The following is a 72,089-nucleotide window of genomic DNA, read 5'->3' on the forward strand; positions in this document are numbered from 1 at the left end:
ACTGTACATGTCTGACTTTCAATGCAGCTCGAACACCTGTTTTCTTCAGAAATTTTCTGATGACTCTGCTGTTGTGGGCTACATTAAGGGAGGTTGCGAGGAGGAATACAGGGGCATAATAAGGGATTTTGTGGACTGGAGCAAGGGCAACTACCTGAGGCTAAACACTTCAAAGACCAAAGAAATGGTCTTTGATTTTAGGAGGAAGAGGCCCAAACGTGATCCTGTCTTCATACTAGGAACTGAGGTGGAGCAGGTTCCCAGCTACAAATACCTTGGGGTACAGCTGGATAACAAGTTGGACTGGTCCAGCCACACAGAGGCAGTCTACAAGAAGGGGCAAAGCAGACTATATTTTTTTTAAGACAGTTGCATTCTTTTAATATCTGTAAACCACTGCTGTGCACCTTCTATAACACTGTGGTGGCCAGTGCTTTGTTTTTTGGTGTGGTGTGCTGGGGGGTCAGTGCTCGCACATCAGACAGAAACAGAGTCAATAAACTGATTAAAAAGGCGAGCACCACCATTGGTGCCCCTCAGGACTGGGTTGAGCAGGTGGCTGAAGTGAGGATGCTAAGAAAGATGACCGCAATAGTGAAGAATGACTTGCACCCACTTCATGCCCTTGAGGTGTTTCGGGAGAGCACCTTCAGTGGCAGGCTGATCCCACCAAGATGTAAGACTGAATGCTATAGAAGGTCTTTCTTGCCAGCCGCCATCAAGCTCTCCAGTGTGCAATAAACTCCAGCACTTTAGCATTCCAGCACTTAATACCCCAGATTTTTACTTGAGTGTTATTAGTTTATTTATTGTATTTATGGTTAGAACTATTATTTTTAGCTTAATTTTTAAATTCTGTATTTTTAAATTTTAGTATCTCTATAAGTTTGTGAACTTTGTTATGCAGATAGATCTGTTTTTAATTTTCTTAATTTAATTTTTATTATTTATTTATTCCTGTCCTAAGTATGGTTGATGAATGAATCCCGAGTATGGTTGATGCTGCTGTAACTTGTAATTTCCTGCAAAGGATCATTAAAGTATCTATCTATCTATCTATCTATCTATCTATCTATCTATGCATCCATCTATCCATCCATCCATCCATCCATCCATCCATCCATCCATCTGGTTAAAAATGACCCAACTGATGAATTGCCTTGTGTACTATTATTCCGTAATGCAGTGGTGTGTCTACCAACCATCACTAATATATCTATAAATGTAACTAAAGCCCATTTCACATAAGAAATCCATTAATGTATGAGGTAAAAACAACACGGAATAGATAACAAATTTTCATTCCCACTCAGTCATCCATAATGGAAAAGTAATAGATATCATGTATTCCCACTTGACTGTATTTAATGGAATACTACAGAGCATGAACCATACAAGACCAGATATTGACCAGGCAGCAAGTCCATTGTTGTGATATGCCCAAGCTGAGATATTAGCTAGTTAGTAACATGACATGAGTTGAGCTGCATCATGTCTCTGTTGAGAGAGTTCTCTTCCTGTTTCTGAACATTTGTTTTGTTCAAATAAAGTAACATTTTCTAAGAAAATAAAGTACATTATTATACCTTTAGGGATACAATGACTTGTCACTAAGGCAGTACCCTCTAAGGTACTCATTTGTCCTGTTTATATACTGCTTGGGACCATATATGTACCATTTTAGCCCTAAAAAGGTACATATAGTTACCTGGAAGTCCAATAATGAGCTCTAGGAGGTACAGTATCTTGCAAAAGTATTCATCCCCCTTGGTGTTTGTCCTGTTTTGTTGTATTACAAGCTGGAATTAAAATGGATTTTTGGGGGGTTAACACCATTTGATTTACACAACATGCCTACCACTTTAAAGGTACAAATTGCTGTTTTATTGTGACACAAACAATAATTAAGATGAAAAAACAGAAAATCTGGAGTGTGCATAGGTATTCATAGATTTCTGTTTTTTTTTCATCTTAATTATTGTTTGTGTCACAATAAAAAAAAAAAACTATTTGCATCTTTAAAGTTGTAGGCATGTTGTGTAAATCAAATGCTGCTAACCCCCCAAAAATCCATTTTAATTCCAGCTTGTAATGCGACAAAACAGGACAAACACCAAGGGGGATGAATACTTTTGCAAGACACTGTATATGAGTGTAGACTTGAGGGACTGAAATGGGCTCCTATTCTACCCCTATTTCTGACAGTGTACAGTGGGACAGCTGTATCGACTGACTTGCTCAAGCATACAAGTATTATCCCTAGAACTATCTACCCTGCTTATAGACAGCATTAATCACGAACACCTTCTTTCACTTTCACTTATTACTCGCTTTATTTAAATCCTGGCTTCTGTTAGTTTGTCTTGCCTTTTGTTTTATTTTCTATGCTGACACTCATTGTGTTCTTCACTTCTACTGTCTGGTGTTCATGCCTGGTTTTTTTTGTTGCTTTGAAGCTCCTGTTTAAATAAAACATTTCTGCACTTGCTTCCATCTCTGTGCATCAACCATGATAAAAAATATTAAGTGGAAATGTCAGAATCCCTTTCATTTGAGAGAGAGAGAGAGAGAGAGAGAGCGCACAAACTTTTATTACAAGATATTGTTATAATTGTTTTATTTTGTTATCAGTTATTGTTGTTGATGTTATATTGTGTGCAGTTTATAACTGAAACTTTATCATGTATATGTATGTATGTGGGCGGCACGGTGGTGTAGTGGTTAGCGCTGACGCCTCACAGCAAGAAGGTCCGGGTTCGAGCCCCGTGGCTGGCAAAGGCCTTTCTGTGTGGAGTTTGCATGTTCTCCCCGTGTCCGCGTGGGTTTCCTCCGGGTGCTCCGGTTTCCCCCACAGTCCAAAGACATGCAGGTTAGGTTAACTGGTGACTCTAAATTGACCGTAGGTGTGAATGTGAGTGTGAATGATTGTCTGTGTCTATGTGTCAGCCCTGTGATGACCTGATGACTTGTCCAGGGTGTACCCCGCCTTTCGCCCGTAGTCAGCTGGGATAGGCTCCAGCTTGCCTGCGACCCTGTAGAACAGGATAAAGTGGCTAGAGATAATGAGATGAGATGTATGTATGTATGTACACAAAAAATAAGCTTTATATATGGTTCACTCCAATCCGCAGTTTCGCGTTAGATCTTGGAATGTATCCCCCACTGATACAGTACGCACAATGCCAATGTTAAATATCTGCCAATGTTTGCTTGTTATTTTGAGTAAGGATGGGTGGATCATACCAAAGGATCAATACTTCCAGTCCTGATGGTTTAGGTTTGAGAATTGATCCTCATATTTAAAAAATCACAGCAGGTTGCTGAATGGAATTGTGGGTAATGTAGGAAACCAATAACCAAAGTGAAAATAGACCAGCATGTAAATGAAAGACGTAAAATTTAAAAAAAACAACCAACCAACCAACAAACAAACAAACAAACAAACAAACAAACTCAGAGCTTTGGCAATGGGAAGTCGGAACTTGGAGTTACAGAGTTTTCCATGCCTCCATGTTCATAATTTGTGAGCAACAAGCTAACCAACTGTGATGAGTGATATACTGTGTATTTTCCTCCTCAAAACAGTGAACTGTAAAATTAGTGTTATAGATTTAACAAGTAAATATGTCTGTATGCCAAATATTGAAGTGTTTATTTAATATTCAGGCGGTGAGCAGCCATGTTGATTTGATATCACTTGCTGAACTCAGGGTTGAGGAGACCATCCTGAATTCCCAAGTAGGAATTCCAAGTTAAGGGAGCATTTTATTTGTTTTTTTCTTATCAGACTTTGGAAATTACCAGTTATGGCCTTTTGTCAAATGCAGCATAAAATCCATTCTTAATACAGTAGCTAGGAGATGGAAAGGGGATATCAGTGTCTAAACTCAAGTGGCATTAAATTGCTGAATCAGCTCTAAATTAATTTGTCTCGTTCATTCGTAGATCTGCAGTAGGCTAACTGGTGTGTGGATAACTGACCTCTTGCTAAACATTTTCTCTTAAAAGAAATTGACCAACCAGGTGCTAGCATCTCTAAGGAGCTTCCACATAGCTCATATCCCAAAAGTGTTCACACATGGGGAGTGACGGTATTAGTAAAATGATCATGACTGTGCTCTACTCCTTGCAAAGGCTGTGGGTTAAAACAGACAACAAAACGGAAACTGAGTGCACCAACGGTTGTAAGAAAACCACACAGAATGGATTGAAGCAAGGCTGAGGGTTAACGTTAGGGTTAACTATATGTAGATTCACACAGCCTATCAGTGACAGTCATGTTATGTTAGTACATAGAGTGACACACCCTGTACATTTCATCTCATTTTGGGATAATTTTTCTAGCCTGTTTCAGTGACGCATCTGCTGCATGCCATCATTAGGTGTGTTACAGACTCAGGATAATGAAAGTGGACAGAATGGAATGTTTATCATTCATTCTTCCTATAAATGCATTTGGACAAGAAACTAAAAAAAAAAAAACATATTGTCTAATAAAAAATACATGTTACATGAACGGGCAGACCAGAGAACTATATGTTTTGTGGGGTTTTTGTGAACATTAATAAAGATCAGTGTCATCAGTATTATTGTACAACCCTGTTTGCTCAATTACACCTGAAAGACCTCAAGTGAGCAGTTCATGTGAGGAAACCCACCAACATCCCAGAGTTGAAGCTGTTCTGTACGGAGGAACGGGCTAAAATTCCTCCAAGCCGGTGTGCAGGACTGATCAACAGTTACCGCAAACGTTTAGTTGCAGTTATTGCTGCACAAGGGGGTCACACCAGATACTGAAAGCAAAGGTTCACATACTTTTGCCACTCACAGATATGTAATATTGGATCATTTTCCTCAATAAATTAGTTTAGTTTAGTTTATTTAGTTTAGTTTAGTTGAAACAGGGACCATGCACAAGAGTCATTGGTTACAAAAGTAAGAAGATGGCTTGCGCCAGATTATAGCTAAAAAGCTAATTTCCATCTGCAGTCCCTAGGCAGGTAAAACAAATACAAACAAAATACATGAGAATAAGAGCAGCCATAGGTGCACAAATGCATGTGCGCACACACACACACACACACACACACACACACACACACACACACACACACACACACAAACAATCAGTTAAGAATTAAGACATAAGATATATAATTGCAGCATTACATAATATGATTAATGTTGACAAGACTGGTTGCTCAAAATCCATTTTTTCACGCTCCTTGAGAAGGCCTTGAAATCAACAATACTTTTTAAGTCATTGGGGAGACTATTCCAAGCTCTGGTAGCTCTAAAAGAGAAGGCTGATTGAGCAAAGGCAGAGCGCCGATTTGGGAGGCTACAATCTCCCCTTCTGGTGGATCTTGTGGTTCTGCTCATCTGTTCAGAGCAGAGTTGAACAAATTTTCTCAGAGGTGGGGGTGCTGTATTATTAATGATTTTATGTATTAGACGCAGATCAGAGTACTGTATAAGGTTTTCAAGGCTAAGCATATTATACTTGCCAAGTATGGCACAGTGATGGTACTGAAATGGTCTTTTGTCTAAGACCTTCAGAGCCTGCTTGTACAGTGAAACAATGGATCTTAAGGCAGTCTTGTTGGCCTGAGACCAGCTTGATATACAGTAATGTAAATGAGACATAATCATTGCATTGACATACACACAATCATAGCAGCATCAACACTTAGAGAGGTACGGATGTGTCTAAAATTAGCTATGCTATACCTTATAGTATTACCAAGCTTTTTAATATGTTTTTTAAAAGAAAGAGTGAATAATAAATGAGCAAGTATAATATTTTTGTCTCATTTGTTTAACTGGGTTCTCTTTATCTACTTTTAGGACTTGTGTGAAAATCTGATGATGTTTTAGGTCCTATTTATGCAGAAATATAGAAAATTCTAAAGGGTTCACAAACTTTCAAGCACCACTGTAGATGATACTCATGAGCCCGAAAATGAAGCATGGGACACGCTACACATTCGTTAGACCTCACTATCATGCTCAAAGGACTACAACATGAGAGAAATATGAGGGGCATACACAATAAACTCTATCTTTAAAAGGCATCAGTACAAGATATATGGTAAGCGCGTCTACAGGAGCATACTCTTCATTAATTTCTTTATTTCTACATGAATTGTATGGATTGCTAGTTGCGATATCTTTTTCCATCTGGCATTCAATAGATGTTTTTTTCTTCTTGGGTAAATCTGGGGCTTGGAAATACAATTCTAAGGTCTGTTCCTTTTATTCATGCCACTGTTATCTTTGCATAAGCACAAAAAATTTTTGCATAAGCAAAAATCTGTTTTATGTTGTAATAATAATAATAATAATATATCTGTTTTGTATAGCGCTTTTCATGGTACTCAAAGATGCTTTACAGGAGGTTCAAAAATACACACACACACACACACACACACACACACACACACACACACACACACACACACACACACACACCAGATAAATAAGAAGGTGATCTGCAGGAAGGTGACGTGTCAAGTGTCATATGCAGTCTTGAACAGGTGGGTTTTGAGATGGCGCTTGAAGGAAAGTAGTGTATCGGAGTTACGGATGGCCAGGGGGAGGGAGTTCCAGAGGGTGGGGGCAGCGATGGCGAAGGCTCTGTCTCCGAGGGTCCGGTACTTGGACGTGGTGATGGGAGTGAGGAGGTTGGCATCTGCAGAGCGTAGTCGGCAGGTGGGGGAGTGGCGATGGAGGAGATCAGTCAGGTACGAGGGTGCAAGGTTGTTGAGGGCCTTGTAGGTGATGAGGAGGATCTTGAAGTGTACGCGTTGTTTTATGGGAAACCAGTGAAGTTGACGGAGGACAGGGGTGATATGTTCTCTGGAGGGAGAGCGGGTGAGCAGCTGGGCAGCAGAGTTTTGAACATATTGTAGTTTTTGAAGAACAGTAGAAGGAAGGCTATTGCAGTAGTCGAGTCTGGAGGTGATAAAGGCATGAATTAATGTCTCTGCAGCTGGGGTGGAAAGAGTGGGTCGCAGGCGTGCAATGTTTCGTAGGTGGAAAAAGGATGTTTTGGTTACATGATTAATGCGTAATTTGAATGAGAGTGCAGGATCCATGTAGATTCCAAGGTTTCTGACAAGGGGGGAGGGAATGACAGAGTGGCCATCGATACAGAGTGAGAAGTTCTGACAGGTGGGAAGGATGGATTTTGGGCCAAAGATGATGATCTCAGTTTTATTGCTGTTTAGTTTGAGGAAGTTGTGGTTCATCCAGGTTTTAATGTCAGTAAGGCAGTGAGTGAGGGTGGAGAGGATGGCAAGGGAGATGGTTTTAGTGGTGATGTAAAGCTGGTTGTAGAATGCACCCATTCAAAACTGCTTTAAGTAGTAAGATATTTTGATACAGTGGTGTAACATAATTTCATATAGTCCAATTTCTATTTGCTAGTCAAATATTTTTTCTGGAACAGGCGGGGCTTCATTCTCATCCAAAACCTTCGTGTCTTGTTCAACAGGAGCTTCTTCGATGCTTTTCTGACTTTTGGTATTCCTGTTCACCACTGCATAGATAGCAGTCCTGTCTGTGTTAATTACTGACTGGCCATCCTGGACAGCTGGGAGAGGTGGGAAAATAAATCTCAACTCCTGTGCCTTATTGCTGTCTGTCACAGGAAGGAATGTGGCTAAGTCACAAGTATTAGCAGTCTCTGTCCATTCTGTCACCATATGGTAGGGACTTTCGCTCTCCCATTGGTTCTCATGGGTTTCATCATAGAGGGAGGGTGATGAAGGTCCACTGACACTTACATTGTCTATACAGGCATAGGGATGCTCATCACTGACTGCCCCACTAAACCCACTGTTCATATTTGGTGGATCTTCAGGTGGAGGAGTTTTGACTGTCTTAGGTTGCTGTCCTGAAGAGGATGCCATTGGAGGTTCTACCTGGAATGTGGTCAAACAGAAAATTGGTGGAACTGGTGGAAGAGCAGGAAGTCCTGGAGACACTGAACCTGTAGATCCGACAGAGAATGTAGGGGTATCTGGAATCCTGGGTGTCATTTGTTGGCTAAAACAACTGTCTGATTTAGCTGTAAAGGAAAAGGTCCTGGTTTAGTGAGTGCTCCATAAATGATCATCAAATAAGCTGTTAAAAACAAAACAGCATGAATGCAAAGGAAACTGTTCCATTTATAAGGTACAGTGTCTTGCAAAAGTATTCATCCACCTTTGTGTTTGTCCTGTTTTGTCCCATTACAAGTTAGAATTAAAATGGATGTTTGGGGGGGTTAGCACCATTTGATATACACAACATGTTTACCACTTTAAAAGGTGAAAATTGTTGTTTTATTGGGACACAAACAATAATTAAGATGAAAAAACAGAAATACGGAGTGTGCATAGGTATTCACCCCCCAAAGCCAATACTTTGTAGAGCCACCTTTTGCTGCAATTACAGCTGCAAGTCTCTTGGAGTATGTCTCTATTAGCTTAGCACATCTAGCCACTGGGATTTTTGCCCATTCCTCAAGGCAAAACTGCTCCAACTCTTACAAGTTAGATGGGTTGTGTTGGTGTACAGCAATCTTCAAGTTATGCCACAGATTCTCAATTGGATCAAGGTCTGGGCTTTGACAAGGTTATTCCAAGATATTTAAATGTTTCCCTTTAAACCACTCCAGTGTAGCTTTAGCAGTATGTTTAGGGTCATTGTCCTGCTGGAATGTGAACCTTCATTCCAGTCTCAAACCTCTGGCTGACTCAAACAGGTTTTCCTCCAGAATTGCCCTGTATTTAGTGCCATCCATCTTTCCTTCAGTCCTGACCAGCTTTCCTGTTCCTGCAGATGAAAAATATCCCCACAACATGATGCTGCCACAACCATGTTTCACTGTAGGAACGGTATTGTCAGGGTGTTGGTTTTATGCCATACATGGCGTTTCCCATGATGGCCAAAAAGATTAATTTTAGTCTCATCTGACCAAAGAATCTTCTTCCATGTGTTTGGGGAGTCTGCCACATGCTGTTGGGCAAACTCCAAAAATGTTTTCTTAAGCAATGGCTTTTTTCTGGCCACTCTTCCATAAAGCCCCGCTATGTGGAGTGTACGGCTTAAAGTGGTCCTATGGACAGATACTCCCATCTCAGCTGTGGATCTTTGCGACTCCTTCAGTGTTATCTTTGGTGTCTTTGTTGCATCTCTGATTAATGCCCTCCTTGCCCGGTCTGTGAGTTTTGGTGGGCGGCCTTGTCTTGTCAGGGTTGTAGTGGTGCCAGATTCTTTCCATTTTGCTATAATGGATTTAATGGTGCTCTGTGGAATATTCAAAGTTTGAGATATTTTTTTAACCCAACCCTGATCTATACGTACTTCTCCACAACTTTGTCTCTGACCTGTTTGGAGTGCTCCTTGGTTTTCATGTTGCTTGGTTAGTAGTGTAGCAGAGTCAGGGTCCTTCCAAAACAGGTTGATTTATACAAACATCATGTGACAGATCATGTGACACTTTGATTGCATACAGGTAGATCTTAATCAACTAATTATGTGACGTATGAAGTGAATTGTTTGGAACAGCTCTTATTCAGGGGTTTCATATGAAATAGGGTGAATACCTATGCACACTCCAGATTTCTGGGTTTTTTTTTCCATCTTAATTATTGTTTGTGTCACAATAAAACAACTATTTGCACCTTTAAAGTGGTAGGCATGTTGTGTAAATCAAATGGTGCTAACCCCCACCAAAATCCATTTTAATTCCAGCTTGTAATGAGACAAAACAGGACAAACACTAAGGGATGAATACTTTTGCAAGACACTGTATGAATCAAAAAAATTTTCATATGCTCTATTTAAATGCTGCCACATGCAAATGTGTGGATACACATTGCCTGGCCAAAAAGAAGTGGCTGTTTGGCCACTCTGGAATAGAGTCAAGATTCACTTAAGAACAATGATCAGTGCATGTTTAATGTATAACACATCATGTGTAAAAATAGCTCAAAAGCAGGAAGACAAACCATCCACATTTTCCATGTTTCTATTTGTGCTCCAGTGATCTTCAGGATTCACCTACAAAAAGATGAACAGACATGTTTATGACTTTGTTACATTATGCAATTTGCCTCAAATTACTCCAGGAAATTACTGAAGCAGTGACTCAGACATTTCCTGTACCAAATCATTACATTCAGCAAATTACGACATTATAAGCATTCTGGTTGCTTCCTGTTATTACAAATAATGCAAACTTGTCACCTGATCATCATACCCATATATGCTTATTGAACATTCCATTCCAGATGTAGTCCCCTTTGCTGTTTTAATAACCTTCACTCTTTTGCGAAGTCTTTCCACTATATTTTGGAGTGTGGCTGTGGAGATTTGTGTTCATTCAGTAACAAGAGCATGAGTGAGATCAGGTACTGATGTTGGTGAGGAGGTCTGGGGTGCAGCTGATGTTCCAGTTCATCACAAAGGTGTTCAGTGGGGTTGAAGTCAGGGCTCTGAGCAGGGCACTTGAATTCTTCCACACCAACCTTGACAAACGATGTCTTCACTGAGCTCACTTTGTGTACTCAGGCATTGTCATGCTGGAACAGGTTTGGGTCTCTTATATAAACTTTCCACCAACACAAATTAGGTGCTTATTCTGACCTGATGCTGCTGGTTCAGATTCGTTTCAACTTGCGAACCATCGAAGCACCGGTTTACATTTCCATGGGCTAGAGAACCACCATAAGGCCATGTCATTATGTCACTGTATACATCTGTAAATGTCTGCTTTCCCAGCAATGCCAAGGACAACAACAATAATGGTGGATTACATCGTCTCATTACAAGTGTTGCTCCTCGTTTTGCAAGACTATACTGGCATCCAAGGTTATGTTAAAACATAAAAAGACTTTCTAGACTTTCTTGAAAGGTGGCACGGTGGTGCAGTGGTTAACGTTGTTGCCTCACAGCAAGAAGGTTCCAGGTTTGAACCTCACAGCCGACAGGGGCCTTTCTGTGTGGAGTTTGTATGTTGTCCATGTGGGTGTGTTCTGGTTTTCCCCACAGTTCAAAAACATGCAGATTGGGGGGGCACTGTAATTGGTGCAAGCTATTGTGGTTTCCTAGCCATAATGTATGTACACACACACATACACAACCCCGATTCCAAAAAAGTTGGGATAAAGTACAAATTGTAAATAAAAATGGAATGCAATAATTTACAAATCTCAAAAACTGATATTGTATTCACAATAGAATGTAGACAACATACCAAATGTCAAAAGTGAGACATTTTGAAATTTCATGCCAAATATTGGCTCATTTGAAATTTCATGACAGCAACACATCTCAAAAAAGTTGGGACGGGGCAATAAAAGGCTGGAAAAGTTAAAGGTACAAAAAAGGAACAGCTGGAGGACCAAATTGCAACTCATTAGGTCAATTGGCAATAGGTCATTAACATGACTGGGTATAAAAAGAGCATCTTGGAGCGGCAGCGGCTCTCAGATGTAAAGATGGGAAGAGGATCACCAATCCCCCTAATTCTGCGCTGACAAATAGTGGAGCAATATCAGAAAGGAGTTTGACAGTGTAAAATTGCAAAGAGTTTGAACATATCATCATCTACAGTGCATAATATCATCAAAAGATTCAGAGAATCTGGAAGAATCTCTGTGCGTAAGGGTCAAGGCCGGAAAACCATACTGGGTGCCCGTGATCTTCGGGCCCTTAGACGGCACTGCATCACATACAGGCATGCTTCTGTATTGGAAATCACAAAATGGGCTCAGGAATATTTCCAGAGAACATTATCTGTGAACACAATTCACCGTGCCATCCGCCGTTGCCAGCTAAAACTCTATAGTTCAAAGAAGAAGCCGTATCTAAACATGATCCAGAAGTGCAGACGTCTTCTCTGGGCCAAGGCTCATTTAAAATGGACTGTGGCAAAGTGGAAAACTGTTCTGTGGTCAGACGAATCAAAATTTGAAGTTCTTTATGGAAATCAGGGACGCCGTGTCATTCGGACTAAAGAGGAGAAGGACGACCCAAGTTGTTATCAGCGCTCAGTTCAGAAGCCTGCATCTCTGATGGTATGGGGTTGCATTAGTGCGTGTGACATGGGCAGCTTACACATCTGGAAAGACACCATCAATGCTGAAAGGTATATCCAGGTTCTAGAGCAACATATGCTCCCATCCAGACGACGTCTCTTTCAGGGAAGACCTTGCATTTTCCAACATGACAATGCCAAACCACATACTGCATCAATTACAGCATCATGGCTGCGTAGAAGAAGGGTCCGGGTACTGAACTGGCCAGCCTGCAGTCCAGATCTTTCACCCATAAAAAACATTTGGTGCATCATAAAATGGAATATACGACAAAAAAGACCTAAGACAGTTGAGCAACTATAATCCTACATTAGACAAGAATGGGTTAACATTCCTATCCCTAAGCTTGAGCAACTGGTCTCCTCAGTTCCCAGATGTTGACAGACTGTTGTAAAGAGAAAAGGGGATGTCTCACAGTGGTAAACATGGCCTTGTCTCAACTTTTTTGAGATGTGTTGTTGTCATGAAATTTAAAATCACCTAATTTTTCTCTTTAAATGATACATTTTCTCAGTTTAAACATTTGATATGTCATCTATGCTCTATTCTGAATAAAATATGGATTTCTGAAACTTCCACATCATTGCATTCCGTTTTTATTTACAATTTGTACTTTGCCCCAACTTTTTTGGAATCGGGGTTGTATATATCTTTCAGTCTAGTTCAGCAACTACAATCATGGGGAAGCCTGCTGACTTCATGTTGTCCTAGTTGTCAAGAAGGCGATCATCACAGAAGATCATTGCTGAAAAGGCTGGCTGGAAAATGTGCACAGGCAAGAGGGATGACAACAGCCTTGAGAGTATTGTCAAGAAAAGTTGATTGAAGAACTTAGGAGAGCTTTACAAGGAGTGACTTAAGGTTATTGTCAGTGCATCAAGAGCCACCACACACAGATGTCTTCAGGAAAGGGGCTACAACTGTCGCATTCCTAATATCAAGTCACTACTGAACCAGAGACAACATCACAAGTGTCTTACCTGGGCTAAGGAGAGAAAGAACTTGACTGTTGCTCAGTGGTCCAAAGTCCTCTTTTCAGATGAAAGTAAATTTTGCATTTAATTTGGAAATCAAGGTCCTAGCGTGTGGAGGAAGAGTGGAGAGGCACAGAAGCCAAGGTGTCTGAAGTCCAGTGTAAAGTTTCTGCAGTCTGTGAATATTTTGGGATGCCATGTCATCTGCTGGTGTCGGTCCACTGTGTTTTATCAAGTCCAAAGTCAACGCAGCCATCTATCAGGAGATTTTAGAGCACTTTATGCTTCCATCTGCTGACAAGCTTTATGGAGATGCCAATTTCCTTTTTCAGCAGGACTTAGCACCTGCCCACAGTGCCAAAACTACTACTAAATGGTTTGTTGACCATGATATTACTGTGCTTGATTGGCCAGCCAACTCACCTGACCTGAACCCCCCAGATAATCTATGGGGTATTATCAAAAGGAAGATGAGAAACATCCCATCCATAAATACAGATTAACTGAAGGCCGCTATCAAAGCCACCTGGGCGTCAATAACACCTCAGCAATGCCACAGGCTGATTGCCTCCATTCTACACAGCATTGATGCAGTTATTTGTGGTAAAGGAGCCCCAACCAAGTACTGAATGTATAAACAAACATACTTTTCAGAAGTTGTACATTTCTGGATTGTAAATCCTTTTTTGATTGATCTTTGGAAATATTCTAATACTCTGAGATACTGTATTTCCGATTTTCATGACCTATAAGCCATAATCATCAAATTAAAACAAAAAACAAGGCACACACACAACCCCGATTCCAAAAAAGTTGGGACAAAGTACAAATTGTAAATAAAAACGGAATGCAATGATGTGGAAGTTTCAAAATTCCATATTTTATTCAGAATAGAACATAGATGACGTATTAAATGTTTAAACTGAGAAAATGTATCATTTAAAGAGAAACATTAGGTGATTTTTAAATTTCATGACAACAACACATCTCAAAAAAGTTGGGACAAGGCCATGTTTACCACTGTGAGACATCCCCTTTTCTCTTTACAACAGTCTGTAAACGTCTGGGGACTGAGGAGACAAGTTGCTCAAGCTTAGGGATAGGAATGTTAACCCATTCTTGTCTAATGTAGGATTCTAGTTGTTCAACTGTCTTAGGTCTTTTTTGTCGTATCTTCCGTTTTATGATGCGCCAAATGTTTTCTATGGGTGAAAGATCTGGACTGCAGGCTGGCCAGTTCAGTACCCGGACCCTTCTTCTACGCAGCCATGATGCTGTAATTGATGCAGTATGTGGTTTGGCATTTTCATGTTGGAAAATGCAAGGTCTTCCCTGAAAGAGACATCGTCTGGATGGGAGCATATGTTGCTCTAGAACCTGGATATACCTTTCAGTCAGCATTGATGGTGTCTTTCCAGATGTGTAAGCTGCCCATGACACACGCACTAGTGCAACCCCATACCATCAGAGATGCAGGCTTCTGAACTGAGCGCTGATAACAACTTGGGTCGTCCTTCTCCTCTTTATGACACGGCGTCCCTGATTTCCATAAAGAACTTCAAATTTTGATTCGTCTGACCACAGAACAGTTTTCCACTTTGCCACAGTCCATTTTAAATGAGCCTTGGCCCAGAGAAGACGTCTGCACTTCTGGATCATGTTTAGATACGGCTTCTTCTTTGAACTATAGAGTTTTAGCTGGCAACGGCGGATGGCATGGTGAATTGTGTTCACAGATAATGTTCTCTGGAAATATTCCTGAGCCCATTTTGTGATTTCCAATACAGAAGCATGCCTGTATGTGATGCAGTGCCGTCTAAGGGCTCGAAGATCACGGGCACCCAGTATGGTTTTCCGGCCTTGACCCTTATGCACAGAGATTCTTCCAGATTCTCTGAATCTTTTGATGATATTATGCACTGTAGATGATGATATGTTCAAACTCTTTGCAATTTTACACTGTCGAGCTCCTTTCTGATATTACTCCACTATTTGTCGGCGCAGAATTAGGGGGATTGGTGATCCTCTTCCCATCTTTACTTTTGATTGCCGCTGCCACTCCAAGATGCTCTTTTTATACCCAGTCATGTTAATGACCTATTGCCAATTGACCTAATGAGTTGCAATTTGGTCCTCCAGCTGTTCCTTTTTTGTACCTTTAACTTTTCCAGCCTCTTATTGCCCCTGTCCCAACTTTTTTGAGATGTGTTGCTGTCATGAAATTTCAAAATGTCTCACTTTCGACATTTGATATGTTGTCTATGTTCTATTGTGTATACAATATCAGTTTTTGAGATTTGTAAATTATTGCATTCTGTTTTTATTTACAATTTGTACTTTGTTCCAACTTTTTTGGAATCGGGGTTGTATATACAATGCATTATATAAACACAAGATTTACAGCATTTACACTTACAGTCAGTGAAAGAGATGAAGGTATGGCTTTCTCCTCTGGACACTCTGGAGTCGCACTAGAGTTGATATTTAATTATAGACAGCTTCAGTAGTTTTACTGGCAAAAAGTAATGTTTAATGACTGTCTGGAACTAAAAAGCATACCTTCTTGACAAACAAGAATAGTAAAATGGAGGGATGAAAAGAAAGAAAAAGGATCCATAGAAAAGTTGTACTGTATTTATGTAAGGTACGACAACCTGATGACATTTACCAACTTTGGTGGGCCTTGTTTTTAATCTCTAGAAGCAGTTAGTCCTTGAAAAATGAACTGAAGCCAATGGGAGGAAACATGAAGGATGGCAAAACAAAAAGTGAGAGATAGTAATAGAGGTATGAAAAGAGGTGGAGTGCTTTGTAGCATTGCCCAAAACATGTCAAGCAAGTTTGGTAGTATTATTTCAAAAATTGACTATATAGGAGTAGTTTGAAAAATTTCCCATTCAAAGTCTATGGGGAAAAATGGACCGATAGCAGAATTAAAAAAGAGATGGAGTGGGTGGTATACTGAAATGAAAAGGCAGTAATTTAGCCTTAGTGGCATTTACAAGACCTATGCAACAAAGTTTGAAGAAAGCTTTTTATGTTAAGTGGTTCAAGCTGAATTAATAACACAAAATCACTTACAGTAATAATAATAATAATAATAATAATAATAATAATAATAATAATAATAATAATTGCTGGGAGTACACGCAAAGAGAATAAACAACATTCAGCAATCAGCCCTGTTAGGATTGGAGCACATCCTGAGGAAATACCTGTCCGTCCCAATCTACTGGTACTAGACAGATGGCAGAGACCAACTACCGACATGTCATGATATAACCAATAATAATAATAATAATAATAATAATAATAATAGGTATAGCAATATAGAATTTTTTTATTCAATCTTTATTTCATAAAAAATAATAAACTTCAAATAACTATAATATAAATGTACAGAATGATTTCTATAATTGTTCAAAGTTACACACAGGGTTTAGAAATATAGTATTTTGTATGAACTATAATTAATAAAATGCAAATCTCTGTCATGAGTCAACTTTCACAAGCTGATGGATTGCTCAGTGTGATAGACAACTAAAAATCGGTCTCCCTGATGAGGGAAACATTACCTGAAACAGGTGGTGCAGAGTGTGTAGAGTGCAATGTAGACAATGAGGAACAGGATGGAGATAATCGTGATGTCTAAGGAGGAAGTGTGGCCTGACATCAAACCCAGGTCTGCAGCCATAGCACTCCATGCAGGCCCTTATATAACTACATACAGTATTAACAAAATCAAGATAAATTAAACAACTTTACACTCAGTCAATATCAATGGTATAAATAAGATCTAGTAGAAACAGGCTCTTATTAAAAAAAAAACTCAAAGGCAATAAAAATTAATTAATTCATAAATTATAATGCTGAAGATAATATGTCCATAAGTATACTGTATATGTGAAAATGTGCACTTGAGCTTACAAAACTGTTGTAGCATATGGCTTGTCAGTAAGTAGTTACGCTATGTGAACAGCAATGCTAGTCCTGTTGTAAAGTATGGCATTATCTTGTGTATAATACTCAGTAATTACTATTAATTATACAGTAACTACAGTGAAACTAATCAGGAAAGGTATGTACAGTCGTTAGAAGAATAAGGAAGGATTTAGCATGTTTAATGCATTGGTGAATTGTACTGACATTATATAATGCATTGGTCAACACAAATGTTGACAAAGTATCAAAGTTAAAAATAAATCCGCATAAATTAGAAAATACAGTGGATTCAGAAAGTATTCGGACCCCTTTACTTCTTGCACACTTTACTGTGCTGTGGATTTGATTCTGAACAGATATAAGTTAGACTTTAATTACTTAGTTGTCTTGACTAATTGAAACTTTTTCTGAGTTGAAACAAAGATAATCGTCAAACTGAGTTAACTTGCATTTCCAAGTTAAACCAATTTGAAATGTTTTATAGTGTATTCAATAATCTGTTGAAGCCCCCTTTGGCAGCAATTACAGCTGCAAGTCTTCTTGGATGTGTCTCTACTATCTTTGCTCACCAGGATTTGGGCAGTGTATCCATTTCTTCATGGCAGATAATCTCAGGCTTGGTCAGATTGGATGACTAGCATCTGAACTGACATCTTTCGGTTTCTCCACAGATGTTTGATAGGATTTAAGTCTGGGCTTTGGCTGGGTTATTCAAGGACATTCAGAGACTTGCCCTAAAGCCACTCCAGGGTTGTTTTGGTTTTATGCTTCAGATTATTGTCCTGTTGAAAGGTGAACTGTCACCCCAGTCTGAGTTTGCATGCACTCTGGAACAAGTATTCTTCAACGATGTTCCTGTTACCAGTCTAGCTGTCCCTGCCACTGAAAAGCACCCTTCACAGCATAATGCTGCCACCACCATGCTTCACAGTAGGGATAGTATTAGCCAGGTAATATGCAGTGCCTATTTTTTTTTTTGCCAGTTTTAATTCTTGCTGTTCTGCCCAAAGAGTTCAATTTCCATCTAATCAGACCAGAGAATCTTTTTCCATATGTTGCCGCATGAGTCCTTTATACTGTCATATGCCTTTAATTCAACAGTGGCTTTCATCTTGCCACTCTGCCATGAAAGCCTGATTTATGGTGTACTGCAGAGATGGTTGTCCATCAAACAGGTTCTTCCATCTCTGCACAGGACTTTTGGAGCTATTTTAGCATGACCTTGCCCTAATCTATGACTTGCCCCAATTTGTGGCGATCCACAGATAGTTCCTTTGACTTCATGGCTTGATTTTTGTCAGTGTGTGTGTGCCTGGTGTGTGCCTTTCCAAACTATGTCCAATCAATTCAGATTGCAACAGGTGGACTTCAATTTATGAGACATATCTCAAAGATAACTAAAGCAAACAGGATGCAGATGACCATAATTTGGAATGCCACAGCAAAGGCTCTGAATACTTCTGTGAATAAGAGATTTAAGTTTTTGATTTTTAATTAATTTCCAAAAGTCTCTAAAATTATGTTTATACATTATCAGTAATTATGGGTAATTAAGTGTAGATTATTCTGAATTTTGCTGCTTACTAACAGCAAATATGCTAATATGGTGGATATTGGTCATTATGGAGTTAGTTTTACTCACTAATAGAGTTATACTTTTCTGTTGTGTTTACCATATTGTGTGTTGTAGAGTTCAGAGTCTTTTGTACAGTCTGTTGTCTTTATTCATTCTACTGTCGTTGTGATACTTATTCTCGTTGCCCCGTGTTTCATTGTACCTAAAGTTATACCTGTATGTGGTGAGAAGAATGGTGAAAAATTCTATATGATTTGATTCGAGTTGACTTCTCATCTCATCTCATCTCATCTCATCTCATCTCATCTCATCTCATCTCATCTCATTATCTCTAGCAACTTTATCCTGTTCTACAGGGTTGCAGGCAAGCTGGAGCCTATCCCAGCTGACTATAGAGAGACCCTGGTCTCTCTTGTAAAAGAGATCTTTGATCTCAATGGGACAAACCTGGTTAAATAAAGGTTATAAAATAAAATAAATATGGGCGAGAGGTGGGGTACACCTTGGACAAGTTGCCAGGTCATCGCAGGGCTGACACATAGACACAAACAACCATTCACACTCACATTCACACCTACGGTCAATTTAGAGTCACCAGTTAACCTAACCTGCATGTCTTTGGACTGTGGGGGAAACCGGAGCACCTGGAGGAAACCCACACGGACACGGGGAGAACATGCAAACTCCACACAGAAAGGCCCTCGTCGGCCACGGGGCTCGAACCCGGACCTTCTTGCTGTGAGGCGACAGTGCTAACCACTACGCCACCGGGCCGCCCCTATTATTATTATTATTATTATTATTATTATTATTACTACATTTTTTGTATATTACTGCTGAAGTTCATGGTTTGTTCATGTTAACTAATGTGCTAAATAATATCAATTAAAGGAACATTATTATTTAACAATTATTCCATGAAATCGAGTCATACATGAGCTGATAGCCGATGAGGTGCATAGTGCCAAGTTGGCTATAAGCCATGTATGATGAGATTGAGTGGAATAACTGTTTTATTTTACCCACATTCACTGGATTTTGTTAAGAGCATTTTTGTTTTTATTTTTTGCAAATTCGATAAATAAAAACTTTATACAAAATATCTGACAAAATCATTTCCACACAGAATGTAAACAAACCGGTGAAATGACAGGAGCAATTTGTGGAAAATGCTATAATAATTCTTGAAAAATAAAAAAGATACGTTCTTACCATCAAATACTTTTATTCCATATTTTGTTGCTTTTTTTGTATTTTTGGGGGGTTTTGTTTTCGAGTAGAATCATCGGTTGGTTCGGCAACATGCTCCGCCATTTTGTTTTTCTCTACTCATGGTGTATGAGCTGATAGCCTAGGAGTAGAGTAACCAACCAGAGTGGGCGATTGCTCATATCCAGTGAATGTGGATAGAATAAAAAGCGATATCCTTTTATGATGCATAATTTTTTCTTTCATTCATAACATTTATAGTTGTGTGCATCTGAAATTTACCATATTTAAAGGAAAACAAATGACTTGTGTGTATGGTAAGCTTCATAAAATGATTTACAGGATTTAGCTGACTAATCCCTAGGGTTTGTATTAACATGTAGGGTGTTAACACATTCAAAGTTAATTTGTGTCCAACTGGATGTACAGTAACAGTCAAAAGTTAGGACACACCTTCTAATTCAATGTTGTTGCTGTTGTTTTTTTATTGATTAAAAAACACTTCGTGTCTTAAAGTAATGATGGATGTCGTTTCTCTTTACTTAATTGAGCGGTTCTTGACATAATATGGATTACTACAGTTGTGGAATAGGGCTATTTACTGTATTTTTATTATTTACTATTTATTATTTGATCTCAAACACATTAAGAAGGCACGAAATTGCACTAATTACATTTTGACGAGGCACTCCTGTTAATTGAAAAGTATTCCAGGTGACTAGCTCATGAAGCTGGTTAAGATAATGCCAATAGAGGACTCCCTAAAGTGAATGATGCATGAAATGGAATGACGAATGACAGGTAGTAAATTTGAACAATAAATGGTCCCTTGTCATTCAGATTCTTACAAATGGAATAACGATTGAAATCTTTAGTTTTAGACCTCCCTAGGATAAGATAAGTGGGTGCTTGGTGGGATATCAGCTTTTACAAATGGAATGACAGGGTTTCTATATGTATTGACTTACTTTGAGCTAATCTTGTCAGTGATATCACCTTTTACAAATGGAATGATAAGGTTTCTAGGTGGAATGACATACTTTGAGGCAATGTTATCAGTGATATCAAATTAACAAATGGAATGACATTGTTTCTAGGGTTAGGGTTAGGTTATAGGTGATATCACTGATAACATTGCCTCAAAGTATATCATTCCACCTAAAAACACTGTCATTCCATTTTAAAAGGGGATATCACTGATAACATTAGCTTAAAGTATGTCATTCCACCTGGAAACGCTGTCATTCCATTTGTAAAAGGTGATATCACTGATAACATAACCTAAAAGTATGTCATTCCACTTAGAAACAATGTCATTCCATTTCATGAGCTGAAAGCATGTCATTCCACCTACATTTCAATCGTTATTCCATTTATAAGAATCTGAATGACAAGGGACCATTTATTGTTCAAATCACTAGCTGTCATTCGTCGTTCCATTTCATGCGTCATTCACTTTAGGGAGTCCCTGCCAATAGTGTGTAAAGTGTCATCAAGGCTACTTTGAAGAATCTAAAATATGAAACTTTAACACTTTTTTTGGTTTACCACATAATTCCTTATATGCTCCATGTGTTATTTCATAGTTTTGGTGTCTTCAGTATACTATACATTCCAACAGGAAGACAACCCTCTCACATTCCAAGTCACACCTCTGATTTATGTGAACACAAAGAGAAAGACGCATGTCAGGTGTGTTCATAGAAAACGACATGTAGGAATAAATGTAATAAGAAAGCCAGTTTCAATGTGCCTCTATTTTTGCTACTCACTCAGATGTCACATTTTGAGAAATGGTACATTCATATATATTGTATTAGTTTTGTATTAGGATGTGTTAGTTGACAGACAAGGACATGAATTATATTAATCTGTTTTCACTCTAGCCAGCTCTCAGAGCATATCTTACACATTTAACATTTCTTGGTTCAGTTTGGTGTATATATTACTGAACAGCGACAAAACTAAACAATATCCTTGAATTGATCTGAAAATTGTGTCTTACCCATAGCCTCTGTGACATCAAGATTAGCTTCGGCTGTCACTGCCACCACCCTGTGTGACTTGTCTGTCAATGTTTTGGCTGTATATGTTTTCTTCCCAGATTGCAAAGTCAGTCCTACTTCACCACTCCTACCTGTTTGTTGTGTAATCCTTCAGTTTCTTTCATCTACATATCTAATCATTTCATTTGATTCGGTTATCGAGACAGGTGTTAGAAAAGGGTTTTACAGTTCCTAGTTGCTTTTACTTAAAACAGTGTTTCACAGTTATGGGAATAATTTAACGACTCATGTGCTACACAGCATGTTTTTCCTGCTCCTAAGATACCTGTCTCAACAACACATCATGTCATATCAATTTGTTCATGGATTTAAAAGTAAAATTTGCACTCCAGGGGATTTGACACTGAGTCACACTGAAAGTGACGAAAGACCATTTGATGGTAAACATGGACATAATAAATACAAAATGTAAGAATTAATGCACAAATTCATTTCCTTTGTTTCTCATGCCTGCCTAGGTTGTGTTTTTGATGTCATTTTACCAGTCATCATGACATCATATTTGAAATAAAATCCTGATGCCCGGGCGGCACGGTGGTGTAGTGGTTAGCGCTGTCGCCTCATAGCAAGAAGGTCCGGGTTCGAGCCCTGTGGCCGGCGAGGGCCTTTCTGTGTGGAGTTTGCATGTTCTCCCCGTGTCTGTGTGGGTTTCCTCCGGGTGCTCCGGTTTCCCCCACAGTCCAAAGACATGCAGGTTAGGTTAACTGGTGACTCTAAATTGACCGTAGGTGTGAATGTGAGTGTGAATGGTTGTCTGTGTCTATGTGTCAGCCCTGTGATGACCTGGCGACTTGTCCAGGGTGTACCCCGCCTTTCGCCCGTAGTCAGCTGGGATAGGCTCCAGCTTGCCTGCGACCCTGTAGAACAGGATAAAGTGGCTAGAGATAATGAGATGAGATGAGATGCGATCCTGATGCCCTCTAGTGGATCATACAGATGTTGTTACACACCATTTTTTATACTTTTGCTGCATTCGACTTACTTCATAAGTAGGATTGCAGCTTCAAAGTGGGGGGAAAAAACACAGACACCTCCATTTTCATCTTCTGTTAGTAACAATCTAACCAGCTATCTGTGATGAGTGATATACATTTTCCTCCTCAAAACAGTGACATGTTACAGAATCAAGAATTGACAAGTGAATACCTGTATATCTATATACAGTGCTCAGTGTAAATGAGTACATCCCCTTTGAAAAGTAACATTTTAAACAATATCTCAATGAACACAATTTTCAAAATGTTGACAAGACAAAGTTTAATCTAACATCTGTTTAACTTATAACGTGAAACTAAGGTTAATAATATAACTTAGATTACACATTTTTTCAGTTTTACTCAAATTAGGGTGGTGCAAAAATGAGTACACCCCACAACAAAAACTACTACATCTAGTACTTTGTACGGCCTCCATGATTTTTAATGACAGCACCAAGTCTTCTAGGCATGGAATGAACAAGTTGGCGACATTTTGCAACATCAATCTTTTTCCATTCTTCAACAATGATCTCTTTTAGTGACTGGATGCTGGATGGAGAGTGATGCTCAACTTGTCTCTTCAGAATTCCCCCAAAAAATAATTTCTTTACACCACAAAGGTGAAGGCTACAAGAAGATCAGCAAAGCTTTACTTATCAGTCAGAATACTGTAGCAAAAGTGGTACAAAAATTTAAGAAAGATGGAACTGCAACCATCTCACAGAGACGTCCAGGTCATCCACAGAAGTTAACATCTTGACAGGAGCGTCTTCTGATGAGAAGGGTTGAAGAAAATCGGTATGCAAGTTCACTGCAGTTATCTAAAGAAGTAGAAAGCCAAACTGGGGTGACTATTTCCCGTGACACAATATGGCGTACACTGCAGAGGAATGGCATGCATGGATGCTGTCCATGAAAGAAGCCTCTTCTAAAGCCCAGGCACAAAAAATCCTGCCTAGAGTTTGCCAGGGTCCATGCTGACAAAGATGAAGACTACTGGGACTCTATACTCTGGAGTGATGAGACCAAGATAAATGTTTTTGGAACTGATGGCTTCAAAACTGTATGGCGTCGCAAAGGTGAGGAATACAAAGAAAAATGCATGGTGCCTACAGTGAAACATGGTGGTAGCAGTGTCCTTATGTGGGGCTGCATGAGTGCTGCTGGTGTCGGGGAGCTGCATTTCATTGATGGCATCATGAATTCACAGATGTATTGCTCTATACTGAAAGAGAAGATGCTACCATCACTCCGTGCCCTTGGTCGTCGTGCACTTTTCCAACATGACTAAACACACATCTAAGGCCACTGTTGGATTTCTGAAGAAGAACAGGGTGAATGTGATTCAGTGGCCAAGTACGTCTCCTGATCTGAACCCAATCGAACACCTATGGGGAATTCTGAAGAGACAAGTTGAGCATCACTCTCCATCCAGCATCCAGTCGCTAAAAGAGGTCATTGTTGAAGAATGGAAAAAGATTGATGTTGCAAAACATCGCCAACTTGTTCATTCCATGCCTAGAAGACTTGGTGCTGTCATTAAAAATCATGGAGGCCATACAAAGTACTAGATGTAGTAGTTTTTGTTGTGGGGTGTACTCATTTTTGCACCACCCTAATTTGAGTAAAACTGAAAAAATGTGTAATCTAAGTTACATTATTAACCTTACTTTCACGTTATAAGTTAAACAAATGTTAGATTAAATTTTGTCTTGTCAACATTTTGGAAATTGTTTGTGTTCATTGAGATATTGTTTAAAATGTTACTTTTCAAAGGGGGTGTACTCATTTATGCTGAGCACTGTATTGATCGATCTAAAGCAAAAACTTGTATATACAGAATAACTCATTGAAATGCTTTAAAGTGCTACTTTGTTTTCTCTTCATGCTGTGAGCCGCCATGTTAATTTGAGGTCACTTGCTGAACTTGGAGGAACTCAGAGTTGAGGAGACCACCCTGAGTGCATTTAGATTTTCCTCCTCGGATACTCAGCCCTGTTTTCCCAAAACTACAGTGTTAAGAACATACACTTATGACCAAAAATTTGTGGACACCTGACCATCACACCCACCCACTGTCAGAAATAGGGGTACAGTAGGAGTCCACTTCTGTCCCCCAAGGTACAGTCTACACTAATGTACCCCCTAGGGCTCATTATTGGACCTCAAGGTAACTATGTGTACCTTTTTAAGGCCAAAAAGGTGCATACATGTTCCTAAGTAGTATCTAAACAGTGCAAATAAGTACTTTAGAGAGTACTGTCCCAGTGACAAGCCATTGTACACCGAAAGGTACAATAATGTACTTTATTTTCTGAGCGTGTACGGTATGTGCTTATTGAACATCCCATTCCAGATTGAGTCCCCTTCATAATAGTCATAATAATCTCCACTCTTCTGCGAAGTCTTTCCACTATATTTTGGAGTGTGGCTGTAGAGATTTGTTTTCATTCAGCAACAAAAGCATTAGTGAGGTCAGGTACTGATGTTGGTGAGGAGGTCTGGGGTGCAGTCAGTATTCCAGTTCATCCCAAAGGTGTTCAGTTGGGTTGAGGTCAGCGTTCTGTGCAGGACACTCGAGTTCTTCCACTCCAACCTTGGCAAATCATGTCATCATGGAGCTCACTTTGTGCACAAGGGCATTCTCATGCTTTCTGTTCTAGACATTTGAGACAATCGTGTGCTTATGTGAGGAAGGAACACATACAGGTGTAATGGCCAGGTGTCCACAAATCTTTGTCTCTATAGTGAACCTGTATCTGGTAAGAGCAAGTGCCAAATTAGCTGTCGCCGATTTGCTATTGGACACTGAAGTTGTTTTGCGTTACCGGGTCACTGAACCCTGGCTGCTGTATTCACCACTTTCTGTGGCTGTTCCATACTCTTGCAGTTTGCATGATGTGACTATAAGCACCAATAATGTACAATACAATAATAACAAAATGATTGTGTTTACACCAAAGCATGACAATGCACCATTTTAATATCATGAGATGATCTACTTTATTTCATTTTAATGCTGTTTACAGTTTAGTTTCATCTCAGATTCACAGTGGAGATGGTTTCGAGCTTCATTAGTCCTTCATTAGTACAACTGAAAACCTATTTCAAAATCAATACTCTACATCATGTGGAAAACACACTATCAGTCTGAACAGTCAGTCAAAATACAAATGTCCATAACGTACAGGACTTTTCTGCCCCCGAGAGTGAATATAGCTTCCTTTCTTTACAGCCCAGCTGTGGTAATAACAATCCTTTAAACTGAGTACAGTACATTATAACTAAAAAGTTAATATAGCTTTCTTTCTTTACCAACCACCTGAGGTAATAATTATTTTAATTAAATACAGTAAATTATAACGAGAAATAACGGATAAACTTACAAATCACGTCATGTTCAAACAAACACAAAACTCTTTGCATATATTTTGATGGATATGTTTCCTGCATCTGCTAACAGATGTACTGCGAGCAGGAGAACATTCTTCAGGTTCTGAGGTAAAGCTGATTAACTAATCTGATCTGGGAATTGCTTGACCCGGCCTCTGACAGGTTCTTTGGTAAAAAACCAGTCTCACAAAATAAAATTGATTCCTTTGTTCACACATTCCTCCTCCCGATAGCACTAAAGCCAAATCTAACTTTATTCCTTTGTTCTTTTTAAGTGATTAATTGGGCCTAGGCTGAAAAGGATTAGAAGGAAATAGGTCAAACAGACCCATAAATGCATAATGAAAGCAACTTTGGCTAAGCAACAGATTATACATACTGGTCTATACGTGAGACAACTACATAAAATCATGTAAACTGATCAAAAGTAACCGAAACTGATTACTACTGTGGTTCTAGTGCATTACATTAGTTTTAAAATACCTTTCAGTACAAAATTGGCCCTAAGTGAATCCACAATGTATAATTTTCATTGAATAAATGTTACTGAATGATAAGTTACATACACTATATGGCCAAAAGTATGTGTCCACCATACCATCATATACCGTAAGTACTTTTTGAATATCCCATCCCAGATTTAGCCCCTGTTTACTGTTCTGGGAAGGCTTTCCACTAGATTTTGGACCATGGCTGTGGGGATTTGTGTTTATTCATCCACAAAAGTGTGAATGACATCAGGAATTTATGTTGGTGAGTAGGTCTGGGGTTCACTCGGTGTTCCAGTTCATCCCAGAGGCGTTCATTGGGGTTGAGGTTCAGGACACTTGAGTTCTTCCACGCCAATTTTGGAACATATCTGGTCCTCTTATTTCCAGTGAAGGGAAATTGTAAAGCTACAGCATACAAAGACCTTCTATACAATTCGTCACACATATGAACCACACATATGGGTGTGATGGTCAACGTCCACATACTTTTGGCCATATAGTGTATAATGTATTCAGTCACAGCTCTGAGTTTTGCATGATCAAAACACATGTAAGCATTAGAAACATATGCAAGCACATGTTATGGTTCCCATTCAGTCTAAAATCAGATAGCACCTTTTAATACTACAAACCCAATTCCAAAAAAGTTGGGACGCTGTGTAAACTGTAAAAAAAATTTTTAAAATAAAAAGCAGAATGTGAATTTGCAAATCATGGGAACCCTATATTTCATTGAAAATAGTACAAAGACAACATATCAAATGTTGAAACTGAGAAAATGTATTTATTTATTTATTTATTTTAAATATATGCTTATTTTGAATTTGATGTCAGCAACACATTTCAAAAAATTGGGACGGGCATGTTTACCACTGTGTTGCATCACCTCTACTTTTAATAACACTCTGTAAACATTTGGGAACTGAGGAGACCAGTTGCTGTAGTTTTGAAAGAGGAATGTTGTCCCATTCTTACCTGACATACAATTTCAGTTGCTCAACAGTTCGGGGTCTCCTTTGTTGTATTTTGTGCTTCATAATGTGCCAAATGTTTTAAATGGGAGACAGGTCTGGACTTCAGGCAGACCAGTTTAGCACCTGGACTCTTTTATTACAGATTCATGCAGTTTTAATACTTGCAGAAAGCGGTTTGGCATTGTCTTGCTGAAAGAAGGAAGGCCGTCCCTGACAAAGATTTTGTCTGGATGGCAGCATACTGCTCTGAAACGTGTTTATATAATTCAGCATTAATGATGCCTTCCCAGATGTACAAGCTACCCATGTCATGTGCACTAATGCACCCTCATACCATCACAGATGCTGGCTTTTAAACTGTGCATTGAGAACAAACTGGATGGTCCCTCTCCTCTTTAGCCTGGAGGATGTGGTGTCCATGATTTCTAAAAATTATTTCTACTTTTCATCAGACCTTAGGACAATTTTCCACTTCACCTCAGTCCATCGTAAAAGAGCTCAGGCCCAGAGAAGGTGGCGGTGTTTCTGGATATTGTTTATATTTGATTTTAACTTGCATTTGTGGATGCAGTAATGAACTGTTTTCACAGACGATGGTTTTCTGAAATGTCCATGAACCCATACAGTGATTTCCAATACAAACACATGTCTACTTTTAATGCAGTGTTGCCTGAGGGCCTGAAGATCACAAGCATCCAATGTCAGTTTTCAGACTTGTCTCTTGCATACAGAGATTTCTCCAGATTCTCTGAATCTTTTAATGACATTATGTACCATAAATGATGTGATCCCCAAATTCTTTGCAATTTTACATTGAGGAACGGTATTCTTAAATTGTTGCACTGCTTGCCCACGCAGTCTTTCACAGAGCAGTGAACCCCTCCCCGTCTTTACTTCTGAGAGACTCCGCCTCTCTGGGATGCTCTTTTTATCATGTTACTGACCTGTTGCCAATTAGGTTTTTTTTTTTAGCATTACACAACTTTTTCAGTCTTTTCTTGCCTGTCCCAACTTTTCTGAAATGTGTTGCTGATATCAAATTCAAACTGAGCATATATTTTTCAAAAAACCAAAATTTCTCAGTTTCAACATTTGATATGTTGTCTTTGTACTATTTTCAATGAAGTATAGGTTTTCCATGATTTGCAAACCTTCACATTCTGTTTTTATTTATATTTTACACTGGCGACTTGTCCAGGGTGTACCCCGCCTTTCGCCCGTAGTCAGCTGGGATAGGCTCCAGCTTGCCTGCGACCCTGTAGAACAGGATAAAGCAGCTCGAGATGATGAGATGAGATGAGACAGTGTCTCAACTTTTTTGGAACTGGGGTTATAAGATAACAACATACAGCCATACATAGCCTTGTATAGATATGTTTTCAGTGAAACATTATCACAAGGCATATTCTTGGACATAATTTTCACACTATCCCAATAAAATAAAAGCCTCAAAAATGGACTTATGTTCTTATGAGAATTAATGTTTTACTTATTAGAAAAAAGGCCTAACATTATTAATGTTCGTTGATATCCTTTGCATACTGAATCTGTTGTGTGTTAGAGAACAGCACAGTTTGGTAGCTCTCCAGAACTGGAACACTGTAAACACAAATTTAGTTTCATTTGCTCTTCATTCTTTCTCTTCGCAGCTGCCTTTGGACACTCAGCCTCATTTGAGCTGCCGTCAGCATGCTGCACAACACCAGGACAAAGAAAGAGCCTGTGGCCAGCCAGACACTCCACTCTCCATGCACCTGCACGACTGTGCGTTCCTGTACCAAGAAGTCCACAAAAACAGCCTCCATCTGGCACATGGTGCACATAACAAGGAAGAGGTGAAAGATCTGGTGCCCATGACCTACAATATCACACTTCCCTGGAAAAAAGCACTCAGGCACCGGGCATGAGAAGAAGAAGGCAGCCATCAGGAAGAAGGCCACTTGCAGGGTGTGAAGCACTAGGACAGGCTCATGGCAGGGTCTCGTGGCTAGCCGGAGTGCCACAGGGCTGATGTCCAACATGTACGCCAGGCTAGTGGGCACAATCTGGAAGATCTTCCTGCGCAGCGGGTATGGACGGCGATAGCGCAACTTGGCGAAGCAGCAGCTGGCACATGACAACCAGCCCAGTAAAGCAGCACCAGGCAGGAACAGTGCCCCGACCAAGCTCTGCCTCCATTCCTCCTCAGCACAGTAGAAATAATGAGCCAGCGCCGATCCATACTGATACACAGCCACGCCGACATAATCCATGAAGAAGAGGGAGTAGTGGGAGAGCTCTGAGTGAGACTGAAGCAAGTGGGCTAGTGTGCTACAGGTGAGGTAGGTCAGAGCTGAGAGGGTGTAGAGGCAGAGGGGCAGCGATGAGGTGTCTAGAGTCAGGCTTTTTGTGGCAGCAAAGAGCCAGAAGCGTAGCAATACAGCAGGTATTGCTAAAAGGTGTGACCAGACATTCAGCAACTCGTTGTGGCTTTGAAAGAGGCTGAGTGCATAGCAGTGCCATGGCTGGCCTACAGGACGGTAGCCTGAATGGATGTAGGGCTCACGGAATAGGCTGGGCACATTTGGGGCTCCCACGGTGGCTTGAGGGGATGACAAGGAATGAAAAGAGGGGGAAAGACGAGGCAGGACAACTAGCTGCTTAATGTTGAGTGTCAAGGTGCTCAGACGGCCTAAAACTCCACTTGACATAGTGACAAGCTGGAGAGAAAAAAAATACCAGGGTCAAGAAAAGTCAGAGTAAGTACTTTATCATATTTGTCCTGAGGAGAAGTGGCGGTGAGAAAAGGAAAATATGAGGGTAGGTATTATTTAGAGGAAAAGCAAAATGTCAGTCAGCAGTGTGCATGCACCTGCAGCTTGTTTCTACACCAAACACCAGAGGCAGCACATTTACACATTTTATTCCTATTCTTTGCCAGTGTATTCAAGTTAAATTTCAATAATTTTCTTGAAATCTTTTTAATAATAATAATAATAATAATAATAATAAAAACAAACTCTTGCAGGTCCATGGTTTTAAGCATATGACTACTGGTATGACTCAGTTGTCAGGTAAACCAGAAACAATTGAAGTATGCATGAACACTCCCTTTGTCTTATCTAACACATCAGCATGAAAACACAACACCACCCCAGGTAGGCAATAGGCATTACCTGTTAACTCGCCTAACTTGTGCAATGGAAATGGATTTTCATGACAAGAAACATCTAGCCCTAAATGCTGCTTGTACTGTTTCAGAAGGTGACAAGCTCTTCTTGCAGTACACTGTTAATCAGATACATACAGGTTAACATATGTATCTTGTCAGACGTTTTGTCTTCCAATCAAGCTTCAAGTAATACCAAGACTTAAAAAGACACACAAAAACATCCCACTCTAAGCTGATTTAAGGTTTCTACTAAATAAAATGCACATTTTCTTTTTAAAAAATACAGTATAGAAACCCTTCTTTAACTAACACTTTAGCTTCTAAGATTATCGATCTTAAATATCGGCCCTCACCTGTGTTTGCTGGCACTGTTGGAGAGCCACTGATAGTTCACCCTTTGATAGTTTAAAAAACAATAAACGGATCTCCTTTCTGGGTTCTGTCCAGTGTTTGTGAGAGTCCACACATTATCCCCAGCGATGGAGGGACTCAGCCTCAGACAAGTCCACAGCTGAACCGGTGAGGCAAGCTGCAAGCCGAGCAGTTTTGATAGCTGGGAGGAGTAATAAGTTTCACACACCCACTGAATAGCAGTCCACATGGAAACACAAAGTGCCAAAATGGAAAATACAAGACATCTTAGCAAATGAAAATATCTTAAATATAGTCAAATTATAGTTGCAGGATTTCCTATTATAAGATTACATTAAAATATGACAACAAGAAGAAACTTATTTGTCACATGCACATTTCAAACACAGTGAAATTCATCCTCTGCATTTAACCCATCTGAAGCAGTGAACACATGCACACACACCCAGAGCAGTGGGCAGCCACACCAGAGCGCCGTCAGGGGTCAGGTAACTTGCTCAAGAGCACCTCAGCCCAAGGCCACCCCACGTCAACCTAACCACGTCTTTGGACTGTGGGGGAAACGGGAGCACCCGGAGAAAACCCACGCAGACACGGGGAGAACATGCAAACTCCACACAGAAAGGCCCTCGCCAACCACTGGGTTTGAACCCAGAACCTTCTTGCTGTGAGGCAACCGTGCTAACCATTACACCACCATGCCGCCCAACAACAACACCCTAAATACTAACTTCACGTTTTACATTTTCTTACATTTTCTTATTCTATTGGCAAATTATTTTAGTTTTTCTAGAAGTAAAATTAGAAAAATAATCTGTCACCCTCTATAAATAGTAAGCACTCTGCTTACAAAGCTGAAGAATCTGTTTCAAACTTTGTGTACTATTTTTACCACCTCGACCAAAATATGTACACAAATTCTTACTATTCACTACATCACACTACGGTACAGAGAATGTGACATAATGGTGGCTACAATGATGTGTACTGACAGTTAAGAAGTCATGGGATTGGACTGTGTTTATGAATAGGAGTGCATATTTGAGTTATACATTCCTGACAGGTTTTATCTTAAAACACTATTTAAAGTGTTGTAATAATGAGATGAATTGCTAAATGCTTGGATCACATTCTGCTCCTTTATCTGATTCACTGTGATTAGGATGTTATATCTGGACAACCTTGCTTTTAGGTTTCGAATTTCACAAAGCAGTTTGTGCAGAATTACACTATATGGCCAAAAGTATGTGGACACCAAAGTATTGAACATCCTATTCTTAAACCACGGGCATTCATACTGAGTTGTTTGCCCTTTTCTGTTATAATAACCTCCACTCTTTTGGGAAGACTTTCCAATATATTTTGGAGTGTGGTTGTAGGGATTTGTGTTCATTCAGCCACAAGAGCACGAGTTAGTTTCAGTGATGTTGAGGAGATTTGAGGAGGTCTGGGGTGCAGTCGGTGTTCCAGTTCAACCCAAAGGTGTTGAGTGGGGTTGAGGTGAGGGCTCTGTGCAGGCCACTCGAGTTCTTTGGCAAATCATGTCTTCATGGCGATTGCTTTTGGCATAGAGGCACTGTTATGCTGGAACCGGTTTGGTCGTCTTAGCTTCCAGAGGAAACTGTAATGCTACAGTGTTCAAAGACGTTCTATACATGTGTGTGCTTCCAATTTTGTGGGAACACTTTGGAGAGGAGGGCAGCATGGTGGTGTAGTGGTTAGCACTGTTGCCTCACAGCAAGAAGGTTCTGGGTTCGAGCCCAGCAGCCGATGAGGGCCTTTCTGTGTGGAGTTTGCATGTTCTCCCTATGTCTGCATGGGTTTCCTCTGGGTGCTCTGGTTTCCCCCAAAGACATGCAGGTTAGGCTAATTCTTCTTTTGGCTGCTCCCAATTAGGGGTCGCCACAGCGGATCTTTCGTCTCCATTGCTCCCTGTCTTCTGCATCCTTCTCTACCACACCTGCCATTTTCATGTCCTCTCTCACCATATCCATGTATTTCCTCTTTGGCCTTCCTCGTTTTCATGTGCCTGGCAGCTCCATCCTCAACATTCTCCTTCCCACATGCTCTGCATCTCTTCTCAGGATGTGCCCATACCATCTCAGTCTCATCTCTCTTAGCTTAATTCCCAAGCTCTCCCTCTGATGTGCTCGTTCCTTTTCCTGTCCAACCTCGTCACTCCCATCACAAACCTTAACATCCTCAACTCCGCCACCTCCAACTTTGCCTCCTGTCTCTTCATTAAGGGTACGGTCTCCAATCCATACATCACAGCTGGTCTCACTACTGTCTTATACAGCTTGCCTTTCACTTTTGCTGGGACTTTCCTATCACAAATGACTCCCGAAATCCTTCTCCAACTGCTCCACTCTGCCTGCACTCTCTTTCTCACCTCACTATCGCAGTCAGGATTTCGTGCCAATCATAGCACTGAAACAGCGCTGATTAAAGTTATAAATGACATACATCTTAATACTGATGCAGGCAAAACATCGGTCCTGGTGTTACTGGACCTCAGTGCAGCTTTTGATACTGTTGATCACAACATACTGCTATATCGACTTGAACACTGGGTTGGGTTGACTGGTAAAGTTATCAATTGGTTAAAATCATACTTAAAAGATAGAAGCTTCTTTGTTACCCTGGGAAATTGTACCTCAACATCAATGTCCTTGACCTGTGGTGTCCCCCAGGGGTCGATCCTTGGACCATTACTAATCAACCTTTATATGCTCCCACTTGGACAAATTATCAAGAACAACTCAATTTTGTATCACTGCTATGCAGATGACACCCAAATTTATTTTGCTCTATCACCTAATGATTATGCCCCCCTTGAATGTCTCTACCAGTGTATCGATCAAATCAACAACTGGATGTCACAAAATTTTCTTCAGCTGAACACAGATAAAACAGAAGTAATTCTATTTGGGAAAAAAGATGATAGACTCAGGATTACCACTATTCTTGACACAAAGGGGATTAAAACAAACGATATGGTTAAAAATCTTGGTGTTTTCATTGACAGCGAGCTAAACTTTGACAGTCACATGAAAGCAATCACTAAATCGGCATTTTATCACCTAAAAAACATTTCCAAACTAAGAGGACTTATGTCAAAAAATGATCTGGAAAAACTTGTACATGCCTTCATCTCTAGTAGGGTTGATTACTGCAATGGCCTTTTCACAGGCCTGCCAAAAAAGACCATCAAACGACTTCAGGTGATTCAAAATGCAGCGGCTAGGGTTCTCACACGAACAAAAAGAACAGAGCACATTACTCCAATTCTAAGGTCCCTTCACTGGCTTCCAGTAAGCTACAGAATTGACTTTAAAGCATTGCTGCTGGTGTACAAATCTCTAAATGGTACAGGGCCCAATTACCTCTCTGATATGTTGCAGCGGCCTAACCCGATCAGATCTACCAGATCGCAACAGCAAAATTTACTGTTAAAACCTGTTGTTAAAACAAAGTGTGGTGAAGCAGCTTTTAGCTACTATGCAGTACAGCTATGGAACCAACTGCCAGAGGACATCAAAAATGCTGGCAGCTTCAAATCTAGACTAAAGACCAAGCTGTTTTCAGATGCTTTCTGCTAACTGATAAATATCATCATCTTTACATGTTTTAAACTTTACTTAACTTTTACAGTCTTTGCATGTTTTAAACTTTACTTAACTTTTATTCTATTTTATTCTGCTGTTTTTTTTACTGAACTTTTACTTCATTTTATTATTTTATTTCTACTATTGTTTAATTCTTATTATTTTTTCTCTCTTCTTCCCCCTTTATTTTATGTAATTTTATTTTCTATTGTTTACTGTTTTGCTTTTACCTCTGTAAAGCACATTGAACTGCCACTGTGTATGAAATGCGCTATATAAATAAACTTGCCTTGCCCCATTTTCCTGCAGTTCTGTGTGTCAGCCCTGTGATGACCTGGCGACTTGTCCAGGGTGTCCCCCACCTCTCACCCGCAGTCAGCTGGGATAGGCTCCAGCTTGCCTGCGACCCTGTAGAACAGGATAAAGCGGCTACAGATAGGGAGGAACCTCATATGGGTGTAATGGTCAGGTGTCCACATAATTTTGGCCCTATTATAGCGAATTGTCCTATTTCCGAATAGCAAAGCCGTCTAGCACGACTAATGAGTGTTGTTTCTTGTCTTTTGCTTTCAACAAAGGGTTTTGCTCATACAAACGACGTGATAAAGAAAAGTCTGGAACATTAACGTGTCGTTTTGTTCAACTTGTTACTCTTGTGGTTCATAACAAACTAGCTACAGCCGAGGCACTTTACAACACACACACACACTAGCGTGCCTGCTCGTTTAGCGCATGCGCAGCACTCTCAACTTTTCGCGCGAAATTTCCCTGCAAAAAGGGGCAGGCAGAGCGGCGGAGGCGCGCGCTGCATTTTGATTGGACGCCTGACTCAGAAATCGGAATATTAAAATAATAGACGGTGCGTTGACCAATCAGAGCGCAGAGCGGTGTAGCGTCAGAGCTCTATTTGGCGCGAAAAAGCCCAGAGGAAAAGTGCAGAACGGAAGACTTCCTCGCTCGTGTAGTGTTTCTGGTTAAAGGATATTATTATTAATAATAATACAGATTGTATAAAATGGCTGCCGAAGCTGTGGATGATCATGAGATGAGGGAAGCTCAGAGGGAGTACCTTGATTTTCTGGATGATGATGTAAGTACTGGTTACCTCTCTTGGAGCAAGTCTCCCTGCTGGAGCTGTTAGCAAACATGGTGAATGATAGACTACTGTTTCGCCATGCTTTGTCTGTTGTCAGACTTGGATTAGATTTACTTTATTCATCCCACATCGGGGAAATTCACGTGTTACAGTAGCAAGAAAATGTCAAACAGATAACAAATAAAACTGAAATAAAAATTAGACAAACGAAGGATTAAATACAGAGGGCTATTTGCATTATCTACTGTGAAAAAGTATAGAAAAATTGCCTTATTGAGAGGATCGGAAAAATTGGACATTACAGGTAGACTCTATATATATATATATATATATATATATATATATATATATATATATATATATACACACACACACACACACATACATAAATTTTATCTATAAAGTATGCATAAAAATAGTTTAGGGCCTATATTATTGCACATAATAATTGCATTGATGAGAGATGGCAGAGGTAGTAGTGGTGAAGTAGTGCAAATTAAAACTTGAAGTTTTATTTTATATTCAGTTGACTAAAGATATGAAAATGTGCCTAGATTAGGGTGCATCAGTTGCCCCCTAAAAATGAAAAGTTCCTCCGATCATGATGCATTTTTGTTTTTATGTTCTTTTTGGTAAGAAAACACACTGGGTGAAATATTTTGACAAAATTCAAAAGTTTAATGGTGGCACCAGGAGCTCAAAGTTATGGAAAAAGCTGCTATTTTATGACTTTTATGACAAAATTTCGATCACTTTTCATGAAACATTATGGCACCTTATAGAGTATACCAGATATCTTAGATACACATTTTTAGTGCATATTCTAAATATATTATCAAGTACAGTTTGAGTTTTAGCTGTTCACTGAATCATTGTTCAACTACTTTTAAACAATACAAATGTATTATGAATCACATTAATGCTTCTCAATCCCTTGCAAAGGTTCTTAACATGATCTCTGGGTCACAAGAAATCAATAAATGGAGTCCAACATTGTGATTCAAACCTTACGCGAAAACATAAAATAAGCGTTTTTTTGGCAAAAAATGAACCTCATGGTGCCACCATTAGACTTTTGAATATCTCTCATCTCATCTCATTATCTCTAGCTGCTTTATCCTGTTCTACAGGGTCGCAGGCAAGCTGGAGCCTATCCCAGCTGACTACGGGCGAAAGGCGGGGTACACCCTGGACAAGTCGCCAGGTCATCACAGGGCTGACACATAGACACAGACAACCATTCACACTCACATTCACACCTACGCTCAATTTAGAGTCACCAGTTAACCTAACCTGCATGTCTTTGGACTGCGGGGGAAACCGGAGCACCCGGAGGAAACCCACGCGGACACGGGGAGAACATGCAAACTCCACACAGAAAGGCCCTCGCCAGCCCCGGGGCTCGAACCCAGGACCTTCTTGCTGTGAGGCGACAGCGCTAACCACTACACCACCGTGCCGCCCCACTTTTGAATATGGTCAAAAAATTTTACAGGATGTCTTTATTGGTGAAAAGGAACACCCAAACAAAAATGCATCAGATTTTATGAAAGTGAGGGCAACTGATAAACCCTAGCCTAGATGTAATATTATTTCTGCACATGCACACTCAGCCCAGACCTGCTCACCCGCCCTGTTTACTGCATACGCTAGTGCATCATGTGTTTTTGTTTTTATCATGTTTTACAGCAGGATCAGGGGATCTATCAGAGTAAAGTGCGGGATATGATCAGTGAGAATAAATCCCGCCTCGTGGTCAACATCAACGACCTGCGACGCCGCAACGAAGCACGTGCTGCTAAGTAGGTTTATAAACCTTTCCCTCCCTCCCTTTCTTTCTCTTTTCAGCACACAAGCCACATTATCCCTCTCATCTCTCATTATCTCATCTCGTTATCTCTAGCCGCTTTATCCTGTTCTACAGGGTCGTGGGCAAGCTGGAGCCTATCCCAGCTGACTACGGGCAAAAGGCGGGGTACACCCTGGACAAGTCGCCAGGTCATCACAGGGCTGACACATAGACACAGACAACCATTCACACTCACATTCACACCTACGGTCAATTTAGAGTCACCAGTTGACCTAACCTGCATGTCTTTGGACTGGGGAAGAAACCCACACAGACACGTGAACAACATGCAAACTCCACACAGAAAGGCCCTCGCCGTCCACGGGGCTCGAACCCAGGACCTTCTTGCTGTGAGACGACAGCGCTAACCATTACACCACCGTGCCGCCCTCACAGTGGTCAATATCTCTCAAAACATTTTTATTTATCGCACCATCGGTTTAATACATATTTTATCAACTTATGGCCTACTTATTTATATCCCACATCAATGCACATATTGGTAACTTATTAAGCCTACATTTCACCATCAATCTACACTGTAATTTGTCAAACTTGTTCACAATATACACCACCAATTCACATATTAGCAATAGTTATTTACATCTCATCAATCTACGCTATTACTTGTTTACATCTCACACCATCAATTCACATATTAACAATAGTTCTTTACATCTCACACCTGTCCATGGGAATAGCCAACAGACATCCCAACCTGGCTGCAGAAACTCATTTCACGTCTGCAAAAATAGCCTACTACACGGGACTGATGCTCACACACTCCCTCGCTCTCACCGTCACTCACTCGCACTGCCTCTGCCACTTGTTCTGATGGCTTCTCCCACTCGCAAGTGAAATTTGCGAGTGGGAGATGGGGGGAGTGAGGGAGAGAGAGTGTGATCAGTCCCGTGTAGTATTTTTGCAGACGTATACCTTAACAGATGACCTCTATCTCTCTCATCATCAAATCATTTCGTCTTTAAAATGATAGCTTCTTTAGCGCGAATGAAAAAAAGACTTACGGGAAATGTTACAGTATATCACTCATGAGCGTGCAAGGGCCACTATCTATCTGTCTGTCTATCTGTCTGTCTATCTAACATGTAATACCCCACAGCAACCTCATAACTTTGGCTGACCAAAGCAGCATTGGATTGGGAGTGGAGCGCGCGAGCCAATGGAAAAGTCCAGGCTGCCAGTTCTCACTATCACTTAATTTTCTGATATTTACCTAAAAGCTAAAAACACAGAAAACAGCTATAACTTAGTAAATGAAGATAAAATATAACAGAACTACAGACAAAAAGATCTGAACTTCAGCAAATGGAGGCGTAAATTTTTCGACTAGCATCCTGTCTGTCAGTGTTAGCTAACATTACTTATGTCATCTGCTGCACTAATATATTTTGCCTGAGAAAGTTTCTCAACTAAAGACAAGTCAGAGTCCTGACCTTAATCCAATGGAAGTGTTGTGGAAGGACCTGAAGCGAGCAGTTCATGTGAGGAAACCCACCAACATCCCAGAGTTGAAGCTGTTCTGTACGGAGGAATGGGCTAAAATTCCTCCAAGCCGGTGTGCAGAACTGATCAACAGTTACCGGAGACGTTTAGTTGCAGTTATTGCTGCACAAGGGGGTCACACCAGATACTGAAAGCAAAGGTTCACATACTTTTGCCGCTCACAGATATGTAATATTGGATCATTTTCCTCAATAAATAAATGACCAAGTATAATATTTTTGTCTCATTTGTTCAACTGGATTCTCTTTATCTACTTTTAGGACTTGTGTGGAAATCTGATGATATTTTAGGTCATATTTATTTATGCAGAAATATAGAAAATTCTAAAGGGTTCACAAACTTTTAAGCACCTGTGTATAATGTTTATATAAATGAATAAATGTTTTTTAGGCCGCAGTGTAGACTTGTCTTTGCCCATGTTTACATTAGACCGTATCAGCGGATCATCAGATTAACGTTTTTAAAACGATTAGTGTGCACACAGCAACGGCAATACACGATTAGCGTGCACACAGCAACGCCAATACACGGATACGCTCGGCTCCGCAGGCATCCTGCGCTCCAAATCACTCCGCCCTGAACAGCGAGTGCCCTCTGGAGGGTGCGCACTCCGGCCCTGCGCAGCTCACAGAGCGCGCGAGTGAAGTGAACAAGCTGTGATTCGGGACTGAGCCGCTGTGTGTGAGATCCCAGCGCATATCACTTACCACTTGCAAGTGGAAGGATGGCAAGCCTAAAGACAATCATAAGTACACAATGGGCAGTATTTGCATCAGTATTTGCAGTATTTTCATACTTTTATACTCTTTAATGAAAGGTGATACAAGGCGGAAGTCCGCGCCGTTTTTCAGCAGTCGCGTCACATGACCAACGCCAGCGAATCAGGAAGGTGGATGTCACAGTGACGTTGTCCAATGAGACGCCAGCTAGAGCTCAGCACAGCGTATCCGCATATTCTGAATGTTTACACAGCACCGGAGCTGACACGATCTGGATTGAATACGTGGACGCTGGTGGATTCCCGTTTCCCGGCGTTTCCAGGCGTTTTAATGTAAATGGACAGTGCATCCACGAAGAAAACGAGACAGATACAGTCTAATATAAACGTAGCCTTTAACCAAGAGTTCATTAGCATGCTTGCCCCCCACCCCCACCCCACCCCACCCCATACGATGCAGGTGTGAGGGTGGAGTCTTGTAACTCCATACCTGTCCTTTTAGTTTCACTGTACTGACTGAATAATTATGCTTTAAACTAAAGAAGCTGAGAGTTTATGGGGTTTATAACAGTCCTCTGTTTACAGACTGTTGAACAATGCTTTCGAGGAGCTCCTGGCGTTCCAGCGTGCTCTGAAGGATTTGGTTGCCTCGGTTGATGCTACCTACGCCAAGCAGTTCGAGGAGTTTTTCATTGGATTGGAGGGCAGCTTTGGGAGCAAACATGTCACACCTCGTACCCTCACCTCCCGCCTGCTGGGCTGTATGGTGTGCGTAGAGGGCATTGTTACCAAATGTACGTCACAGCTTGTTAAATTACAATACTGAAACCATATCAGCTTAAGTAAATTTATGCATAATAAGGTTAAACATGTTATAACACTGCAATACAGAAAAGAAATTGTTCTTTGTATTCTAGGCTCTCTTGTGCGCCCCAAGGTAGTACGAAGTGTACATTATTGTCCGGCCACCAAGAAGACTTTGGAGCGTAAATATACAGACATGACCTCACTGGATGCCTTCCCTTCTAGTTCCATCTACCCGACGAAGGTATTCCTCATTTGTATACATGGCTTGTGCTATCGAATTTAGATCTGCAGAAAAAGAGAACCTGTATTGCGTCTACTCCACATATAAACACTTTGGTTTTCTTTCCAGGATGAGGAGAACAACCCGCTGGAAACTGAGTTTGGTCTGTCCATCTATAAAGACCATCAGACTATCACAGTGCAGGAGATGCCCGAGAAGGCTCCGGCTGGTCAGCTGCCCCGTTCGGTGGACATCATCCTCGACAACGACTTGGTGGACGCTGCCAAGCCAGGAGACCGTGTGCAGATCATTGGCACCTACCGCTGCCTGCCAGGCAAGAAGGGAGGCTTCACCTCTGGCACCTTCAGGTACAACATACACTTTTTCAATATTTGTTCGATTTGGAACATGACCCCAATATTTTATTGACACACTGGATGGAGTATTGGCTGGTCCAGTAGTCATCACTGATTTTCTTCTTCTTCTTATTATTATTATTAGTAGAATTGATATGTAGCTACTGGGTGTCTAGTCAGTAGTCCCTAGTCTCGGCGCATGCTCAGTTTTTCCTTTGTTGCTCCCACATTTAGGACAATTATGATCGCTTGCCAAGTGAAGCAGATGAGCAAAGAGGTCACCCAGTACTTCTCTGCTAACGACGTGGTGAAGATCAAGAACTTCAGCAAGTCTCGCACGAAGGTGAGGATGTGGACGTTGCACTCTTTCCCACTGATATATCCTTGGGTGGGGCACGTCCTGATATATTTAAAGGAGAACTGAAGTCATTTTTAAACTTGCTTTATTTCTTAATTAACGTGTTATTCAATTACGTTTTCGGTTTTAGTAACCTTATATCGTGACTCGTATTGGCAACTAATTGCAATTAAATGTTATACTTTATCGGTCTATTCGGTTTTTAGCCATGTTGAATTTAGTTCGTTTGGTTCACGGCAGGCGTCGCTTATCCGCGCGATCTTCATGAGACTTGTGCGAGACTTCGAAACATGAAGTGTCAGCCAGGTGTCAGTGCCGCCATTTTGAAAACTTTTCCAAACGAAATATTGCACAAAAATGAGTTTAAATGACGATTGCTGCCTACTTTTTTCAAACTTCCCCGATTGCTATCAAAACAATCAAAACTTCTGGCTTGATTACGCCAGCATTCGAAAGAGGGCGCGCGCGTCTTTTGACAACATTGGCAGATGTTGGTCACTTTGATTTCCGCTGTACGTTTTACTTCCGTCCTACGATGTCTCGCACAGGTCTCAACGAAGCTTGTTTACAGCTGTTGCTTTGACATATGGACTGATATATTACATAGCGTATTTCAAACACTCATAACTTGCTATAGCAGTGACAAAAAAGCTATCAAATATGCATTCTAATATTTAATAAAATGAGAGAATTTTGATGATAAAAAAATTTGCCTTCGGTTCTCCTTTAATGTCCCTAAACCACACTTTTTGCCTTGTACAAAGCAACAATCATTATGTTGGTTGATTGACCATGTGTTTTCGAACCATAGCTGATCCAAAAGGCCATAAATTGATGGAAAATCAATAAGATCAGCCGATTTTCACGGAATCTGCCAAGACTGATCCAGAAGACCCCAAAGGGGTGTGTGACGTCACATGTGTAACAAGGATCCAGATATCAATTTCGTTCCCGCGCAGCAGTGGTTAAACTAGTCTTGATGTGGAATCACATTTTGGAGAGAATTCTGATAGTGATTGGGATTCTTATATGCCGGATGAAGGGGCAGATGATTATCAAGGATATTCCGGAGTAAATGGTTATCTTTTCGAGTCCCCAAAACGAGAAACATATCAGTTCACGACAGTCCCATTCACTGCTGATCGTGCACCACCAGCCAGAGAGAACTGGAAATACAGATTTGGTTTGTGGATTTTTATTCTAAGCTGGCTGCTGCAGAGTATAGGGAAAATATTTACATGTACCTCAATAAATGCAGAAATATAATCTTTAAAACATACACTTATTCAGTGTAATTATTGAAAGAAAATGTGAAGTTGGCTATAATAGGGGAATTGATGAACTGTCCTACATGTCTCATCTCATCTCATTATCTCTAGCCGCTTTATCCTGTTCTACAGGGTCGCAGGCAAGCTGGAGCCTATCCCAGCTGACTACGGGCGAAAGGCGGGGTACACCCTGGACAAGTCGCCAGGTCATCACAGGGCTGACACATAGACACAGACAACCATTCACACTCACATTCACACCTACGCTCAATTTAGAGTCACCAGTTAACCTAACCTGCATGTCTTTGGACTGTGGGGGAAACCGGAGCACCCGGAGGAAACCCACGCGGACACGGGGAGAACATGCAAACTCCACACAGAAAGGCCCTCGCCGGCCCCGGGGCTCGAACCCAGGACCTTCTTGCTGTGAGGCGACAGCGCTAACCACTACACCACCATGCCGCCCTAATAAATATCATATTTATAATTTTATAATAGATAGAAATATGCAAATATTAGTGTCCATCATTTTGTGCCTTGACTCTAATACCAATGTAAATATATTCTAATCAATCTGGATCATTAGCTAGTGGTTATTAACTGATAATAAAAAAGATGCATATTTACACAGGCTGTCATCAGCTTGTCCACAACTCTCCCCTTCTTGACAGGGGGTGTAAGTTGTCCTGGGCTGGTGGTCTCATATCGTTTGGCACTGGGATTAGACACTGCACGTTTGCGCAGCTTTCTGATTTACCGTTTTCTTCTCATACTTCCTATGTTTCATGGACTGTAACGGCATTTGCTTATTTAGTAATTTTAATACAGAATTTACTCTGATGAAATTATTCAGACACTCTCCAACACCCCCCCCCCCCCCCAAAAAAAAAAAAAAATCGGATCTGCACGATTCAGCCGTGAAAAAGTCGGCATCTGTGCCTTTAGTTTGTGTGGAGAGATATGATCTGCAATAACATGCATTGTTGGCTACAGACCGAAACATACTTTCAGAATGCACTGGCCAAGGCAGGACTAAACTCGATGTGCCTTCTAATCTCATCTCATCTCGTTATCTCTAGCCGCTTTATCCTGTTCTACAGGGTCGCAGGCAAGCTGGAGCCTATCCCAGCTGACTACGGGCGAAAGGCGGGGTACACCCTGGACAAGTCGCCAGGTCATCACAGGGCTGACACATAGACACAGACAACCATTCACACTCACATTCACACCTACGGTCAATTTAGAGTCACCAGTTAACCTAACCTGCATGTCTTTGGACTGTGGGGGAAACCGGAGCACCCGGAGGAAACCCACGCGGACACGGGGAGAACATGCAAACTCCGCACAGAAAGGCCCTCGCCGGCCATGGGGCTCGAACCCGGACCTTCTTGCTGTGAGGCGACAGCGCTAACCACTACACCATCGTGCCGCCCGTGCCTTCTAATAATAATTTAAAAAAAAAACAATAGTAATTTGTAAGCTAAAAAGCCTGTGTCTACACTTTTTTCTTTTGCCGAGTGGCAGCTGTGTTCAACTGGGGCAGGAGGGCGGGACATGACTGAATGGGTGTTTCTGATTTGTCAGCTGTCGTCCTTACACCGCATGGCATGCCCCAAGCGTTTACAACACAGAATTCCAGGTTCTCCGCTCCAAAATCGGCAGCTTCAAAACGATTGATTTTTTTTTTTTTTAAACTGACAACCAAAAAAAATTAACCGGTTGACATTGATTCGGTCAACCACCGGTCAAACGGTCATCGCTTAACATCCCTAATTGAGACAACGGGTAGAAAGGCTCGGTAATGCGTACATGTGTATCGTAATACTTCGCGATGCAAATGCATCAGCACAGTTCTTAAATAGGCAAACACAGTTCCTTAATTGAGCTTAGGTGCTCCATGTTCTCGGCGTACGTGCTTATTCCACTCGGCGCGCCTTCAGGTGCACGTGCCACAGCGTGCAGGACTGACACTCCATCACTGATGAAGCTGGCAAATCTCGAAATGAATCTAAACTGGAATGATATGGCGATCTGCCTGCTGTGTAAACAGTTTTCAAAATGGCGGTGCTGACACTTCACTTTTGAAGTCTCGCACAAGTCTCGTGAAGATCGCGCGGATAAGCGATGCCTGCTGTGGACCATACGAACTACATTCAACATGGCTAAAAACCGAAAAGGCCGATAAGTGTAATATAATATGCCAATACTAGTCATGATCTAAGGTTAATAAAACCGAAAATGTAATTGAATAACACGTAAATTAAGAAATAAAGCAAGTTTAAAAATGACTTCAGTTCCCCTTTATTGTCTTTTTTTTTTTTGCCAGTAGGTGGCATAGGCATGATGTTTTCATATTGTCTGTGTGTCCATCTGAGATTCTTGTGAGCATAGTGTCCCAAGACTGAGTATTTGAATGTTTGTAGGATTTATATGGACGTTTCAGTCTAACCAGCAGATGAACTGATTACATTTTGGAATCGATTCAAACAGAGTCGATATCACTTGTCTGAATTTTTTTTTTTTTTTCTTCATTAGCTTCCTTCCTGATGTTACATAATGTAACACATTCATGTTCAGGAACTCACTGCCCGTTTCCTGTCTGTCTTGTCATAGTGTTTTGCTCGTTATAGATATTTCATGTGCAGTGCATATGACCAATAAATAAGGCAGATGTTAGAAATAATAAAGATTTAAGAATACTCAATTTAATAGAGTCCTCTACACACAACTCTCAGCTCTGTCTCTGCATTCATGTCACTGCCAAATTGGAAGCAAGACGTGTTGGAATGGAATTGAGAAATAAGAAATATACTTGGGCAGGAATCATAATACCTGGGCACAGCACAAAACTATCAAAGGTTTAGGAAACACTGTTGTTTTTGGACTGGTGAGGCAGTGATGGTTATGATTAGTGGTGTAAGAATACACTCTGACCATGATTTGATTTGTTTCACGATGCTGACTTCACTATTTCTGCCGAAAAGACTTTTTAAAATTTATTTATTTATTATTTTTTAAATTTCAAATCAATGTGCATTTTAGGGCGGCACGGTGGTGTAGTGGTTAGCGCTGTCGCCTCACAGCAAGAAGGTCCTGGGTTCGAGCCCCGGGGCCGGCGAGGGCCTTTCTGTGCGGAGTTTGCATGTTCTCCCCGTGTCCGCGTGGGTTTCCTCCGGGTGCTCCGGTTTCCCCCACAGTCCAAAGACATGCAGGTTAGGTTAACTGGTGACTCTAAATTGAGCGTAGGTGTGAATGTGAGTGTGAATGGTTGTCTGTGTCTATGTGTCAGCCCTGTGATGACCTGGCGACTTGTCCAGGGTGTACCCCGCCTTTCGCCCATAGTCAGCTGGGATAGGCTCCAGCTTGCCTGCGACCCTGTAGAAGGATAAAGCGGCTAGAGATAATGAGATGAGATGAATGTGCATTTTTGTCTGTATAAAACTAAATAAACCAAAGAAGATGAATATTGTAAACAAGGTGTACTACACATTCGTCATATCTCATCTCATCTCATTATCTCTAGCCGCTTTATCCTTCTACAGGGTCGCAGGCAAGCTGGAGCCTATCCCAGCTGACTACGGGCGAAAGGCGGGGTACACCCTGGACAAGTCGCCAGGTCATCACAGGGCTGACACATAGACACAGACAACCATTCACACTCACACCTACGGTCAATGTAGAGTCACCAGTTAACCTAACCTGCATGTCTTTGGACTGTGGGGGAAACCGGAGCACCCGGAGGAAACCCACGCGGACACAGGGAGAACATGCAAACTCCGCACAGAAAGGCCCTCGCCGGCCCCGGGGCTCGAACCCAGGACCTTCTTGCTGTGAGGCGACAGCGCTAACCACTACACCACCGTGCCGCCACATTCGTCATATCTTAAAAATAAATACATAAATGTATAAATTCTCCCCACATTTTGATTGAATAAACAAAATGTCTGATTGACTGAAATATAATGTCAGCTGTCCATCGTTAGCGATAATGACTGCTTCATTAGAATGCGCAGAAATGCAGATGGGCTGCAAGGCCCACACCAGAGTGACAAAGCCATGCGCAGTCGCGGCACGATTGGCCTGGCCGAGCTGCCATGGAATGCCTAGCCTCATGAGCTCTTGCATACTATTCTCCTCTTCTAACAAAATGCTTTGCACACTAAAGTAAGACAAACAATGTCATGCCCCCATCGTGTTGTCTTTCTGGACCTCCAGACCTGATGCCAAGCGGTGCACAAAAGTACCACAGACCTGACGGATATGGAAGTTGCTCTGCAGTGTCGACTGACTTGCCGAGTGATGCTATCTGTTGGCTATTTGAGTGGCTCTTCCGCATGCCATCTGGTGGTGTGCCATTGACCCTGTTGGGTTCATCTGCCACATTGCACCTAAAAGCACCCTGCTGTCAACACCTTATTGGTGATGTACTACTTAACCCATAGCTGGAACCCAGGCAGGCGCTACCACTCTGGGTCAGAGCAGACCTGGGAGCAATGGTGATTAAGGGGTAACTCCACTTTCCTCAATACTCAAGTCCTCCCACACTTGAGACTCCCCACCAGTTGCAGTTTAAAGTCATACCCAGGACTAAAATATAATAAATATATACATTATACAAAAATATATGATCAGTAAAATATAATGACTGAAATATAATGAGCTCTGTAGCGAAAATAGAGCTCCAAAGTCGGCTAAACTGCCCGTTTTCCATGGCCTTTGGTGTTGTTTGAAAGCTACTGAAGAGCTCTTTTTCACTGTTATGATGTGGTTGTGTAAATGTATGCACATCACCATTATTTTTTTTTGATAGATAGATTGATAGATAAATTGATTAATGTATCGAGTGAGTTACTGTGGTTCTGTGTGTCATGCAAATACTAATTTCAGTTGTACTAAAGTAAGTATATCAAGAACCGATAATATAGGCTCTATACAAACTCATACATTTATGGCCTTCCCTCATGTTTTTGTACAGAATGTGTTTGACCAGTTGGCCCGCTCTTTGGCTCCCAGTATCCACGGTCATGAGTACATCAAGAAGGCGATCCTGTGTATGCTGCTGGGTGGAGTAGAGAAGGTTCTAGAAAATGGATCACGCATCCGTGGAGACATCAATGTCCTCCTCATAGGTTTGTATTATGTTTTGGTTATGTGGTTTGTTTATAAACCTGAGAAATTAAGCTGCAGCTTGGAAGAACTTACTGTAGATAGCATTAAATGAAGTTTGTACATGCAATTTGATCCTAGCCAGAAAAATCGCACTCTAGTCTTGAATTCTTTAATTAGGCTTGGAACGACTGCAAATTGGCAGTGTGACGGGAAAAAAAAAATATGGTTCTGTTTCCTTTGCCAGGCGATCCGTCTGTGGCAAAGTCACAGCTGCTGCGTTATGTGCTGCATACAGCCCCTCGTGCCATTCCCACCACAGGCCGTGGCTCATCAGGTGTTGGTCTCACTGCAGCAGTCACCACCGACCAGGAGACAGGTACTGAAGTGTGAACATTAACTGAAACTGTTGACCTGTATCTGCATGATTTTATGCATTGTGCTGCTGCCAGATGATTGGCTGATTGATTAATCGCATGAATGTACAGGTGTTCCTATTAATGTTTGAATACTCTATGGGCTCTTCATTTAAAAAAAAAAAAAAAAAAAGCGTATCTAACAGACCTGTGTATCTGCATTATATGGCCAAAAGTATGTGGATGCCTGACCATCACACTCATGTGCTTGTTGAACTTCCCATTCCTGATTTATTCTCCCCTTTTTTATTATTTGTTATAATAACTTCCACTCTCCTGCGAAGGCTTTCCACTAGGTTTTGGGGCATTGCTGTGGGGATTCGTTCATTCAGCCACAAGCGCATTAGTAAGATAATGTACTGATGTTTGGTGAAATGGTCTGGGGTGCAGTCGGTGTTCCAGTTAACCCCAAAAGAGTTCAGTGGGGTTCTTTACAGGAGACTTGAGTTCTTCTACTCCAGTGTTGGCAAACCATGTCTTCATGGCGCTCACTTTGTGCACAGAGGCATTGTTATACTGGAACAGGTTTGGGCTTCTGAGTTCCATTGAAGAGAAAGACATCTTATACAGTTGTGTGCTTCAAACAGAAGGCCCACACATAGGTGTGATGTTCAGGTGTCCACAAACCTTTTTTGTCCATATAGTCTAGCAACATGATGTGGAAAGCAAAACCTCATATTCTCTTCTCAGGATTTGAAGAAGGTAGTGTTGTTTCTTGTATCTGTCCAAATTTTGAGTACCAGTGAAAAGTTTGGGCACACCTTCTAATTCAGTGTTTTTTCTTTATTTTTATTCATTAAAAGACACTTCATGTCTTAAAGTAATGATGGATGTCGTTTCTCTTTCCTTAGTTCAGCGGTTCTTGACGTAATATGGATTACTACAGTTAGGGAACAGGGCTATTTACTGTATTTTTATTATTTACTATTTGATCTCAAACACATTAAGAAGGCAAGAAATTGCACTAGAGCGACAGTTACAATTATCGACACCTTAACGATCTTTTGGCCATTGCAAAAGTAGAAAAGACTTTCAATCCATAAATTGTGCATGAATAATTACTCAAACTTCCACTGGAAAAAAACCCCCCAGTTGATTCCCGATTACTTAGCGTATCAGATCACGTGACGCTGTTGATTAATTAACCAATAATAACTGTTGTAACTGAAACTCACCTTTGTAAGATTTTTTTTTTTTTACTGGCAAATCTGAAAAGGTGTCGATAATTATGGACTGTCGATAATTGTAGCCGCTGCTCTAATTAACTTTTGATGAGACAGCTGTTAATTGAAAAGTATTTTAGGTGACTACCTCATGAAGCTGGTTAAGATAATGCCAATAGTGTGCAAAGCGTCATCAAGGTAAACGCTGGCTACTCTGAAGAATCGAAAATATGAAACACTTTTTTTGCTTTTTACACTTTTTTTTTTTTGGTTTACCACATAATTCTATTTTTTTTTTTGCGGTCGAAGTCCTGCGCTCTGATTGGCTGGCGAGCGGGTCTGTATCCTACGGTACAGACCCCAGTTACAGACCCCGGGTACAGACCTCTGGCGACTCGCTCGTTCACAACAACAACAAACATAGTAGCATTTTTTTTGTCAACGTTTATCTTTTTTTCCTAGACGCCTCCCTGGGGAGGTGTTCCAGGCATGTCCCCCCTGGAGGAGGCCCCGGGGAAGACCCAGGACATGCTGGAGAGACTATGTCTCTCGGCTGGCCTGGGAACACCTCGGTGTTCTTCCCGAGGAGCTGGCCGAGGTGTCTGGGGAAAGGGAAGTTTGGGCTTCCATGCTCAGACTGCTGCCTCCGCGACCCGGCCCCAGATAAGTGGAAGAAGACGATGAACGAGACGAGCATTTATCTTTTTTTTTTTTTTTTTTTTTTTTTTTTTAATAAGATTTATTTGTAAGATTATCAAAAATCTTATAAATTTTTGCCAGCATTTCTCAGGAGAATAGCATTAATTTTACAGCATGGATAGCGATAACGACAGTGTTCACAGTGAAAGCGAGTTTTACTACCCTGAGGAAGAAATTAAAGAAAACATTTCAGGAGAAAGCTAAAACCTGTAATTTGCTAACACCGAGCAAAAACATGGCTGAATCCTGAATGACTCCTATTTGTATAAATAGGGGACCAGGCTTTCGTCTAAACGGGGGAACAGGGGCGCTGCGCCCTCTTACTCTCGGCATGCGCCCCCTTACCGACTCCGTGAAAACATCCCAGCAACACTATGTGACCGTGTGTCTGATCATCAAATACGTTATAATTGCTCCAAAAATATTCCAATCATAGTAGATACACCGCCAGACGGTGCAAAAACAATCCGAATTGGCGTTTTCCAGACTGAGGCGCCATGTTGTTTAGTTGTTTACTTGTCGCGGCTGCTCTCGCGAGATTTGACATGGGTTACATACAAGGTCAGCTGACTTGTAGAGCGAGATTTCTCGAGACTGAATGACCTTTCACCCACCGGCGCGGGAGCTTTTGACAGAAGTAGTTCGCGAGTTGTTTTTGTTGACACTTGGGCATTTAAAGATGTCGTCCCGCGGCATGAAACGGAAGAAAGCCAAAGACTGTCCGGGGCAGAAGAAGATTACTTCTTTCTTTTTCAATGTTGACAGACAATTTGTTACAATTTCCCTCTCAGATAGCCTCAGAATGTCCCACTGGAGCATTTTTCAAAGGCTTTGCACGGCGGGGGGACAACTGGCACCCCCCCCCCCCCCCCCCCCCCGCTTCGCTCCCTCGCCATGGTGAGCGCCCTCATATACTAAATTTTTCTAGAAAAAACCCTGGGGGACTACATAGGTGGCAAAATGTAGTTTTTTTTCCTGACATGGAAGTGCACTTGTATACCGAGGAGAAAGCAATTTGCATTACAGCCGTGAATGAGGATTCAAAATAGCATTAATTTTACAGCATGGATAGCAATAACGACAGTCTTCACAGTGAAAGCGAGTTTTACTACCCTGAGGAAGACAAAATAAAAAATTTCAGGAGAAAGCTAAAACCTGTAATTTGCTAATGCCAAGCAAAAACATGGCTGAATCCTGAATGACTCCTATTTGTATAAATAGGGAACTACATAGGTGGCAAAATGTAGTTTTTTTTTTTTCCCCCTCCTGCCATGGAAGTGCACTTGTATAATGAGGAGAAAGCAATTTGCATTACAGCCGTGAATGAGGATTCAAAATGGCGGCCCGACTCGGCTAGGTTTTCCCTTTCGGGCGCTCTCGTTTTCTGTTAGAATTTGGTAAAGAAAAAAATATATATTTACCAGCTTAAGGTCGGTCCATATGGTGAAATACCGTGACGTCGGCCTTGAGTCCTTTCAAGACCTCGGAATGAATAGGTGTGTCCAAACTTTTGACTGGGACTGTATGCACAAATATAGTGAGAGAATCCAAACTCTCTTCACAGAATAAGATGATTAGATTAATTTTATAAAGGAAAAGGTTGGGCATGAACTTTAAGTTAATTTAAAGTAACATTTTTGTGTTCTTGATTTTTGTCCCAAGGGTATGCAAACTTTTGCACCTAATTGTGAAATTTAGATGAAATTTAGGATAGTCCTCGTTTCAGTTTTTTTTTTTTTTTAATTTATTATTATTATTAAGGATTATCTGTGAGATTGGTCCTGTTCATATGCAGTGATGTTATTAGTGTAAAACAGTGTTATATTAATGGTAACGCAATAGAAATCTAAGTGTGTGTTGTGTGAATGCTTTGTTTTGTAGGTGAGCGGCGGCTGGAGGCTGGTGCCATGGTGCTGGCTGATCGAGGCGTGGTCTGCATTGATGAATTTGACAAAATGTCAGACATGGACCGCACTGCGATCCACGAAGTCATGGAGCAGGGGCGTGTCACTATCGCCAAGGCGGGCATTCATGCTCGTCTGAATGCCCGCTGCAGCGTCCTCGCAGCAGCCAACCCTGTCTATGGCCGGGTGAGTCCTTTTATAAAAATGATGGGTATGCTCAACCACTCATGTATGCAAAACTACAATTTGCTACAGTATATGGATCATCTAGTCTAGCTGTAAATCCACAACAGTTAGTGTATCTTGCTGTCCCTCTGCAGTATGACCAGTATAAGACCCCCATGGAGAACATTGGGCTGCAGGACTCTCTTCTGTCTCGTTTCGATTTGCTTTTCATCATGTTGGATCAGATGGACCCCGAGCAGGATCGTGAGATCTCTGATCATGTCCTCCGCATGCACCGCTACCGTAATCCTCGCGAGCAAGAAGGAGCAGGTACTCGTGCGTCGATTTAGCTGTTGAGTTGAGAACTTGGGTTGAAACTAATAGAGGTGTGACGATTAGTCAATCCCTGATCTATCGATCCATTTCAATCCGGGATTCAAAAATCAAATAAAATTTAGTGAATCACTACCTAATTTCATCCTGATAACCCTCGATGCATAACAAATTTCGACAAACGGCATAATTTTGATATTAGAAATTTGATTCGGTATCCGGAGCTGTACGTGGGCGCAGCCATGTTTGTTGTTGCTATAGCAATCTCGCGAGATCACTCATTGCTTTGTGAACTACGTGGCAGACGACTCGGAATTCCTGAAGCCACCGGCTTTTGAAAGCCCAGTTTGGTGGCATTTCTTACAATCTCGGTACCTTCTGTATTTTCTGGACAATGAATGTTGTGTCTCAAGAGGTGGCATTCATTTTAACACAAGTGATTGTATTTTTGTGTTTTAAAAGATTGAGACCAAAGTTATGAAGTTTTCATTGCTTTTTTGTTTCTTAGTGTTTCACAGTTTGAAAATTTAATGCGCCAAAAAAATGACTGAACTGTGATGCGTTCATAGTTACATGCAAAGTCAATGGAGTGACTGGAGTCTGAATAAAGACGACAAAGGCAACACGACTCGTTTGTTTTTTATTGCTCTACATTTCTAGGCTGACAGTTAACAGAATATTGACAATGATTTGCATCAGTTCTAAAATGGAGGACAAAAAAAATGTGAATTGTGATTCGAATCGAATTGAATTGGACGGTCAAAGTCATGAATCGAATTGTGAAAAAACTGAATCGTCACACCTCTAGAAACTAATGTCAGTTTTGCAAAACTCCGCCTTAAATTGCGGCCCAGGTTTAGCTGTGTACTCAGCCAGGAATTCTACCTCTGCTGAGTCAAGCACCATGACATTTGTCGGGACTTGCACATGTTTGTCAGACGTCTGCAAGTCTAATTTTGAGTTAAGACAAAAATACACAGCAAGGCTTGTATAATTACACCACCAACCCTGCTCCCTTTTACTGTGTTCCAGCAATGGCTCTGGGTGGTACAGTGGATGTGTTGGCCACTGATGACCCTGATATAGCACAGGAGGAAGAAGAGGAGCTACAGGTGTATGAGAAACACAACCATCTTCTCCATGGCAACCGGAAACAAAGGTAAACACTTGGGGGGGGGAACCCAACATTGAGACCTGTTTAAGAAGTTGACTAAATTTGCATAGTGTTTAAATGTTAATGACATAATGTGTTTTATTATATTAATATACACCCATCAGTCATAACGTTATGACCACTGAGAGGTGAAGTGAATAGCATTGATTATTTCATTACAATAGCACCTGTCAAGGGGTGGGATATATTAGGCAGCAAGAGAAAAGTCAGTACTCGAAGTTGATGTGTCGGAAACAGGAAAAATGGGCAAGTGTAAAGATCTACTTAAGCGTAAGCTACTACAGCACAAACTGCTGAAAAAGTTAACATGGGCACCTTTCTGTTTTAACCAGCATTAACTTTTTCAGCAGTTTGTGCCACGGTAGCTCTTCTGTGGGATTGGACCATAGCCATCGTGCACCATGAGAATCAATGAGCCTTTGACACCCATGACCCTGTCGCCAGTTCACCGGTTGTCCTTCCTTGGATCACTTTTGTTCGGTACTAACCACTGCATACCGGGAACACCCCACAAGATGTGCCATTTTGGAGATGCTCAGACCCAGTCATCTAGCCATCACAATTTGGCCCTTGTCAAAGTCGCTCAGATCCTTACGCTTGCTCATTTTTCCTGCTTCCAACACATCAACTTCAAGATCTGACTGTTCTCTTGCTGCCTAATATATCCCACCCCTTGACAGGTGCCATTGTAATGAGATAGTGTTATTCACGTCACCTCTCAGTGGTCATAATGTTATGGCTGATCGGTGTATTTTTACTGCTTCCTGTGTTCTGTCCCACACAAGCTGATCAAGAGTGAGTTACTCACTGTGCATGAAAACATAATTGTTGATAATGATGGCCCAAAAAAGAAGAGGTGGGATAAATATAGCTCTTATTTTATTTTTAAAGGGAACGAGTGGTGAGCAAAGAGTTCATGAGGAAGTACATCCATGTTGCCAAGGTGATCTCTCCAGTATTGACCCAAGAAGCAGCCAATCACATTGCAGAGGAGTACACACGTCTGCGCAACCAGGAACAACTAGGCTCGGACATTGCTCGGGTAAGGAAAGCACACACACAAGACCTTCCAATTGAAATTTTCAGCCAATTAATTGTTTTTTTAAGGACACCAGAACAAGCTATGTGCCTGACAGTGACACTGTCTCCACTGTATATTTGGACTTGGAGCTTATTAAGCGACACTTTCTTCCTCCTCCAGACCTCCCCGGTGACAGTCAGGACTCTGGAGACTCTGATCCGTCTGGCCACGGCCCACGCCAAGGGCCGCATGAGCAAATCTGTGGAGCTCGAGGACACGGAGATGGCTGTGGAGCTTGTTCAGTTCGCCTACTTTAAAAAGGTTAATGCGTCTTCCTTACACACACACACACACGCGCGCGCGCACCACTAACCTGTAATAATTAGCGATACTGATATACCATTTCGAAGGTGTTCTATTTCTATAACCATTACAGGTTTGGGATGAACCTGAATCATGATTTCTGATGAAAAGCTTCGACTTAAGAATTACTGAGATAAAAACCAATATGGCTAATGAGTCATTGCACCACACATTCATATTCCTACATAACAGTCATTCCTGCTGATCCTGTAGGTTCTGGAGAAGGAGAAGAAGCGAGCCAGACATGGAGAGCGTGATGTAACCTCTGAGGATGAGGAAGACGAGGAGGAAGATCAGGGCACCCCCAGACAACAAAGGAAGAGGTCTGAACCCTTAAACTCACATTTAATTTCATCCTTTCAGACCAAGCAGGTGTTTACTCTCGGTTTGAACCATGGTTTTGAATGTGCTTTCTGTCCTCTAGGAGGTGCCGTTCGACTGAGCGCAGGCAGTCACAGAGCAGCGAACCTTATGACCCGTATGACTTCACCACCGAGGCAGACATACCTCAGAGTGAGCAGAGTTGCACCATTACATAATCTCATTATCGTAGTTGTATTAACAGTGACCTGACCACATCTGGTGACATTTCGTTAAAAGAAATGAATTATCTCATCTCATTATCTCTAGCCGCTTTATCCTTCTACAGGGTCGCAGGCAAGCTGGAGCCTATCCCAGCTGACTACGGGCGAAAGGCGGGGTACACCCTGGACAAGTCGCCAGGTCATCACAGGGCTGACACATAGACACAGACAACCATTCACACTCACATTCACACCTACGCTCAATTTAGAGTCACCAGTTAACCTAACCTGCATGTCTTTGGACTGTGGGGGAAACCGGAGCACCCGGAGGAAACCCACGCGGACACGGGGAGAACATGCAAACTCCACACAGAAAGGCCCTCGCCGGCCCCGGGGCTCGAACCCAGGACCTTCTTGCTGTGAGGCGACAGCGCTAACCACTACACCACCGTGCCGCCAGAAATGAATTAAAAATGCTCATTTATTTACATTATTTTTCTTGTGTTCAGTTCGATCTCCAGCTCCTGCAAGGCCCAGCGAGGAGTCCGTGGAGACACCTGAGCAAAACGGCCATGCAGAGCTATCAGCGGATAGGTCAGTGCAAAGCACAATGAAGAACACTTGAGTTGTAGCAGCTTTCTTTATTCAAATATGAATAAATGATGAGTAAATAGCAAATTACCTCCACGAAGGTACATGTGGGTCATTTACAAAGGGAATGTATGTTTCTGTAGACTTCAGTAGGCAGGTAACAATAGAACACAGGATCTTAAACATTAATATTAGGATTTTCTTCTTGTCTTCAAGTCCAAAATATTAGAAAATTGTAATTGTATTTGAACAGTGAAATCTATTTAACAGTCCCAGTAGCTGCAGATTGTTCTCAAGTTGAACAGTTTTTGTCCGATGGTTTTATTTACATTTTTCAGCAAATGTTCTTTATAGAGAAAACAGATTTTACCTCTTTTACCAATAGAAATACATTCTTGTGGCATAGAATCTGACACGTCTGCGTGTGTGTTGCAGGTTGAAGGAGTTCAAATCCGTGTTGCTGGAGGTCTTCCGTGCCACACATGCTCAGTCAGTGGGCATGAACACTCTGATGGGAGACATCAACAAGAACCGATCCACTCCGTTCGAGCAGGCCGAGGTCCGAGCCGCACTCGCACGTATGCAGGACGACAACCAGGTCATGGTAGCTGATGACATCATCTTCCTCATCTAATGAGGAAAAAAGCTCAGAATGGAAAGAGAGAAGACAGGAAGTGATAACACTGCAGTGAACTTTATTGCAGACATGTATTTGGACATGCAAGGATTCCCCCCCCCCTTGGTAATTTACATGCACATGTTTGCATGTATCCTTTTATTTCTTTTAAATGGTAGCCTATTGTGTGCTGTTTCTATGATTTTGCATTGTTTTCCTTTTTTTTTTCTTCTTCCTGTAACTGTATGTGTATTTCATTTAGGTGACAGCTTTTTAAAAAAGAAAATTTGTTTTATTCTTGTTAAGAAACTGGTGACGTGTGTGTTGCTCAAAAGAAGGTTATGTTTCAGTTCAATGAAAAAAAATAATTAAAATCCCTGATTTTAGGATTGATTGTTTTGTTTCCTGCCAAGTTTCTATTCACTTTTAATGTAGGTAAACATGTTTTAACAGGACTCATCTCACATGTTGGACAGCAATTCAGTAACCTAGATTTAAAAATGTGAGTGTGAATGGTTGTCTGTGTCTATGTGTCAGCCCTGTGATGACCTGGCGACTTGTCCAGGGTGTACCCCGCCTTTCACCCGTAGTCAGCTGGGATAGGCTCCAGCTTGCCTGCGACCCTGTAGAACAGGATTAAGCGGCTAGAGATAATGAGATGAGATGAGTGTGAATGGTTGTCTGTGTCTGTGTCAGCCCTGTGATGACCTGGCGACTTGTCCAGGATGTACCCCGCCTTTCGCCCGTAGTCAGCTGGGATAGGCTCCAGCTTGCCTGCGACCCTGTAGAAGGATAAAGCGGCTAGAGATAATGAGATGAGAAAATAATGAGACAAAAAAAAAACCACCCATCCCCACTGTCCACCCAAAAACATGCTTGTGGTTTTGTTGCCTTTTGGACAGTCCGTACAGTCTTTCAATCACTGCAATTTTTCTTAAAAACTACAAATAGACGTCCCGTTCTTTTGAATGTACTGTAGATCATGATACACAAGGCAGTCATGTATCTTGGGAGCGCAGGTGGCCAAGTGGTTAGAGCGCTTGACCGCTAAGCAAACGGTCCCTGGTTCGAGCCTCGGCTCGACGGGGATCTGGGGCTCGCTCCCTGTCCACCCAGCAGTGAATGGGGACCTGGTGGAAACACTGGGGAAGTTAAAGGCGGCGAGGAAAGGAACTGGCCACCCTACCTCACTATGCCGATGGCCCAGGACAAGTGCGCTCTCTAACAGGCACTCCCCCAATGTACAAATCGTATATGGGACTCCCCTTTGCTTTTGCATGTATCTTGAATTCCTAACATGGTTATCTGGGGAGTTGCCGACTGTCACCTTTTCTCCAGTGGCCTCATACTGAAGCGGTGATAAATGTAGGTAGAAAGTGACTTGACTGGTGTGTCATAGTGAAAATTGCTGATGTGCCTCAGTGCTTGGAACTCTAGCGTGTTGTCAGCAATGCAGTGCTTCACAAGTGCATGTGTGCATACACGCACACAAAGCCCCTTCTGTGCATTTCCATAGAGTATGCAGTTTCTTCTACATGGAGGTCTTATTTAAACAGTCGGGTCACTTATGGATATACAGTGCTCAGCGTAAATGAGTACACCCCCTTTGAAAAGTAACATTTTAAACAATATCTCAACGAACACAAACAATTTCCAAAATGTTGACAAGACAAAGTTTAATATAACGTCTGTTTAACTTATAACGTGAAAGTAAGGTTAATAATATAACTTAGATTACACATTTTTCAGTTTTACTCAAATTAGGGTGGTGCAAAAATGAGTACACCCCACAACAAAAACTACTACATCTAGTACTTTGTATGGCCTCCATGATTTTTAATGACAGCACCAAGCCTTCTAGGCATGGAATGAACAAGTTGGTGACATTTTACAACATCAATCTTTTTCCATTCTTCAACAATGACCTCTTTTAGTGACTGGATGGAGAGTGATGCTCAACTTGTCTCTTCAGAATTCCCCACAGGTGTTCGACTGGGTTTAGATCAGGAGACATACCGTACTTGGCCACTGAATCACTTTCACCCTGTTCTTCTTCAGAAATCCAACAGTGGCCTTAGATGTGTGTTTAGTCATGTTGGAAAAGTGCACGACGACCAAGGGCACGGAGTGATGGTAGCATCTTCTCTTTCAGTATAGAGCAATACATCTGTGAATTCATGATGCCATCAATGAAATGCAGCTCCCCGACACCAGCAGCACTCATCCAGCCCCACATAAGGACACTGCCACCACCATGTTTCACTGTAGGCACCATGCATTTTTCTTTGTATTCCTCACCTTTGCGACGCCATACAGTTTTGAAGCCATCAGTTCCAAAAACATTTATCTTGGTCTCATCACTCCAGAGTATAGAGTCCCAGTAGTCTTCATCTTTGTCAGCATGGGCCCTGGCAAACTCTAGGCAGGCTTTTTTGTGCCTGGGCTTTAGGAGAGGCTTCTTTCGTGGACGGCATCCATGCATGCCATTCCTCTGCAGTGTACGCCGTATTGTGTCACGGGAAATAGTCACCCCAGTTTGGCTTTCTACTTCTTTAGATAACTGCAGTGAACTTGCATGCCGATTTTCTTCAACCCTTCTCATCAGAAGACGCTCCTGTCAAGATGTTAACTTCCGTGGACGACCTGGACGTCTCTGTGAGATGGTTGCAGTTCCATCTTTCTTAAATTTTTGTACCACTTTTGCTACAGTATTCTGACTGATAAGTAAAGCTTTGCTGATCTTCTTGTAGCCTTCACCTTTGTGATGTAAAGAAATTATTTTCTTTCTCAGGTCTCGTGTCAGGGTGGCACGGTGGTGTAGTGGTTAGCGTTGTCGCCTCACAGCAAGAAAGTCTGGGTTCGAGCCCCGTGGCCGACGAGGGCCTTTCTGTATGGAGTTTGCATGTTCTCCCCGTGTCTGCGTGGGTTTCCTCCGGGTGCTCCGGTTTCCCCCACAGTCCAAAGACATGCAGGTTAGGTTAACTGGTGACTCTAAATTGACCGTAGGTGTGAATGTGAGTGTGAATGGTTGTCTGTGTCTATGTGTCAGCCCTGTGATGACCTGGCGACTTGTCCAGGGTGTACCCCGCCTTTCGCCTGTAGTCAGCTGGGATAGGCTCCAGCTTGCCTGCGACCCTGTTAGAACAGGATAAAGCAGCTAGAGATAATGAGATGAGATGAGGTCTTGTGTCATTTCTCTTCCATGTGGTACCATTGCTGACAGCATGAAATGGGAAGGGGTTTTCTTTAAGTAACACCCTTTTATAGTCAACTGTCTGCTGGACACCTGTGTAATGACTAATTAGACTCACCTCTGATTGTATTCTTGTTAAATTAGACATTTGTAGTCTACAATTTAGCTTTGCTTCAGAGACTTTTAGTGGGGTGTACTCATTTTTGCACCACCCTAATTTGAGTAAAACTGAAAAATGTGTAATCCAAGTTATATTATTAACCTTACTTTCCTGTTATAAGTTAAACAGGTGTTAGATTAAACTTTGTCTTGTCAGCATTTTGGAAATTGTTTGTGTTCATTGAGATATTGTTTAAAATGTTACTTTTCAAAGGGGATGTACTCATTTATGCTGAGCGCTGTAACTTAAACATTAAAGATACATTCACTTATCAGATATGACTGATACACAGAGCTTCCTGAAACTTCACCTCTCCAGTGATAACTTCTCTTTTTGATGTATTGCAACATCAAATGAAATCATATCAGAGTGTGAGAATTTTTTTTCCTGCTGCTTTTGAAGTGTCTCAGATCTTCTTAACTGATAAGTATTCACCCCCTCAGTGTTAATTGTCCGTTTGTAGCTGTTGCATATTTCATTTGTCTCAGATGTTTCTCTGTGAGCTTTGTACATTTAGATTTTGGTGTTTTCTTCCCTTCTTCAATATAAAGCTTCTCTGCTTTTGCCAAATTAGATCAAGAATGAAAGAATTTAAATCTGGACTTTGACCAAACAAACCTTCTTGTTCAAGTCACTAATTTGTAGTTTTTACCTCATGCTTTGTCTCATTGTCCTGCTGGAACATATAATTTTCACCCTAAATGTGGACGTCTGACTGACTGAAACAGGTTCTTCTCAACAGTTTGCTTATATTTGGCTGCATCCAATTTGCTTGTGATGGCAACGAGCTTTCCAAATCCGCCTGCTGAAAAGAGGGGAATTAATTCGGCAAACACGTAATTATTGACAGTCAGTTGAATTTGTGATATGATCAGAAGTGACTGAAGTTATCTGTGAAGGTGCCCACAATTCAAGGTTTGTTATGGCTTAACTATACAAATATCCAAAGACACCAAAGAATCAGATTTTCAGTCCATGTTTCAGGGATCAACAACTGATCCTTAACTGCTAAAAGACTTTGGATTTGTGCTAAATAACCGGATACCATGCTGCTACCACCACCATGCTTCATCTTAGGAATGGTTTCATCATAGGAGTTTGGTTTTGCCAAAAGTTGTGTTTTGACTAATGATTTATTATGCAAACATACAACTGGACACAAGTGGATTTAAAATGAACACAGATGTACACTGTTTAACATGTTTACTGTGAGCTCTTGAAAATTAAATACTCATCCTAAGTTATATCACTAAAAGAAGGATGGGGTGTGTGAATACTTATCCATTATGCATTTTTTTAGAGAACATCTGTGAGGATGCAGGCACTTACAGATGTACGCGCGGAGGAAGACAGATTGCAGAAAGTCGTCAAAGCCAAATCGAGAGGCTGGAATCAGTGTCGGAAAACTAGTGAGGGTCGGACAATAGGCAAACAACGTAATGTAGGAAGGACAAAGAGCGAGAAACGAGAAGAAAGTAGTGAGGGTCAGAATTGAAGTAAGCAGTCAGAAAGATACAAGGCTTGGTATAAACTGGCAGCTGAACGATATTTCACAAAGGTGTGTTTGAGAGGTGAGCTTATATGGAGGGACAGGTGATTGGGGAAATGACAGCCAGCTGTGATTCAGTAGGCAGGCAACAGAGGGCGCTGTGTGTTATGAGAATTGTAGTTCGGAGGATCCATGTTTGTAGTTTGCTGAGCTTCAGCGGGTTTACTGACAGAGCTACAATCTTTCTGGGACATCCCCTACCTCTGGGTGCTGGTTTGCTAGGATGTTGGGCGTGGAACTCTTGCTTCAGAAGGGGGTCAAGGATGTACTTGGAATTGACCCAGCTTTGTTCCTCTGGCCTGTACCCCTCCCAGTCTACCACATACTCGACTTGGCCTCTACATCTTGAATTGAGGATCTTGTTGACCTGGTAGATGGGATCTCCTTCAAGGTTGAATGAGGGGTGTTCTTGGGTCGGTGTGTTGCCAGTGAGGGGTCCTGGGATGGCACATTTAAGGTGTGAGATGCAGAAAGTGGGTGATATTCAGCTGTGGGGAGGGAGTTTGAGACGGTATGACACTTCGTTGATGCGACGCAGGACTTTGAATGGCCCAATGTATCAAGGTTGGAGCTTCCTGCAGGTGTTGGTCTCCCTTAGGTTTTTCGTGGCCACCCGGGGAGGAAGTCAGGAGTCTGTCCTCTATGCTTATCTGCATATATCTTGTACTTGGCGCAGACTGACTCCACACGTTGGTGAACCTCCTCCCAGACAGTCTGACTGCGCTTGAACCAGTCATCGACAGCTTGTACCTGGTTGGGCGCCAGGGCTTTACATTAGCACCCGCCCACCCGCCAAATGCGGGTAAAATTCGGCTTTGGCGGGTAATAACTTTAGTCCCACTAGCCACTTTAGCGGGTGGTTTATTCTGTGGTATGACAATATATTTTAATTGTAGTTTTCTCTGAAGGCATCTGATATAATAAACACGTTGCAATGTAATATTACGTGCCTACAATTCCCATGAGCACCTGCATAAACATTCTGACAACATGTTAGAATTGTTTAGAACGTCTCAGATAAAATCAGTGATACGGTAACCTGCGGTTAATGAACGAAGCAACAAAGTTGCTGACGACTGACAAGCGCACTATGTGGTGGCATATAGCTGGAGTTTCAAACCCTGCTGCTCAGGAAAAAAGGGGCAGAGATGAGCAGGCCCGGAGGCAGCATTTTAAAATCACAGAGGTCCATGATGCACAAAGCGCACACCGAAAAATGTTCGACATATTTAAATGAGAGGGGTGAATTACACGTCACACAAGACATCTATTCCTGAAATTACTTTTAATGGTGTTTGAACTGAATATCATCAGTTTTGAAAAAAAAACCCATCATGTATGTGGCAAGAGTAAGAATAATTTAAGCTTGTTTAATGGTTTGATCTGGCCCAAGCAATGAGGACAAAAGATACCCTAACCATGTAGCCTATGGAACTAAGATACATTAGCAATCTGGCATCCGTTACACCTACACACACACACAAAAAAAAAATTCTGGGAAAAAAAATCAGTATACACCACCATGTTTAAGGCAAAGTTATTCAAGGCAAACATAAGTTGAAACTTTCCACTCTATTGCTTTGGCTTATCGAATGATTTACAACCCCGATTCCAAAAAAGTTGGGACAAAGAACAAATTGTAAATAAAAACGGAATGCAATAATTTACAAATCTCAAAAACTGATATTGTATTCACAATAGAACATAGACAACATATCAAATGTCAAAAGTGAGACATTTTGAAATTTCATGCCAAATATTGGCTCATTTGAAATTTCATGACAGCAACACATCTCAAAAAGTTGGGACAGGGGCAATAAGAGGCTGGAAAAGTTCAAGGTACAAAAAAGGAACAGCTGGAGGACCAAATTGCAACTCATTAGCTCAATTGGCAATAGGTCATTAACATGACTGGGTATAAAAAGAGCATCTTGGAGTGGCAGCGGCTCTCAGAAGTAAAGATGAGAAGATGATCACCAATCCCCCTAATTCTGCGCCGACAAATAGTGGAGCAATATCAGAAAGGAGTTCGACAGTGTAAAATTGCAAAGAGTTTGAACATATCATCATCTACAGTGCATAATATCATCAAAAGATTCAGAGAATCGGGAAGGATCTCTGTGTGTAAGGATTAAGGCCAGAAAACCATACTGGGTGCCCGTGATCTTCGGGCCCTTAGACGGCACTGCATCACATACAGGCATGCTTCTGTATTGGAAATCACAAAATGGGCTCAGGAATATTTCCAGAGAACATTATCTGTGAACACAATTCACCGTGCCATCCGCCGTTGCCAGCTAAAACTCTATAGTTCAAAGAAGAAGCCGTATCTAAACATGATCCAGAAGCGCAGACATCTTCTCTGGGCCAAGGCTCATTTAAAATGGACTGTGGCAAAGTGGAAAACTGTTCTGTGGTCAGACAAATCAAAATTTGAAGTTCTTTATGGAAATCAGGGACACCGTGTCATTCGGACTAAAGAGAAGGATGACCCAAGTTGTTATCAGCGCTCAGTTCAGAAGCCTGCATCTCTGATGGTATGGGGTTGCATTAGTGCGTGTGTCATGGGCAGCTTACATGTCTGGAAAGACACCATCAATGCTGAAAGGTATATCCAGATTCTAGAGCAACATATGCTCCCATCCAGATGACATCTCTTTCAGGGAAGACCTTGCATTTTCCAACATGACAATGCCAAACCACATACTGCATCAATTACAGCATCATGGCTGCGTAGAAGAAGGGTCCGGGTATTGAACTGGCCAGCCTGCAGTCCAGATCTTTCACCCATAGAAAACATTTGGTGCATCATAAAACGGAAGATACCACAAAAAAGACCTAAGACAGTTGAGCAACTAGAATCCTACATTAGACAAGAATGGGTTAACATTCCTATCCCTAAACTTGAGCAACTTGTCTCCTCAGTCCCCAGACGTTTACAGACTGTTGTAAAGAGAAAAGGGGATGTCTCACAGTGGTAAACATGGCTTTGTCCCAACTTTTTTGAGATGTGGTGTTGTCATGAAATTTAAAATCACCTAATTTTTCTCTTTAAATGATACATTTTCTCAGTTTAAACATTTGATATGTCATCTATGTTCTATTCTGAATAAAATATGGAATTTTGAAACTTCCACATCATTGCATTCTGTTTTTATTTACAATTTGTACTTTGTCTCAACTTTTTTGGAATCGGGGTTGTATTTTTAAAATCACAAACAAGGTAGGCTACAACTGTGCTGCTTTGAAAATGTCAATTGAACAGATTGATGAAAGTGTGCTGATAGTTACCACGGAAACCCCGTGGCTCCTGCACTGCATTCGTCCCCCGAGTCGCGCGCTCATTCGCTTTTGTGTTCTTGGTCTCAGAGCTGTGCGCATGAAACGGACACAGAAGACAGAATCAACATTTAACATAATTAACAATGCACTTTTTACGGAGACATTTTAATGTTATTCTTTATTTTTTTATCCAGTTGAATATTTAGCGTACAAATGTATTTTCAGCTCTTAAAAATGACTGAGGTCCGGACCGCGGGGGCTTCATAGCTGGCTGGGCCATGCAGATGAACAAGATGCTAATAGGAAGATAAGACGGTTCAATGACAAATGGAAGTTCAGGTGAGATTGGCTAGTTCATAGCAAAACTGAAAATACCATGTACTGCGAAGACTGTAGAAAGTCTGGCAAAGACAGGCACCAGTAATTTTAAACTCGAAACTATAAAGGACCACGAAAAGTCAAATGCAAACATCGGTACTATAACATCAAAACAGGCGGAGATGGCTGGTTTACTACAGGACAGCATTGCTTTCAAGTCCCTGACTGTCATGAAGTCGGCTGAGCTGGAGAGGATGGAGCTGCTGTTTAGAAATGTTCACGCGATTGGAAAGAAGTTGATCCCACCCCAGCTATCAACTTACAGCATGCTGGAAGCCTCAGGTCACAAAGACCATTTTTCATGGATCATTCAGACTCATCTGATGATGAATGTAATGAGGACATTTAATGTCTCTCTCTACACATGTTCACACACACACACACACACACACACACACACACACACACACACACACACACACTATTAATAGATAATACATAATATACATAATAATATTTGATAATACACATAATACTTGCATATCAAAACATCAAATGTTTTTCAGTGATAAATGTTTTGAATTGGACTTTTAATATTAGAATCAGTTCAGTTTTACTGAATGTTATTTTTCATGTTATACGATATTTCATATTGTAAGGGGCTTGAATTTGAGTTCAATAAACAGAATACTCTGTTTATATTTTTGTCTGAACTGGTTGCATGTTTTCATATAGGGAGCTACCTTAACAGCACTGAATACTTGAGTGCTACTGTAGAGATACATTATATGCTGCCATTCATAATTAAATCTAGATCTTCCGAACTTTAACGTATCATGGTGAAGAAAAAACTGCGATTTCCTGGCAACAAAATTGTGGCTAGTGAAAAGGCTGAATGGCTAGTGACTCGGGAAAACCACTAGCCACAGTGGCCGGTGAGCAAAAAAGTTAATGTAAAGCCCTGTTGGGTGCACCGTCCCAGGGGAACAAGGGTGGTTGGTAGCCGAGTATGCACTGAAACAGGGTCAGTTGGGTGGCAGAATGTTTCAGCGAGTTTTGTGCATACTTGACCCAGGGCAGGAAGTGTGCCCAGTCCCCCTGGTTGTATATGCAATAGATCCTGAGAAAGCAGCTGATTTCCTGGTTAGCTCTCTCTACTTGACCATTGGATTGAGGGTGATAGCTGGAAGTGAGGCTCACGGACACCCCCAACCTCTACATGAAACTTGTCCAAAACAAAATGAATTAGGGTCCCCAGTCGCTAACTATGTCTTCTGGGATGCCATAGTACCGGAAGACCTGCTGGAACAAGAGCTCCGCGGTTTGAGAGGCTGTGGGGATACCAGTCAGCGGGATGAGTTTGAAGGCTTTCAAAAATCTGTGTATGGTTACCATTATCGTGGTGTTGTCTTGAGAGGGAGGGAGGTCCATGATAAAGTTGATCGCCAGGTGAGACCACGGTCTTTGGGGAATGGGCAGTGGGCATAGTTTGCTCTCGGGATCTTTGCTTGAGCGCATTCTGAGCAGGAGGCGATGAACTGGTTGATTTCAGATAACATGTTCTCCCACCAGTACCTGTTCCTTAGCATCTGGTGTGTATGCTGGCTGTTTGGATGTCCTGTGGCAGGAGATGCATGTGCCCAGGTGATGAGTTTACTGTGGAGACGCTTTGGCACATAGAGAAGACCAGGTGGGAGGTTGGCAGGCAGGGTTTGGGGTTGTGAGTCGTTGATTTCCTTGTCCAGTTCCCAGGTGATGGACTGCACAAAACATTGTGGTGGGATGATGGGATGTGAACCCGTTTCATGGTGGGACACCCCGAATGCCTTGGATAAGGCATCTGCCTTGACATTATTGGACCCTGGACGGAACGAGATGGTGAAGTCGAAGTGCGTGAAGAATAGAGCCCACCTGGCCTGACATGGGTTCAATCTCTTGGCCTTTCTGAGGTACTCAAGATTTTTATGATCAGTAAGGATGGTGAAGGAGTGAGTGGCTCCCTCTAACCAGTGCTGCCACTCTTCAGGAGCTAATTTAATAGCAAGCAGTTCTCTATTTCCTACATCATAATTTCTCTCTGCTGAAGTTAGTTTCTTAGAAAAGAAGGCTATGGGGTGTAGCTTCTGTTTATCCCCGAAACATTGGGACAAGATGGCCCCTACTCCAGCGTCGGACGCATCCACCTCTATGATGAATGGTTTTACAGGATCAGGATGCTGGAGTATAGGTGCTGACGTGAAGGCTTGCTTAAGTCAGTTGAAGGCTTCTTCTGCCGCTGGGTTCCAACGTAGGCTCTTGGGACCCTTCTTCAGCAGTGAGGTTAGAGGACCTGCCAGAGTGCTGAAGTTTCGGATGAACCGACGGTAGAAATTTGCAAAGCCTAGGAAGCACTGAAGATCTTTGATAGATGTGGGTGTTGGCCAGGCTGTTACAGCTGAGACCTTGGATGAGTCCATACTGACTCCACTGGCGCTGATGATGTAGCCTGGGAAGGAGATCCTGCTTTGGTGGAACTCACACTTCTCAGCTTTCATGTAAAGGTTGTTTTCCAGTAGTCGCTTGAGGACTGCTCTGACATGTTCCTGGTGAAGATGGACATCTGAGGAGTAGATTAGGATGTCATCTATGTACGCAATGACATATTTGTCCAGCATGTCCCATAGCATGTCATTGATGAAACACTGGAACACGCTGGGAGCCAAAGAAAGGCCATAAGGCATGACCTGGTATTCGAAGTGTCCAGCGGTGGTGCTAAAAGCGGTTTTCCACTCGTCACCCTTCTTGATGTGGATCAGATTGTATGCACTGTTTGGAGAATATTTAGACCACAGTTTGGTCTAGTTTGGAGAATATTTTAGTGGTCTGTAGTTGTTCCAGAGCTGCTGGAACCAAGGGAAGAGGATAAGGATACTTGACAGTGACCTAGTTTAGACCTCTGTAAACTATGTAGGGCCTCAACCCACATCCATGTTTCTCCACGAAAAAGAAACCAGCTGATATGGGAGATTTGGATGGGCGAATATATCCCTGTTTGAGAGCCTCCTGAATGTAATCCTCCATGGCAGTGTGTTCCTTCTGGGACAGGGGATAAATGCATCTGTGGGGCGGAGACATATCTGGTAGTAGGTCTATGGTGCAGTTGTAAGGTCTGTGCGGAGGTAGCCCGCAGGCCTTTCCTTTGCTGAAGACTTTGGAGAGGTCCTGATAGTAGTCAGGAACATTGTCAATGGAGTCAGGTTGAGGGCTCTGTACAGAGGTGGAGGCTACCTGGACCTGAGGACGAGAAAGGCAGCTCTGGAAATATGTAGGTGACCATTGGAGAATTTCCTTGTGTTGCCAGGAAATGAGAGGGTCGTGGAGCTGCAGCCAGGGATATCCAAGAATAATATCATGATTAATGGTTGACGTAACATAGAGGGATATGAGCTCCTTGTGTAATGCTCCGACCTGGATCTGCACAGGTTGGGTGCGTGAGGTGACCAGCCCATCACCTATGGGTCCTCCATTGATGGTCCGGATGCTGAGTGTACTGTGCAGTGGGGTGATGGGTAGGTAGAGCTCTTGCATGATGGCTTTACTGATAAAGTTCCCCTCTGACCCTGAATTGATGAAAGCAGATAGGGTGTGAATGGAGGATGCAACTTTTAGTATCACTGGTAATTGGAAAGACTTTGAGGAGAGCTTTCTCACCGGACTTGTAGCTGGTACAGGTTTTTTGGCTGGGTTCTCATGGGCTGGTCAGATCGGACAGTTCTGGATGTTATGTTCGGAGCCCCCACGGTAGAAACACAACCCCTCCTTGCATTGTCTAGCTCGCTCAGCATGGGTTAATCCAAGGTTTCTTTCCAAGATGGCGGCACGTACACACGCAGCGGCTCCTCTCTGTCCCGACAGAATGGTGTTTTCGTGTTTTTTGTGTTTTAAAACAGTGTGTATCTGTTCGTCTTTGTCACGTCCATCAGTCTTAAGGCGCACAAACTCCCGTGAGTTTCTGCTTGACAGCTGCAGAACTATATTCATGGATATAAATCCAGCAGACATGGAAGTGCTATGCAACTACAGTTTGCTCCGGAGGCCTGCTCAACCACCAACCCCCACTCCTGCATCCAGCCCACAGTGGAAGCGCCACAGGCGGAACATGCGGAAGCAGAAGAGGGGCAAGCGCGGAGGTATCCGGGCTAGGCTAGCAGCTAGCCCTCACCAGCCGGCTATCCCTACCATCATTCTGGCCAATGTATGCTCGCTGGACAACAAGCTAGATTATGTCCGCCTGCTCCGCTCATCTTCTAAGTTTGTGAGTGAGTGTTGTGTCCTCGTGTTTGTGGAACCATGGCTTAACGACAGCATCCCAGACTGTGCCATTCAGCTAGCCCAGCTAACATGCTACCGGTCAGACAGAGCGCTAATCGAGTAGGGGAAGACTTGTGGCAGAGGACTATGTGTTTACATCAGTGATGCCTGATGCCGCGATGCTGTTGTGGTCTGCAAACACTGCTCACCACTGGTGGAGTTTATAATTATTAAGTGCCGGCCATTCAATCTGCCGAGGGAATTTACAGCCATATTGCTGGTAGCAATATACATCCCTCCTGGCTCCAATAACAACAGGAGTGAAGCACTGAATGAACTCTATCAGCACATCAGTAAGCAGCAGACAGCCCACCCAGATGCTTTTCTCATCCTGGCTGGGGATTTCAACCATGCAAACCCCAAGAGCGTGTTTCCAAGACTCTATGGACATATCAACTTTCCCACACGTGGAAACAATACTCTGGACAATGTTTACACCATGCATAAAGATACCTACAAAGCCCTCCCCCTCCCCCTCCCCCACCTTGGGGCCTCAGATCACTCCACTGTTATGCTAATGCCAGCATACAGGCCGCTGGTTAAAGTCACCAAACCAGCTACAAAGCAGATACATGTGTGGCCAGAGGGGTCCTCAAAGGCACTCCAGAACTGTTTTTCCACCACTGACTGGAGCATGTTCAGACAGGTGGCCACCTACAACAACTCCACAGATCTCCAAGAGTACACGGAGACCGTCACTACCTACATGAGGAAGTGCATGAACGACGTTACGGTCACCAGAACCATCTCCATTCGGGCCAATCAGAAACCATGGCTGACAGGGGAAGTCCACAGGCTCCTGTGGGCTCAGAACGCTGCCTTCAGAGCTGGGGACGAGGTGGGCCTGAGGACAGCTAGGGCCAATCTGTCACGAGGCATCAGGGTGGCCAAGAAACAATATTCCAGGAACATTGCTGACTATTTCAACGACAGCAGAGACACCAGGAACCTGTGGCGAGGGATTCAGACCATCACAGACTACAAGCCCTCGCTGCAGACCTGTGACAACTCCACGTCTCTGCTGAATCAGTTGAATGACTTCTTCGCTCGCTTTGAGGCAGACAACAGCACCACGGCACAGAAGACCCCACCACCTCCCGGCGACCAGGTGTTGACGCTGTCCCCAGACAGTGTGAGGAGAGCTCTCAGGATGACAAATGCACGGAAAGCCCCGGGTCCTGATAACATTCCTGGTCGTGTCCTGAGAGACTGTGCCGAGGAGCTCACAGATGTCTTTACAGACATCTTCAACATCTCGTTGAGCCAGGCTGTTGTCCCAACGTGCCTCAAAGCCACCACCATCATCCCGGTCCCGAAGAAGCCATCTCCCTCCTGCTTCAATGACTACCGCCCTGTCGCACTCACTCCCATCCTCATGAAGTGCTTTGAGCGGCTAGTCATGCGGCATATCAAGTCTGCCCTCCCCCCCCCGCCCTGGATCCTTTCCAGTTTGCATATCAGTCCAACCGTTCGACCGATGATGCCATCTCCACTGCCCTCCACTCAGCCCTCACCCACCTGGAGACAAAAGACTCGTATGTCAGAATGCTGTTCATATACTTTAGCTCAGCATTCAACACAATCATTCCTCAGCAGCTCATTCATAAACTAGACCAGCTGGGACTCAACACCTCCCGGTGCAACTTGCTGCTGGACTTCCTGATGGGGAGACCACAGGCTGTACGGGTCGGCAGCAACTCCTCCAGCATCATCACATTGAACACGGGGGCCCTCCCAAGGATGTGTGCTGAGCCCCCTCCTCTTCACTCTGCTGACCCACGACTGCACACCAACATCCAGCTCTAATATCTTCATTAAGTTTGCAGATGACATGACTGTGGTGGGTCTCATCAACAGTGGCGATGAGACAATCTACAGGAGTGAGGTGAGCCACTTGGCCATGTGGTACAAGGACAACAATCTCTGCCTGAATGTGGAGAAGACGAAGGAGATTGTTGTGGACTTCAGGAGCGCGCACACCCAGCCTGCTCCACTATCTATCGATGGTGCTGCAGTGGAGAGGGTGAGCAGCACCAAGTTTCTGGGTGTGCACATCTCTGAAGACCTGTCCTGGAGCAACAACACCGCATCATTGGCCAAAAAAGCCCAACAGCGTCTGTACTTCCTCCGCAAACTGAGGAGAG

At 42.0% G+C, this 72,089-nt stretch overlaps 3 protein-coding genes across 5 annotated transcripts; 1 reads left to right on the forward strand and 2 right to left on the reverse strand.

The window, feature by feature from the left end:
- Positions 1-4,862: 4,862 nt before the first annotated feature.
- On the reverse strand, positions 4,863-21,965 carry LOC132883614 (uncharacterized). Of its 2 annotated transcripts, XM_060917449.1 has the most exons (5): positions 21,796-21,965; positions 16,639-16,783; positions 15,480-15,534; positions 9,999-10,050; positions 4,863-8,071 (listed from the first exon to the last, which is right to left on the reverse strand). In XM_060917449.1, the coding sequence occupies exons 2-5, from the start codon at positions 16,755-16,757 to the stop codon at positions 7,425-7,427; spliced, it is 873 nt and encodes a 290-aa protein (XP_060773432.1). In that variant the 5' UTR covers positions 16,758-16,783; positions 21,796-21,965; the 3' UTR covers positions 4,863-7,424. The 2 variants fall into 2 exon arrangements, with proteins under 2 accessions (XP_060773432.1, XP_060773433.1); XM_060917450.1 differs by lacking the exons at positions 9,999-10,050; positions 15,480-15,534 and having other exon boundaries at positions 21,796-21,961.
- Positions 21,966-25,856: 3,891 nt separating this feature from the next.
- Positions 25,857-31,346, reverse strand: paqr8 (progestin and adipoQ receptor family member VIII). Of its 2 annotated transcripts, XM_060916054.1 has the most exons (3): positions 31,196-31,346; positions 30,847-30,958; positions 25,857-30,390 (listed from the first exon to the last, which is right to left on the reverse strand). In XM_060916054.1, the coding sequence occupies exon 3, from the start codon at positions 30,379-30,381 to the stop codon at positions 29,311-29,313; it is 1,071 nt and encodes a 356-aa protein (XP_060772037.1). In that variant the 5' UTR covers positions 30,382-30,390; positions 30,847-30,958; positions 31,196-31,346; the 3' UTR covers positions 25,857-29,310. The 2 variants fall into 2 exon arrangements, with proteins under 2 accessions (XP_060772037.1, XP_060772036.1); XM_060916053.1 differs by lacking the exon at positions 30,847-30,958.
- A 4,373-nt stretch (positions 31,347-35,719) lies between these two features.
- Positions 35,720-57,479, forward strand: mcm3 (minichromosome maintenance complex component 3). Its single transcript, XM_060917451.1, has 17 exons — positions 35,720-35,912; positions 37,608-37,720; positions 40,595-40,803; positions 40,927-41,057; positions 41,166-41,404; positions 41,627-41,735; positions 47,994-48,147; positions 48,372-48,503; positions 52,284-52,492; positions 52,627-52,801; positions 53,837-53,963; positions 54,870-55,020; positions 55,180-55,320; positions 55,576-55,685; positions 55,787-55,875; positions 56,396-56,480; positions 56,913-57,479. The coding sequence occupies exons 1-17, from the start codon at positions 35,838-35,840 to the stop codon at positions 57,109-57,111; spliced, it is 2,448 nt and encodes an 815-aa protein (XP_060773434.1). The 5' UTR covers positions 35,720-35,837; the 3' UTR covers positions 57,112-57,479.
- Positions 57,480-72,089: the final 14,610 nt, after the last annotated feature.

Source organism: Neoarius graeffei, chromosome 3, assembly GCF_027579695.1.
Source record: "Neoarius graeffei isolate fNeoGra1 chromosome 3, fNeoGra1.pri, whole genome shotgun sequence".
NCBI classification, from domain to species: Eukaryota; Metazoa; Chordata; class Actinopteri; order Siluriformes; family Ariidae; genus Neoarius; species Neoarius graeffei.

Coding starts and splice junctions, on each gene's coding strand:
- paqr8 (XM_060916053.1), bottom strand. CDS start 30,381: ATGTCAAGTGGAGTTTTAGGCCGTCTGAGCACCTTGACACTCAACATT.
- mcm3 (XM_060917451.1), top strand. CDS start 35,838: ATGGCTGCCGAAGCTGTGGATGATCATGAGATGAGGGAAGCTCAGAGG. Junction 37,721..40,594: donor AACGAAGCACGTGCTGCTAA/GTAGGTTTATAA, acceptor CTCTGTTTACAG/ACTGTTGAACAATGCTTTCG. Junction 41,405..41,626: donor TTCACCTCTGGCACCTTCAG/GTACAACATACA, acceptor TCCCACATTTAG/GACAATTATGATCGCTTGCC.
- LOC132883614 (XM_060917449.1), bottom strand. CDS start 16,757: ATGGCTGCAGACCTGGGTTTGATGTCAGGCCACACTTCCTCCTTAGAC. Junction 15,535..16,638: donor CTCTGCACCACCTGTTTCAG/GTAATGTTTCCC, acceptor TATCAACTCTAG/TGCGACTCCAGAGTGTCCAG. Junction 8,072..9,998: donor AAACATGGAAAATGTGGATG/GTTTGTCTTCCT, acceptor TTTCCTTTACAG/CTAAATCAGACAGTTGTTTT.